Below are 72089 nucleotides of genomic sequence, written 5' to 3' on the forward strand. Positions count from 1 at the left end.
GTACTTTATCAAGTCATTTGAATCAGCAGTTGTCTTGTGACAGCCAGAGCAAGAGCACCAGCAGCAGCGAGTACTGTTTGTATAAAGCGTTCATTTTGCATTTTGTTTACGACCATCCACTAAGGAAGGGATTCTATTTGTGTTTATCTGCTCTGCATAGTAACTAACAGTTCTTGATAAAACTTTACGTAGTTTTCGTGTTAGATTTCTTAGTGTTTTCTTGATCGTTTAGAACAGAAAGCGCCCTAAAACCGTCTTTTGTTTGTTTCGCGGCCGTTAGCCACTAGTCACTTGAATCAGCAGTTGTCTTGTGACAGCCAGAGCGAGAGCACCAGCAGCAGCGAGTACTGTTTGTATAAAGCGTTTTTGTACTTATTTGCTGCGCTTAGCTTTTAAATAGTTTTTCTGGGAAAACCTAGCGTAGTTTTCGCGTCTCGTATTTCAGTAAGTGTTTCTTGATTATCAGAGTAGCTCATCAGAAGATTATCTTGGGAATTTGTCACCGTATAGAGTAGGGTAAACATAGTCATGTGTAGGGACTGTGGTTGTTGTGAGCGGACGCAAGGAGAATTGGCCACTCTTCGGGGGCAGGTGGAGGCCTTGTCTGTTAGGCTCATCAAGCTCGAGGCGCAGGCATCGGCTCGTAGTGGCGTTGGGGCAACTGTGGTGAGACCTATGCCTACTTCGGTGGCCTTGGAATCACATGGAACCCCTGATGTCGCTGCGTCTTCCGGCAGTGAGCATCTTACCGGTCAGCCATCACTCCAGGGTGAATGGCAGACAGTGGTGGGCTCGCGCGTGCCTGGCCGAAAGGCGAAGGTGGGATCTGGCCGCGTGGCAGCTGCCTTACCCCTTTCCAACAGGTACGGGGTGCTTTCTAGTGGTGATGACATCGTTTCCGAGCCACCACAGGATGCCTCGCCTGTTGGGCCAGTGGCCGATTCTCCGGCAAGGTCCCGACAGTCACAGAGGGCGGGCCTATTAGTTATAGGGAGCTCCAACGTTAGGCAGGTTATGGAGCCCCTCAGGAAAATAGCGGGTAGGTCGGGGAAGAATGCCAGTGTGCACTCGGTGTGCTTGCCGGGGGGTCTCGTCCGTAATGTGGAGGAGGCCCTTCCGGCAGCTATTGAACGCACTGGGTGTGACCGGCTGCAGATAGTAGCACATGTCGGAACGAATGACGCCTGCCGCTTGGGTTCTGAGGCCATCCTTGGTTCCTTCCGGCGGCTGGCTGATTTGGTGAAGACAACCAGCATCGCACGCGGAGTGCAAGCTGAGCTTAATATCTGCAGCATAGTGCCCAGAGTCGATCGCGGTCCTCTGGTTTGGAGCCGTGTGGAGGGTCTAAACCAGAGGCTCAGATGACTCTTCGACTATAATGGTTGCAAATTCATCGACCTCCGTTATTGGGTGGAGAACTGTAGGGCCCCCCTAGACAGGTCAGGCATGCACTACACACCGGAAGCAGCTACTAGGGTAGCAGAGTACGTGTGGCGTGCACACGGGGGTTTTTTAGGTTAGAGGGACCCCCCCTTGGGCGAAACGATAAAATACCTGACGGCTTACCAGAGAGGACATTATCATCGTTGATAAAGAACGTCCATCCTCAGAGACCAAAAACAGGAAAAGTTAACGTAATATTGGTAAACTGCAGGAGTATCCAGGGCAAGGTTCCTGAATTAGTATCTCTTATTGAAGGAAATAGTGCGCATATAGTATTAGGAACGGAAAGTTGGTTAAAACCGGAAGTGAACAGTAACGAAATCCTAGACACAGAATGGAATATATACCGCAAGGATAGGATAAACGCCAATGGTGGAGGAGTATTTATAGCAGTAAAGAATTCAATAATATCCAGTGAAGTTATTAGCGAATGCGAATGTGAAATAATCTGGGTTAAGTTAAGTATCAAAGGTGGGTCAGATATGATAGTCGGATGCTTCTACAGACCACCTGCATCAGCAACCGTAGTAGTTGGGCGCCTCAGAGAGAACCTGCAGAACGTCGTGAAGAAGTTTCGTGATCATACTATTGTAATAGGGGGAGACTTCAATCTACCAGGTATAGAATGGGATAGTCACACAATCAGAACTGGAGCCAGGGACAGAGACTCTTGTGACATTATCCTGACTGCCTTGTCCGAGAATTACTTCGAGCAGATAGTTAGAGAACCAACTCATGAAGCTAACGTTTTAGACCTCATAGCAACAAATAGACCGGAACTTTTCGACTCCGTGAATGTAGAAGAGGGTATCAGTGATCATAAGTCAGTGGTTGCATCAATGACTACAAGTGTAATAAGAAATGCCAAGAAAAGAAGGAAAATATATTTGCTTAACAAGAATGATAGGGCACAAATCGCAGAATATCTGAGTGATCACCATCAAACGTTCATTTCTGAGGAAGAGGATGTGGAACAAAAATGGAAAAAATTCAGAAACATCGTCCAGTACGCCTTAGATAAGTTCGTACCGACTAAGGTCCAAAGCGAGGGGAAAGATCCACCGTGGTATAACAATCATGTACGAAAGGTACTACGGAAACAAAGAAAGCTTCATCATAGGTTTAAGAGTAGTCGAATCATAGCTGATAAGGAAAAGCTGAACGAAGCGAAAAAGAGCGTAAAGAGAGCAATGGCAGAAGCATTCAACGAATTCGAACATAAAACATTGGCAAACAATCTAAACAAGAACCCTAAAAAGTTTTGGTCATATGTAAAATCGGTAAGCGGATCTAAATCCCCTATTCAGTCACTCGTTGACCACGATGGCACCGAAACAGAGGACGACCAAAGAAAGGCAGAAATACTGAATTCAGTGTTCTGAAACTGTTTCACTGCGGAAAATCGTAACACGGTCCCTGACTTCAGCCGTCGCACTGACGCCAAAATGGAAAATATTGAAATAAACGATATCGGAATTGAAAAACAACTGCTATCACTTAGTAGCGGAAAAGCATCCGGACCAGACGAGATACCCTTAAGATTCTACAGTGATTATGCTAAAGAACTTGCCCCCTTTCTATCAGCAATTTATCATAGATCGCTGGAAGAACGTAAAGTACCTAGCGACTGGAAGAAAGTGCAGGTCGTTCCCATTTTCAAGAAGGGTCATAAATCAGATGTGAATAATTATAGGCCTATTTCGCTTACGTCAATCTGTTGTAGAATAATGGAACATGTTTTGTGTTCTCGTATTATGACGTTCTTAGATAATACAAATCTCCTTCATCATAACCAACATGGATTCCACAAACAGAGATCATGTGAAACTCAGCTCGCCCTATTTTCCCAAGAAATTCACAGTGCCGTAGACACTGGCGAGCAGATTGATGCCGTATTCCTGGACTTCAGGAAGGCATTTGATACGGTTCCGTACTTACGTTTAGTGAAAAAAATACGAGCTTACGGAATATCGGACCAGGTTTGTGATTGGATTCAGGATTTCCTAGAAGAAAGAACACAACATGTCATTCTTAACGGTTCAAAATCTGCAGATGTAGAGGTAATTTCGGGAGTACCGCAGGGAAGCGTGATAGGACCTTTATTGTTTACAATATACATAAATGACTTAGTTGACAACATCGGTAGCTCCGTGAGGCTATTTGCAGATGACACGGTTGTCTACAAGAAAGTAGCAACATCAGAAGACTCGTACGTACTCCAGGAGGACCTGCAGAGGATTAATGCATGGTGCGACAGCTGGCAGCTTTCCCTAAACGTAGATAAATGTAATATAATGCGCATACATAGGGGCAGAAATCCATTCCAGTACGATTATGCCATAGGTGGTAAATCATTGGAAGCGGTAACGACCGTAAAATACTTAGGAGTTACTATCTGGAGCGATCTGAAGTGGAATGATCACATAAAACAAATAGTGGGAAAAGCAGGCGCCAGGTTGAGATTCATAGGAAGAATTCTAAGAAAATGTGACTCATCGACGAAAGAAGTAGCTTACAAAACGCTTGTTCGTCCGATTCTTGAGTATTGCTCATCAGTATGGGACCCTTACCAGGTTGGATTAATAGAAGAGATAGACATGATCCAGCGAAAAGCAGCGCGATTTGTCATGGGGACATTTAGTCAGCGCGAGAGCGTTACGGAGATGCTGAACAAGCTCCAGTGGCGGACACTTCAGGAAAGGCGTTACGCAATACGGAGAGGTTTATTATCGAAATTACGAGAGAGCACATTCCGGGAAGAGATGGGCAACATATTACTACCGCCCACATATATCTCGCGTAATGATCACAACGAAAAGATCCGAGAAATTAGAGCAAATACGGAGACTTACAAGCAGTCCTTCTTCCCACGCACAATTCGTGAATGGAACAGGGAAGGAGGGATCAGATAGTGGTACAATAAGTACCCTCCGCCACACACCGTAAGGTGGCTCGCGGAGTATAGATGTAGATGTAGATGCATTTTCGAATGAAATTGTATCATAAAAGTCAGTACACGATACACCATTAAAGTGTGTTTTGACAATGAGCAAGGCCCTCACTGTTTCAACTTTTGTTCCGGTTTTTTTCATCTGACCACAAAGAGTTCACTAACGAAAATACACGTTCCACAGCAGCATTTGACCCAGGAATTACCAGACAAAACTTCACCAAATGAATCATGTTTTTCATGTTAATGTTTTTACTTTTGAAATAAGCAAATATTTTACACCACAATGCACTAACACTTTCTTTGTCTCCTTCTTCACTTTTTATGAAGTTTTGTGCACATGAAAATTCATCGAACAGTTCGTCTTCATCAACAGGAAAATTTGGTACAATACTTTTAACATAAACACAACAGTCCTGAATATCCTTCCACTGTAGCTGCTCCTTTTCAATATTAACCCAGTCAAATACTTTAAAAGGTGTGAGAAATGGTAAACACCATTCTTTAATGTACTCAATGCAAGAGTCATAGAAGATATCAGCATAAATATGAAATTGTTCTACAGTATTTTTACCCTCTTCTTCTAGCTTTCTTAGAGTCTCATGTACAAAGGATGTGAGAAATCTTTCAGATTTTCTACATTGTAATTTGCCCAATAATTTGTTTATTTCTTGATAAACTTCCACTATTGTAAGTTCTTGTTTCTCAATACATTTAATTGCTGTGGAGAAAGGTTTTAGCTGGCTAACAAGAAAATGTAGAAGAACAATAGACACAGGATTATCAAAGAATTATTTAATGATAACAGGACACTTATCAAGGGAAATGAAATGTGATTTCAAAGCAGGAAATATCTCTACAATTCTTTCCAATTCTGGTAGCAGAAATAGCCACCTCGTCTTGCTGAGCCCAAGTACAGTTTTAGTAAACTTACAGAATGACTTCAGAGATTCAACCCTTACTGTATATATGTGGAAATGCTGGTAGATTTTATTTACAATTAATTGGCAGTCAATGGGTAGGCAATCTGAGCCAGTTTGTAAGGAATTGTGCACCACATATGCTGGACGGCCAACACCTACTATATTATTCACTGTGTTCTGTTACAGTTTATAGAACAAATTGTTTTTTCCTTTCCTCTGCTTACCACCAAAAATGGTGTTAGTGTTGTCTGCAGAAACTGCAATCACCTTTCCCTCATGATCATATTTCCTTAAAACCTCCAGCACATAATTCTGAAGTAAATCTGAAGTTTCTCCAGCTTAATTAACCAATTCGAGCACTTTCACCATGATGCCATTTTCAAGGTGAAAATACCTGATAAGGAGAGGAACCAACTTCAAATCCAGATAATTCGATGTATCAATCATTACAGAAATGAATCGAGCACTTTTCAGTTCATTTAAAACCTGCTGAGCTGCATATGGTGATTTAACATTTGAAATGATTGCATTACATTTTGTGTGTCCACATGTGAATTTAGGATTGAAAAGTTTTTTAACAACTGCTGTAGTACAGTCCATTGACTTAAAGCTATGGTTATGCATTGCACTGTGGTACGCAAACGAAGCTTCTTATGCTGCCAACTGCCTATCCATTTCTGTTACTGACTAAGTTTACATAGTAGTCACTCACGCATTTATTTGCTCTTTTCGTTTGATCACTCATGCGATGTTTCTTCGTCTTAATGTGATTCACAAGGTCAGACCTTCCACCATGACCAATAGTAAATTTTGATCTGCACAACGTACATTCTACAGTTTCTCCACTACTAGTGATAAAAGGAAACTCGCTTTTTATATTACGGTTAAAATTACACTTTCGTTTTGGCATAATGAAACAGTGATTGCACAGTGCAAAACATTAACAGTGTGATGACGAAAGCCAGAGAGCAAGTATCAGTGGTGTAGAGTATCTCTGGACCAAAGGGACGGGTTCAGTGAATCAATTTAGAAGAGAAGAATCTTCGTTGTTATTCGTAACCTATAGTGCTTTTAAAATTACTTGCAATTTTTGACAGTTCAGTACACGTTTGGGGTATGCTGAAACTCATCACACGCTTTCTAGCGTAAATAATTGTGCAGTTAATAGCAAGTCAAACAACCAGTAGCGTAAAATGCTCTAGGCAAGCGGAATCATGAAAAACGGGACATTTGAGTGTCCCCAAAAAAATTTTCAGGACAGTGGGACATTTTGGTAAAAAACGGGACTGTCCCGGGAAAAATGGGATGAATGGACACCCTATACTAGGTTTAACAAAGTTAATGAATTAGCAAGATTTACTGACATTCCACCTTTTATAATGACTTACCTCCTTTTTCCCTACAAAAACTGAAGTTATTTGATATAATATTTTCTTTAGGTTGTTACAGTATGTTTCCACAAAAAACTTGTAGAGGTACCTTTCAGCCATAAGTAAGGCTAGAATAAACATAAATTTCAAGAGGATTGGCTAAAAATTGCATTTGGTACAGTAGGTTTGGTGTTAAAATTTTCTTTCCTGAAAAATTAAGAAGGACTGACTTATCCCCTTTTTACTGTGGACCCTTTCTTTAAATTGTACCTAACTGCAACTTGACATGTCTTCTTTATGGTGAGCAGCAATCTATCTTTTCTAAATTGTTGATGAATGCAAATTGAATCAATAGCCTATGTAATGAACAACATGGATTTAGAAATAATAAGTCGATGACAACTGCTATTCATAAGTACAATCCCATATTAAGCATGGTGGACCATAAGATTCTCCTGTCAAAGCTTGAAAAATGTGATACACCTGGTCTACCCAACAACTGGATCACTTCCGTCCTGAGCAGTCATAAGTAGCCTATGTGCTTCAAGCAAACAAATATCCACCTAAAAACTGTATCTGAACACTTATCAGACTACAAAAAAACCATATATGGAGTACCTCAATTATCAGTAATAGGACCTCTTATGTTCCTGATGTATATAAATGATTTCACCTTAAATGTGGATGCACATAAACCAATCATATTTGTGGATGACAACCACAATCCTACTAAAAGGAGACAGCAATAAACAATTACAGCAATAAGGAAACACTGTCACAAAACAATTTTGCAACTACACACAGAATGATTAGCTCATAATAAACAGAAAAAACTATTGCTCTAAAATTCCACAATACTCCAAACAAGAATGTGTTTATCCCATTCATTCATTCAATTATTGAGCATCCATTTTATCATATACAATGATATAGGAGTTGTGATGTTACATTATATGAGTTTGTAATTATACAGTAAATTAATAACATAGGCCTACAGTGGTAAAACATATATAAATATATGTCTCATGCAGTGTATAGTAGATAATAACAAAACAAACAATAATTGATTATTTATAGTGCATACTATTTCATACATTTGTTTTTCAGATAAGACTTATCATTATCATTGACCACTCTAGTAGAGAATAACAGAACAAACAATAATTTATTAATTATAGTGTGTACAGGCAGACTATTTTCATACATTTGTTCAAATATGAATTATCATCTTTGACCACTATGTCACTATGTTCTGAAAATCCATGTACTTTGTAACATTGTAAAAACATTCTCTTAATAACATTTTTTAAGCTCATTTTTAAAAATGTAAAACTTTTCTATCTTTTTGATGCTTAAGGGAAGAGTACTGAAAAGGATTTTGTGATGATATATTGCACTTTTGTGATATTGTGCTTTTTTGTGTGTTTCTCTGTGGAAATCATTCCTGTGTCTTGTTGGGTAGTCATGGCACTCACTATTTAAAGAAGAAAATTGGGGGTGAGATTTGCAAAAGCAGATATTTTCGTAGATATATAAAGATGGAAGCGACATTATTTGAAATTCTTTGAAAATTTCCCTGCAGGGCTCTCTTGGTGCAGCCCCTTTCATTATTCTTAATGCTCACTTTTGAATAATGAATGACTGGTTTGCCAGACTTGAATTACCCCATACCGCAACAGACTATGCATAAGAGCATAATAAGCACATATTACTGTTTTTTCACTGCAGCAGTATTTCAACATTCTGAGTATACTGCAGCATTTACTTAGCTTCTTGTTGAGCATTGCAATATGTTTATCCCACTTTAGATGTTTTGTGTTTGAAGTTTGTAAAATCTTCTGTTCACCAAGTTTCAAAACTATATTGGGCTTTACTTTATTTGATACATGGCTGAAATTCATCCATACTGTTTTTTTTTCTCATTTACAAATAAACAGATATCTCTAAACCATTTTCCTGCTTCTTCTTTTGTTATTTCGACTTTGTGTTGCAAGTCAGTCTCATTTTGAGCTTTAATAAAAAGACTTGTATCGTCTGCATGCAATACAGCATTAGCTAGTGTTAAACAGTTTGATAGGTCATTTATGAAAATCAAGAGCAAGAGGGGTCCCAGCACAGAACCTTGTGGCACTCCATTACCAACTTTCATATATTCTGAAAAGTGAACTATTTCTACTTTCTGGTATCTGTCTGACAGATATGATTTAAACCAGCTGTGAATTGGTATCCATCAATGATGAACTAGTTGGTAACAGTACTGAAACCAATTTCTTGGGACTTTGGCTGCGGGGGAATGTAAAATGGAATAAGCAAATTAAATACCTTAATGCAGAACTGAGCAAGACATGTTAACTTCTTTGCTCACTAAAATCATGCTGTAGTGAGAAAACATTAATGAATGCATATCATGTCTACTTCCATTCTTAGTTTAAATATGGAGTCACTTCCTGGGGAAACTTTTAAAACAGCTAATAGCTAGTTTCAGACTACAAAAAAAGGACCATTAGAATCTTGTTTAGTTTCAAACCGTAGTTTAAGATCCTGGTATTCCTCCATTTCTATAGGTATATGAGTGTATGATATGGAAACTTTTACATCCTTTAAAATAAATGTAATAGGTAAAGAAAATAGACTGCAGAAAAGACTGTTATATACATGATCTCTTTACCAGAAAAAACAAAAATTTACATGTAACACAAATCAAAACATCCCTCTGCCTGCTAAAAAGGCACTTTCCACATTGGAATTAAACTTTATAACAAACTTCCTGAAAATGTAAAAGCAATTACTGAGGTCAAAATCTTTGAAAAATCTCTGAAGTCATATTTACAGCATCACTGCTTTTACTCCATTGAAAAACATTTAAATTTATGAAGTGTATTATATAAATTCTTGATGTCTAAAGGACATTATTGAAATCTTAAATAAGTATGCCTAGAAGTCACTTTCAGAAGTGTACTTATTACTTGACTTGACCAGTATCTTATGCAAAAGATACTTTTGTAGACAACAGGACCAATAAATACAATACAATACAACCAAGTGTGACAGTTAGCCATGCCACATGAATGACACACATGGCATGACAAGAAAGTGATGTGACACATGACATGTCATGTATGTGGCACTGGCATGTCATGCATGTGTCTCAACATTAGTAGAAATAAGGATGGTTAGCAACATAGCAACATGGCAGCATGTCTTCTTTATACTATAAAGCTTTCTTAGCTTTTGTCATTGTAATTAACATTAATCAACAGATGTCTAAAATCTGTTGTTGGCCACATTCTTTTCTTGATGTATTGTTGTTAGGGATATACAACCGTGAAAAGGGGGGGGGGGGGGGGGGGTTAAAGGAAATCTGCTTTGAAGCTGCAGTACATAAACGATGTCAGTTTGGAAAATATGATGCACTAGTAATTCAGATGTGTGCTTTATTTAAATTAAAAGGAAAACATATTTTAGAAAGACGTGACCCTATTATCAAGTTTTTAAAATTGTTATCCCTTGCTATAATCATAATGAAATCGTATGTTTGCAAAACATGTTGTGTTTTTAAGTTATTTGGACAGCTGGTGTGTCATATCCTCCAGACTGATAAAGTTCTTTCAGTAAAGTGCTGTCAGAGGTGAGCTACTGCACCCACATCCACATCCTACACAGTGGCCCCAAGAAGAATGAAAAATTTCCCCGTTATTTTTCTGTGTGCGAAGTTTTTGTCCCACAAAATACATATTGAGGCTAGATCCTCATTGACAGTTAACTGATGAAAGACGCATATTTTATTAAGGATTAAGTAGAAGTAGGATACATATGGAATATTCTTTCAGTATGCTAGTGCCTAAATTCTGGGTGTTGGTTCATAGCAAACAACATTGCATAGTTCTGTTTAGTTCTGTATCTTCATTCTACTCCACAAATTACTTAAGTTAATTTCAATTACAGCATCTGTCTCTGAGATTTTAAATGCAGTCGTTATCATTCTTTATGTTAACATTACTGTTGGTCTGTTCAGTGCTGCTGTTGTAAATATAAACTTCACAAGACCAACAAAATGAATATTGAACTCAGGATCATTTATTGCTCTCCTGTGTACAGAAAAATTGCAAAAAAGGAGGAAGTTTTGCAGATTATAATAATATAGTGCAGACATGAAGCATGTCCAGTGCAACATGCTACATTCAGCTGTCAGTGATGGTTATGACATGTCAATCCAGTAGGCACTGCCCCATTAGACTGAATGTGTTGCACTTGAAGTTTCTCTGGGTGCAAGCCATGAGCCATACTTGTCAGCAGGAGTCTAAACGATGTCGTGTGAATGACATGCCACCATGGCAGTTCCACATCTTTTATACAGCCTCTATCGTGAGCAGCACTGTTGCTCCCTTCACGTCACTCCTCTCATCTCTCAGTGCAGTTCCAATGAAATGATATGTGTGCAAATGCTTGCAAGAGTTGTAACTTAATGTTGTTTGGAAATGAGAAATATTCAGTATGAAACAGAACTACAGTTGAGAGTGATATTTTGGAACAAGTTCAAGACTTCATTTAACTACAGAGCTGTACCACTTTTAACAAGATGAGAATATAGATGTTAAATTACAGAGATGTCAGAATGGTCAGGTCACTGTAAGCAGAACACTAAAAAAATTCATGAAGGATCACAAAATTGAAATTCTGTCAGCTGATGGCTATACTTGTTCTATTATATGACAGCAAAATCTAGGTTAGGAAGAGAAAAGATTCTAGCCGTGTTAAGATGGCTGAAATGAAATTTTCATCAGCAGTTAAAAGATGCAAGAAATCGCACAGGATTCCCAATGAAAATAAGACAGGAACTGCTTATTTTTGCAGTAAATGAAAGAATCCAAATGATACTGAAAGGAAAATGTGGGACAAATGAAGGAAATGAGGATTCTAAAGATGCTCTAACAATAAAGCCGACAGGAAAGAGAGACATAGGATGACCACTTCAAAGATGGAACTAATTCTTCCATTGGCTTCTTTTTGGATTGTCCTGCACTGACATTCTGCTGTAGTTCACTCATCTCATGACTGAACCAAGCAAATGAAGAAATAAGAGCCATTCTAGTTAATAGCACTGATCAGAGAGAGGTAGAAAAATTAAGGTGTAGTGGCAAGCGTAGTGTATCACTTATGTGCGCACTGCAGATTTGCAGCCCATATGCAAATGAGTGCAAGAGTTTAGCATCTGCATGGTGATAGATAAGCATATGACTTGCCTGTGGCTATCAAGATGCACTCATAGGGCTGCATTACCTAGCAAGACAGCACTGATGGTCTTCAGCAACTTCTGCCAATGTTAATGAAATGTATTCACCCTCTCCCTCGCACATCACAACCGTGTTCAGGCCATGTGAATAGGCAATGTGCCTGTGGAGCTCTAGTCCCTATAAGCAGTCCATGCAGTACTGAAAGCTCCCTTCTGCATTTACTATAACGTAAAGGCAGCTGCTGGTAATCTCCAGCCACCAGCCAGTGCACACTGCCCTGCGAGTACATCAGAGAAATAATACAATTTGCATTACCACTACACACACACACACACACACACACACACACACACACACACACACACACTAGCATGTTCAGGTTGATGAAATGAAATTTTTATGAGCAGTCAAAGGATGCACTAAGTTGGACAGGATTTTTAATGAAAAATGTGAGAAAAGTCCCAACAGTAATTACACAAAAATTCTATACTCTCACAGTGCTCACCTCAATCTATCATTCTCACCACAAATTCTCCATACTAATTTTGTTCCATGCACATGTTAAAGATGTACATTCTCTCCATTTTTTGACAGTTACTTCATCCTTTTATTTCAGGAATATTTGAGTTAATCATAAAATTCACAGTAGTAGTCTCCTCCAAAAGTCAATCAATCTCATTTCATGTTGCTCTAATGCTACTATGTAAAATCTAAACATTCTCAAAATAATACAAGTTCTGTGTCAATTTTTACTGTAATTTTTTTTAATGTTTCGCTCAGCTGCCCATAAGATACGGATCTCCAATTCTGTATGATGGTGATCATACAGAGTGTGCATTACTACAATTTGTGCAAGATCTTGGGAGAAGCTATGATGCCATACGATATGCATACCCATGTGATTCAATTACAAAGACTTATCATTTTAACACAGAGCGTAAATACATGATGACTGTGGTTCCTCGTAAAACAGGAGGATACCGTCTCTTTGTTAAGGGTGCTCCAGAAGTTGTACTGAAAAAGTGAGTATACACTTCAATTAAATACTTTAAAAATAAATCCATTACTGTTATCTCAGCTTTTCACTTTTAATCAGTTTTATGGCATCTCATTAGTGATAAAGTGTCATGAGTGGTAAAATACCAGTGGTTATAGGGTTCAGAAAAGACCCTTTTTTAGGGTAGGGAGGATAGAAAGAAAGCAAATTTTAAGAGAGGTTAGAATTGAGACAAACCTTCAGTTTGAGAAAGAAACCAAAAAACATAATTCTAGCTTATTATATCAGCATAAACAGCCATTGGTTAAGAATTTTTAACAGTCAGCAGATATTTTAACTCTACCCAATTTTAACTCAGTCAATGTGAAATGTCAGCTGTCTTTATTGCATCAAAATATTTGAGAACTGAGAAATAAAATTAATGAATTAACTATCTGCATAGATGAATTAGAGTCTTCAAACCCAGCTGACAGAATCTGCCTCTCTGAACACCATGTGATCACTGGTACAGAACTTTTAAGCGTTACAGGGTTTAGGTTAGCATCTCACTTTTGTAGATCAGAAATAGAGAAAGGAGTAGTTGCGACATTCATCAGGAACTGTCATAAATTTAAGAACATAGAGATTCATAAATTTTGCCTAGAACAGCATATGGAAGCATGTGCAACAGAAGTAGAATTTCACAAAAAATCCTTCATAATATTAAGTGTACATCGAGCACCTGCAGGTAACTTTAATCTGTTTGTAAACCACCTTGAAGCTGTACTGGCCCATTTAACAACCAAAAACAAAGAAATAGTGGTTGCTGGTGATTTCAATGTAGATTTCCTTAAAGACTCTCCCAATAAGAATTTATTTGAGTTAGTAACACTATCATTCAACTTAATTCCCACTATAAAGTTCCCCACTAGGGTAGCCAATTGCTCACAAAAAGCCATTGATAATATCTTTATAGAAAAGTCCAAGGAACAAAATTATATTACAAAACCAATAGTCAATGGCCTCTCAGACCATGACATGCAGTTCCTTCTGTTAAATGTTAATACTGAACAGGATATAAAATCTGAGCTCAAGAGGGTAATCAATAAGCCAAAAATTGATTATTTTAGGACACTCCTCAGAGACGTTCACTGAACTGATGTTTACAGTGCTCATGGCATGAATGAAAAATATAACACTTTTGCTAATAAAGTGCTTACCTTATTCGAACACTGTTTTCTCCCAAAATTTACCAACGTTAGAGCAAAGTCTACAAAGAAGCCATGAATTACTCAAGGAATAGGGGTATCTTGTAAAACAAAAAGAAGACTGTGTCTGTCAATCCGAAACAGTTCCAATGTTGATGCTATAGCACATTGCATGAAATATGGCAAAATATTAAAGACTGTAATACGGACATCAAAGCAAATGTATTACAGGAAAAGATAGTCATATCAGATAACAAAATAAAGACAATGTGAGATATAGTGAAGGAGGAAACCGGTAGAACCAGACATGAAGAGGAACAAATAGCATTAAGAGTAAATGATACATTGGTGACAGATGTGTATAGAGTTGCAGAAATTTTTAACAAACATTTTATAACTGTTACTGAAAAGATGGGGTTGTCAGGTTTGGTAGATGCTGCTGTGGACTATCTCAGACCAGATATTTCAAGTATCTTCCATAGAATGAATTTGACCCTCACTACCCCAGCAGAAATAATGTCCATCATAAAATCTTTAAAATCAAAAACATCTAGTGGAAATGATGAAATATCAACAAAGTTAATTAAAGAATGTGACTGTGAGCTAAGTAACATATTAACCTATCTGTGTAACCAGTCGTTTATTAGTGGAATATATCTTGACTGGTTGAAATATGTGAAGTTAAGCCACTGTTTAAGAAGGGAGATAAAGAAAAAGCATCGAATTTCTGTTGCCACCATTCTCAAAACTTTTAGAAAAAGTTATATACAGTCAGCTTTATAACCATCTTATCTCAACTAACATACTGTCGAAGTCACAGTTTGGGTTTCTAAAAGGTTCTGATATTGAGAAGGCTATCTACACTTACAGTGTGTGACACCAATGAGGTCGACACCAGCATCGATATGCATTCATCTTCAGACTCTGAGCATCATCTTTGGACTTTGAGCATTGTCTTTGAGCTGTTCCGCCATGTTCATTTCTTTGTGAGTCTTGCATGTGTTTAGGTGAATAAATGAACTACTGCTAAATGGGTGTTGTTAGCTGTAACCAACATGAACAATCTCCTCACTGGTGACCCTGAGTTGTAACGTCTTCCTTTTTCGCCATTTTACTGCATCCGCGACCTCCGCATTGGTTATTTTCTCGTGTATTACATCGACACAGCATTCAAACAATGACTTCAGCCCAGCGCCTAACACCGGATTTTGTGATCGACATGAATCCTGTTGCAGGTGATGTACACCAGCCAGGACTGCAACACAATTTCTCTCACTCAATGATTCCGCCTATTTCACTGGACGTTTTCGAGCCTGCAACAATAAGTGAGGTTAGGAGTGCGCATGACTCCAGCTATCAAACGTCTTTGTTCCCGCCACATGTGCCCTGCCTCATCGATTGTGCAGTTACCTCTTACGGATCTCCATGCAGTGCGGGACGAATACGGATTTCTGCAAATGCTTCCTTCGGACAACCTACTACCGCCAGCACAACAATTTGCCACACCGAAATCTGTACAGTACCATGTGGATACCTGCCATGTGGCCAGAACTGCTTCATCCACAGGTCAACCTCTGACCACACTCGCACCTGCCTCGCTTCAGCATCAGCACATGCCTTCCTACTTCGATACCTCATCCTGCAACAGGAACAATTACTTGTTATCTGTGCCTGACCCCCTCCTCCGTCCCACTGCTATGCCTCAGTGTTTTGTGCCATGACATTCACCTTATGAACAGTGAACATTCACACAGCCCATCTCATGTTTGACATCATTTCCCACACTGTGCTTCTGGACGGCCTGCACCTCCACAACCTCCCTGCAACACAGGTGGTCCTGGATCTGGTCATACGTCGAGCTTTCTGTGGACTAACACACATTCTCAAAGTTTGAACTTTTTCTCACCAGGCGCCTCCTTGCCAACTCCAGTCAAGCTTACACTAACGTTCTTGGCACATCTCGGTGCCTCATTCACATCTGTCTTCCATGACATGCCAATCTGAATACACCTGCAACGTGTTGAGCTTCCGCAACCGCAATTGACATATTACAGTATCTCACCCGCGCCACAACGGATCGCGCTCAACCGCAACGTGTCACCTTCACGCCACCACCCTAACACCCGTCATTGCCACATCCCCTGGAGGCACTCTCTCCTGGAATACTACAGCAACAACAGCTTGATTCAGGCAGTACGATGATGAACTCAACTCAACCTCTTCTTCCGAACATTCTACAACACTTACTGATGCTGCCACCGTTTAATCCCGACAGAGCTACAACCTGGTTCAAAATTGTGGACGAAGTGTTCGACCATTACATACTCAATGAGTCGACCAGGTTTCTGTGCCTCATCACCCACCTGCACGACAAGGAGGACTTGATTGCTGACCGGGTTGACACCCCGGACTCATCTACCCGGTTCACTCTAGCCAAAAAGACAGTTCTACGTTGGCTTGCACACTCAACTGAGGCAGCAATACGGCAAGTGCTCCATGTCAAGCAACTAGGCAATGACAAACCTTCCCAGCTCTGGGGATGGCTACATGCTCTGATCAGTGCCGATCCACTCTCTGACACAGCTCTCCTTGCCATATGGTCAGATAAACTATCTCTGCACTTCCGCTTTTATCTGGCTCAAAGGTCTCCCGAACCTGTCGAGGAAAGAATGACAATTGCTGACAAGCTACATGATGCATCACTGCTGTATTTCGCCAACCACTACCTACCTGACAAGTCTCAGGTTCAGGATCATCGTCCTGTGGCTGCACACGGCCAGGGCCGTACTGTGTCAACCGTTCTGCTTGCTCCGGGAAGCAGTAAACAAGCAACTGGTACATCACCGGCTCTGCCCACGGTGATGCCCCCTCCTGCAACCAAACCTGCTGTGGCTTCCAAACCTTGGCTACAGCCACTGGCAATGAACATTCCACAGGAAATACAACCGCACTACCCGTACTGATACTTCCACACATGGTTTGGTGAGGTGGCATGGAACTGTAGACCACCCTGCTACTTCCCAAACACCAGTCGCAGGTAGGTCTGGGTGCTGCCTCCTGTGCACAACATGTCAGGCACACCCCAGTGCTCCATTCTGTCCAGGAACGGCTGGATAATTGCAGATGAATTTACGTTAAAGACATTTCGTTGGCATACCTTTTCCTAGTGGACACAGGCGCCGATGTTTCGCTACTGCCTACATCCTTAGCGTTGTCGAACATCCACCCTCATCAGACTTCACTGCAAGCAGTGAAGTCAACTAAACTACAATGCTCGGGTTCAACTTCCCACATCATCGCACTCTCCACAAACTGCAAATTTGAGTGGACTTCTTTAGTGTGCGAAATTGACGAACCTATACTAGGCATTGACTTCTTGCAACACCACAAACTTTCACTGGACCTAGTGCAAAACACCGTGTTTCATCATCCGTCCAAGACTCACTTCCCCTGTGCTCTGTTGAGCAAGCCCCTCCGTGCCACATTGGTCCGGGCTCATCTCATCCATACATGCTCGTCTCTGTCGTCGACATTACAAGAAACCATGCACAAGTGCCTTGTTGAGCTTGAACACGTCACTCGCTTACGCAAGGGAAACTTTGAGCTCTCCCTCCGGCTCCACAAAACGCAGCTCCAGCTCTCCGATGCAGCAAAGGAATTACAGACACTACAGCAAGGACAAAGCAAAGTCAGTAAGTGCGACGAATCTGCTTGCAGTCCCAGCAAACGAGCCTCCTTGTGTTTACCTCCCTCTACCCCTCACAACTGCGCTATCAAGACTGCCATATAACATGTACTGACGGTTCCGCAAAGCCACACTCTCCTAAAACAGCAGCATTTGACACTCAGCCTGACACAAGTGCGCATACGCAATGAGCGTCATGTGTTCCAGAACTGACGGCTCCTACCCCGCTCCCCATGGACAGCACCTCAAACTATGCAACTTTGACTCCTGTGCACCGCCATGCAACCACCACTGACAACACAAACTGTGCACTCACACCAAGCGTTTCACCCACGACCGTGCTGCCACAGGCTGCGGCCTCGGACAATGGCCTCACTAATGGTTCACGAGCTCTACCGAGCTCTCCCAACAACGGTGCCGCTGCTTCGGGCTGGCGGCCATCTTGTCGTGTTGACTCCTGGGACACTTTGCCGCCTCAGCTCCTGTCGGATCCGTTGAGTTGCCACACATTGTAAACAAACTGCCTCCTGCACCACCAGCAACATTTCCGTTGTCACCAACGGCACGATTCACAAGCTTCACCTCATGCCAGGTCCCCCGATCTCCAGTAAACCATGTAGACTTTGTCCTGAGAGCCTCTCCGACCTTAAAATTCATATTTATGAACTACTAAGCTCCGGCGTCATTGAACGCTCTGCCAGTAGCTGGTCTATGCCCATACATATGACACGCAAGAAAGACAGGTCCTGGAACATGTGCGGAGACAACCATCAACTAAACGCACGAACAATTATGGACACCTACCCCATTCCCAACATTGCTGACTTTACCAATTCCCTCGCAGGTGTGACCACGTTCTCTGTCATTGACTGCAAACGGGCCTACCACCAGATCCCCATGGCACCTGAAGACATCGTGAAGACAGCAGTCACCACCCAATCGGGCTATTGCAGTATCAATTCATGCCCTTTGCTCTGAAAAACGCAACCCAGACCTGACAACGCTTCATCAACAAAGTGCCTAAAATTCTGCTTTGCATATCTTGATGACATTCTTGTGTTCAGCTCCTCTGTCGAGGACAACATTTGATATGTTCAAACTGTTATGAACACTGTCATGGCAGCAGGCATCGATACCAACCAGGACAAATTGCAACTACATCAACCCGCTGTCACTTTTCTTGGTTTTTGGGTCTCTGCCGACAGCATTCCACCACCCCCTGAGAAAGTACAAACAATACTAAACCTACCCAGAACTTTGTCATTCAAAGAGCTCCGGCGCTTTCTGGGGACAGTTAATTATTATCGTTGACATCTACCTCGGGCTGTGGAGATTCAGGTTCCACTGACAGATGCCTTGGCAGGCACCAACACTTCTGGATCTCGGCCCGTTCCATGGACCCCTGCTATGACTGACTCTTTCACTGCCCTCAAAAATCTTCTTGCCGAGGCCTGCACCATCGCGCATCCTCATCCCAATGTACAGCTTTTCATCACCATGGATGTGAGCGATACTGCCATTGGCGCTGTCCTTAGCCAGACTGTTGACAGCCAAACTTCGCCTCTGCAGTTCATCTCGCGCAAGCTCACCAATGCATGACCGAAATATTCCATGTTTGACAGGGAGTTGCTCATGGTCTATGAAGCGATCAAGCATTTTAAGACTGATGCTGAGGGACGTCCTTTCTATGGGTTAACAGACTACAAACCCCTGGCTGCAGCCATTACAAACCCGCCAGCTGACCCGCCTCCTCACTGCTTCAGGTATATGGACTTCATATCTCAGTTCACCACTGATGTCACACACATAAAGGGTGCTGACAATATAGTTGCTGATTTCCTTTCACAATGGGACACCGTCCATTTGCTGTTAGACCTCTGAACTGCCTAACCTCCAACCCGCCAACGAGGAAACACAAAACCTGATTTCAGACTCTACTTCTTCACTACACTTCGTCCGCACCACCTTCCCTGGCATTTCTGGTGAGATCTGGTGCGATGACAGTACGGGCATGTTATGCCCCCTCATCCCTAATATGCTCCGTCGAGCTGTCTTCAACGCATTGCATAATTTAGCCCACCTCGGTGTTCATGCGTCTGCCCACCTCGTAGCGGAGTGCTTTGTGTGGAGAAATGTCAACAAGAACTGCCAGCAATGGGCACATTCCTGCATCGTGTGCCAACGCTGTGAAGTACATGAGCACACTTCACCCCCCTCAGCTCCTTTTCGATCCCTCCTGGGCATTTCCAGCATATTCATATTGACATTATCACCCTCTTTCCCCCTCTAACGACTTTCATTATGTTCTCTCGTATATTGACCGAACAACTCGCTGGGTCGAGGCTGTCTCCCTCCCCAATATTACAGCAGAAACTGTTGCTCAAGCTTTCATTAAATCATGGGTATCACGTTTCAGATATCCAGCTATCATCACGACTGACCAGGGCAGACAATTTGAGTTGACCCTGTTGAACAGGATTTGTAACATTTGTGGCATCTAGCACATCCATTCCACAGCATATCATCCGCAATGTAACGGGCTAGTCGAGCGCTGGCACTGCACTCTCAAGGCGGCTCTTCAATACGATGACACTCTATGGAAAGAGGCCCTTCCCCTTGTGCTTCTTGGTATTCGTGCAATCCATAAGGAAGGCCTCAAAGGCACAATAGCTGAGTTCGTATACGGCCAGAACATTGTTCTCCCTGGTGAACTTGTGAGCCCCTCCACTTATCTCCCTCAGTCTGACTTACCTTCCTTCGTTGGCCGCGTCAGACGCCACTTCATCAATGTCTATATCCCTCTGCCAGCCAGCCATTCCTGCCTTAAAGCTCACATCCCAAAATCTCTGGACAATTGTGAGTACGTCATGCTCCGAGATGACACTGTCTGTGCTCCCCTCCAGCCTTCATATACCAGCCCATACTGAGTTCTCTGGCGCTCAGCCAACACTTATGACATCCAGATGAAAGATTCAGCTGTTACAGTCTCTCACAACAGAATTAAGCCTGCTCAAGTCGAGCCTTCTTCTACCCCCCTTCAGGCCACAACCACGCCACTCACTGTTGTGGCTAATGACACTCCAACCACTCCCTCCACATTGGACTTACACACTTGATCAAGTGACTTCCAGCTCCAATCATTGAGCTCTCCTCTGACCTCATCCTCTAGGCCGGTCTCACACAGTGCATCAAGTGACTTCCAGTTCCCATCATCCAGCTCTCCTCCGACCTCACCCTCTACTCTAGTTTCACGCACTCCATCGAGTGACCATATGCTCCCCACGTCGAGCTTACCTGCCATCACGCCCTCTCCGCTGGGGCCTTTGCAGGTCTCTCCGACCTCTCCACCATTGCCTGCTTTGCCCTGTCGAGGTTTCTCCCCCCCCCCCCCCCCCCCCCATCTTGAGCATGCCCTCGCTCGAGGTGTTTGTGCCTGTCCCCCCAGACATAATCCATGATATCTCAATAATACTGCATGATTATGCACTGTTTGTTGTGTGTTTCTCCTCATCCAGTGCTCATGACACGATCTCAACCATTCCCTGCCACCTGGTGAAATGTGTTCCCCTACTGCCTGACGTTGACATGTACATTCCACGCCCACCGGAGACATCATCGTTGTTGCTCTGTTCCACCCGCAAACCGCCGGCCTACCTGTCGCCGCACGACCAGCATGCCCAGTATGACTCCCAGCTCGCTTCAATTAAGTAAATTAGAATATTATAATGTAACAGGAAATGCTGCAAAATGGTTCAAATCTTATATCTCTGGCAGGAAATTAAGGGTGTTATTAGGAAAGAGACATGTATCAAGCTATCAGGCATCATCCAACTGGGAACTAATTGCATGTGGGGTCCCACAAGTTTCCATTTTGGGGCCTTTACTTTTTCTTTTGTATATCAATGACCTTCCATCAGTAACATTACCAGATGCCAAGTTCGTTTTGTTTGCCAATGATACAAATATTGCAATAAATACCAAATCAAGTGTAGTCTTAGAAAGATCAGCTAATAAAATGTTTGTGGACTTGAATCACTGGTTCCTAGTCAATTCTTTGTCACTAAACTTTGAAAAAACACACTACATGCAGTTCAGAACTTGTAAGAGGTGTCCCACAAGTATATGTCTAACATACAATGACAAGAAAATGGAAGAAGTGGACAGTATTAAATTCTTGGGATTACAGCTTGATAATCAATTAAACTGGGAGGAGCACACCACAGAACTGCTGAAGCATCTTAACAAATCTCTATTTGCAATGTGAATTGTGTCAGACATAGGGGATATAAAAATGAAAAATCTGGCATACTATGCTTACTTTCAATCCATAATGTCATATGGGATTATTTTTTGGGGTAATTCATCAAGCCAAGCTAAAGTTTTCTGGGCACAAAAATGTGCAGTAAGAGTTATATGTGGTGTGAACTCAAGAACATCCTGCAGAAGCCTGTTTAGGGAACTAGGGATACTAACTACTGCTTCCCAATATATTTATTCCTTAATGAAATTTGTCATTAAAAATATATCACTTTTTCAAACCAACAGCTCAATTCATGGAATCAGTACTAGAAATAAGAATAATCTTCACAAGGATTTAAAGTCACTTAGTCTTGTAGAAAAAGTTGTGCATCAATTAGGAACTTGCCAATAACTTGCCAGCAGCCATAAAAATCTTAACAACCAATGAAATTCAGTTTAAGAGAAGCCTAAAGGATTTATTGATGGCCAACTCCTTCTACTCCATTGATGAATTTCTCAGTAAAACCAACTGATTTGTATACATAAAACTTCTGCAGAATTTCAGTGCAGTAATGTGTTCATTGTAAATATGTGTGTGTGTGTGTGTGTGTGTGTGTGTGTGTGTGTGTGTGTGTGTGTGTGTAAGTACAATCTAACTTCTGCACCATTTCAGTGCAGTATTGGGTTCATTGTAAATAAGTATTATAGTAGTTGAATTACATGTTTATTACCTTATAAATAAATAAAAAACTTTTTTATTTTAAATTCAGTGCATTAGTATTTGTAAAATGACTCTTTCATATAGTGTTCATTAAGAAATGATGATCATTCCACTTGGGTCCTGTGGAACGGTACATTAGCTTATTTGTTTGAGTTATAAATATTTGTCATGTATTGTTGTTTTTCTGACATGTTCCACATCCTGGAGGACTTCCTCCCTACAGATCAGTTGGAATGAAGTAAATCTAATCTAATCTAATACTAAATATTAGTAGTATGTTGTCTCACTAGTATTTTATGAATCAGATTTATTCCCCTCCATTTACCTACAGAAGACAGTTACCATGAATAATATAAGTACTGTATTATTGATCTCATATCTAAACAAATTGTGTGTTTTGACATTACTGATTTCATACAGTTACATAGTTCATAACATAGTTCAGTTTATCATGTGCTCAACTATAAACATTTATGTAACATTTATTGCTAATGATATACTATTATTGTATTGTGTGGTCCTGAGCAGTCCAAGAAGGACATTAATTTTCTTTAACTGAGGATAATTAAGAACTATGAACAATAAGATGTGGTTAAATTTGTTACTTCCTATGTACCCCTTTTTGTTCCATAATGAATGGACCTTCACGGCCTTCACCCGTCAGCAACAATAAATTTCTTTCCCCTTTTCTCAAATTATCTTGCACTGCCTGCTTTCCAGCACGTTGTAGTGTAATTTTTAAAAAGAAAATGATAATTTTAATTAGTGAAGGTTTATGATAAAAAAAAAAACCTTGAATTTTTTCAAAACCTTAACCATGTTATAACTGAAACTTCCTCACAGTTTAAGACTGTGAGCTGGACTTGTGATGTTCACCTGCTTTATTTCTTTGTTGATAGCCCTCAGTGTCAATGTACTGCAGTGTTATACTGGCTGAAAAATGGGGGGTGGTGGTTCAACATTGAGAACTGTAAATGAGGTAGCCAACAGTTGCACAACTGCATTTTGTAGTTCTTTACTTTCTACTGTTCACAACCCCCTCTCCCCCATTCCTCAATCCCCAATATTACACAATTATATGGCCAGTTCACTGTTGGTAAACATTGAAAAGTCTCATTAATAGGTTGCAAGCAACATCATTCTGCTACAGTAATTTACTGTTGAAAATCAGTGAGCAGTAAAAACCTAACCACACAGTTCACAAGTCTTGCAGAATACTGCAGTACATGTGACACTATTTTTCAAGTAAATTAAACAGACATTATCATTAATTGTTCTAATACACAGCCTATTTGTATTACACTTATTCCACTGTTAAGTTGATGGATTGTTGTTAATCTAACCAATACATCTTTCACGGCTGAAAATTGACCGCGGACTGACTGTCTGTCTTGGGACCAAAAATAATTTCTTTATATGTCCTCACAATTACATTGTTTGATGTTTAAGTTACAGAAATTACAATGAAAACATAATTCATTCAGTTAACTGAATACATTGAAAAATTCCTCCTTTTCAACAGTTCCTTCTACCACAAAGGTTAGGCCGAATTATTTGTTTAAATAACGAAATTAAGAGATAAGTTATACAAACAATACTTTTGACAAACTTGATAATTATTTTGGAATTAATTAAGGGCTGGTTTTGCTAATGTGTTTTTGAATAGAGCCAAATAAATACTTTAAGAATCGTAATAGTTCTTCTTCCAAATGTTTACAATTATTACAGAATGTGTATTTGTTTATAAGTCAACAATAGAATCTATGTTCCAAACCAATTACTGATTGCACCCTAAAACAAAAGACAGTAACTAGGAATGATCAAAATAAATTAGGAAATTAATTACATACACAAAACTAAGCACAAAATTAGACCTGGTGCTATATTTCTTAAGACTGAAGGCCAACTTTTCTCTTTTATGGAAATGAAGATTATACTCAGGTATGTTAATGATAATTAGGTAAAAATGAAAATAAAATAAATTTAAGGAGGCAGATGGCAAAGCAAGAGAGGAAGTAAAGAGATCCCAGCTTGCTTTGTCACAGACTGGGACTAAAAGTTGGGATGACCTTAGCCTTTTGTGGACAGGTGCTCTACCAACTGAGCTATATAAACATGACTCGTGACCCATCCTCACAGATTTACTTCCACCATTACCTCATTCCTACCATGCAAACTTTACCAGAAGCTCTTCTGTGCAAGACTAGCACTCCTGAAAGAAAGGATAAGTGGACACATGGGTTGGCAACGACCTGGGAGATTTTTTCACAGTGCTAGTCCTGCAAGTTTCACAGGAGAACTTCTGTGAAGTTTGCAAGGTAGGAGATAAGGTGCTGGTAGAAGTAAAGCTTTGAGGATACGTCATGAGTCACACTTGGGGAGCTCAGTTGGGAGAGCATTTGCTCACAACATGCAAAGGTCCTGAGCTCAAGTCTTGGTCCAACACACAGTTTTAATCTGCCAGGAAGTTTTGCATCAGTGCACACTCCATACAGAGTGAAAATCTCATTCTGTATTATTACTGTGCCAGTTGTGAAGTTACACTACAACGGGTGGCAGTGACTATGCCTATAGTGTGTATTATAAAGGGAAGAAAGAAAGTAAATTTCTTTAACATTGTACATCAAAATAACAAATACCTACAATATCTTTGCAGAGTGGATCATTTGTAAATGAGGTTTATGTTTTACTCCATGACTAATAATACACTGGCAGCCCCCCAGTGTATTAGTTGTTTTTTACACCACATACTTCTTCTCCAGCAGATTGTACTGGATCAGTTAAAAAATAAATTGACACACTTTGAATGAACTCTAAATCATATTTTTAACTCATAAAACACACTTAGCATCCAAACAAACAAGCTACCCTCATACTAAGAAGAAAAGACAAGGACAGAGAGGCATACTCTGATCTAAAAAGTCTGAAAGTTCTTTTCCACTTTTTTTCCAGAGAGAGCCTCATTAGCATTTGGAGGCACATGTTCACATATGCCACTGTATATGCATTGAGAGAGTCTTGCTGTGATGAAGAAAAAATAAATAATAAAAATATTCAGATGAATGTATAAAAAAGTGTTTATGTTTCCTTGCTCCCTATCTGTTCGTTACAATACAATATGACGCTTGTGTAATGCTAACTTCTTCCATAAAGTTGAAAATATCTTCCTTCTTCACATTACAATTGTCAGAGGGTGAACTTCTTGACATTTTTTGACTGTCACTTACTTCATCATATAAATTTATATCTAACCCTGATCTAAACCTCTGTCATCATAAAGTTCACTTTGAGTTACTACATTTTTTTCCCTACCTCCAGACACTACTTCGCCAGTAGGTTCTTTCTTAATGTTTACCATCTGCTCATCATTTTCAAACACACTATCTCCTTCACCCTTGCCACTCATTTTGGCAAGCAATTAATCACACTTAACAACAAAAACACTTTTACTTACAAATTATTTCCACGTCTCCTCCTCCTCACAGCTTATACCTGCTCACTGCTTTGTGTACATCCTGAAATTCTACCTTGTCAGTTCCTTATTGGCTTGTGTCAAAAATGGCACTGGGGTTGATTCAGGCAGTGCTGCTGCTTTGTCAAAGCCCTCTCCATGTAAAGGCTCCTGCTACCATCTGTATTTCAAACAATAAAATGTGCACTGACCCAGAAATTTATCTGGGCACTGTCTTATTTGCAGGTTATTCACTATACCTGTTCATCTGCACCATACAGAATTATATTCTTCTGTCCAATAGTCACTTCATTTCTGTATATAAACCATTCTGTATCATTTTAATAATTCATAAGTTCACTAAAGTGTCACATTTTGCAAAGTTTGTAAGTCCTAATTGTTCCAGGGTGAGCAATCTTCATCCAAATTAGCACCTTCTGTGACAGAACTGATCAGCATTTCATAGTCTTGTCCTTAGTAGCACCAATCTATACATAAATTCCCCAATGGTTCTGTTTGCAGATGATACTTCTGTTTTAATTGAAGATGCAGAAAATATTCCGAGCTCCATCCTAAGCAAACTGGATACCTTAGAAAACTGGTTCCAGTTAAATGGGTTGAAACTGAACATTGCAAAAACCCATATGGTAATTTAAAAACCAAATAGTCAAATTTGTGGAACTAAAATTACAATGACAAGATGGCGTCACGTGTAGAAGTTGTAGTTAACCACTCCGTAAATCAAGATTATTTAGCATCACTAAAGTGCATGTAAGCGATAAAATCATGTCAAGTTGTGTCAGAATATGCTCAATTATGCATAAATAGTATCATTCACATTGATTCTCAAAAATAGACCAACATAAAATCTGGTTCTGGTTTACAGGAAGTCTTGAAGGACTACAAAAACAAAAATAGTGTGTTACAAAATCAGTGTCTTGTGATACTAGGTGGCGCCAATGATGTGTACAAGAATGAACTAAAAACTGCAATCACTGTTCTAAGAGAAACATTAACAAAAATAGACAATCAAAAGGTGATTGTGGTAGGCCTACCTCATAAGCTTGACCTTATGGAATTCTCTATTGTAAACAAAGACATCCAAAAGGCCAACATGGCTTACAGGATATGCCAGTCCAATCCAAATGCTTCTTTATTCAGCATAAGTGGTCTGGAAAGAAAACAGAGTGATCTGGAAAGAAAACATTTCACAGCACATGGCATGCATCTAAATAGAAAGGGGTAAACAATACTCAGCCAGAGTATTATAAATGAGAGCTGTAATACCACTGCACTGCCATCAGAAGAAAAAGTATGCAAAGAACCATCCATAGCTAAGACAATTGTAGGCCTGCAAAATCCTTATGTACCAGATAATCCAGAAGACATAGAAGCTGTCACTGCATGCCCAACTGCATCCACACGAGCAACAACAACAGTAGTAGAAATAGAAACACCAACAACATAGGAAGAGGAAACAACTGCATGCCCACCTGTACTCACAACAGCAGCAGCAGCAGCAGCAGCAGAAGATACAGAAACACCACCAACAGAAGAAGAGGAAACAGCTTCAGGTTAGATGCATAGTGTAACAAGCAGGCAAAAAACAGTGCCTCCATCCCACCTGAAAGATTTTTTGATGTCAGGCACAAAGAGGAGGAAACCACCATGATAAGTAGAACCAAATTTTTAACTGTATTTCACCAAAATATACAGTCTGTAAAGAATAAAGTTCAACAAAGAGAATTAGAATTACGAAAACTAGACAGAACCATTGTGTGTATTACTGAACATTGGTGTAAGGAATATGAAATTATATATTTTGCATTAACATCGTATGACCTGGCCTTTTCCTATAATAGAATTTCCATGAAAGGTGGGGGTTCATGTATTTATGTGAAAAAAGGCATAACATTTAAAATTAGAAAAGATCTTATAGCATTAAGTGAAAACAAACATTTTGAACTACCAGAAGTTGAAATTACAGAAAACAGCTTGTCAAAAAAATTAATTGTATTTTGTGTATATAGACTCCCAGTGGTAATATGGACATTTTTTTCTCAAAACTCAATCAGAGCTTAGAAAAGGTAATTTGTCCAAAAATGAACATTCTCATATGTAAGGATTTAAACATCAACACAATGAAATCAGATGATCTTAGTAGTACCTACTTGAACATTCTCTGCAACTGTGGACTAACATCACTCATTAACTGTCCAATTAGAGTGACCAAACAATCTTCCTCAATAATAGACCATGTAGCAACAGACATAGAACGAAAGCACTGCCACTTACTTTTTCAAAATCTATGCCTATCAGATCATCTCTGTCAGATATTAAAAGCAAATATTTGTGTAGAAAAGTCTGCTAAATTGAATGCATGCAAGAGGGTCTTCTCAGAATCAAACCTACGGTATGTCATTTCTCATCTCAGTTACAACATGAAGGGTGGGAGGAAGTGTACACAGAAACAAATGTAAACAAAATGTTTAATAAGTTCATGACAATATTTAAACTAAAATTTGAGGAAGCATTCCCCAAAACACTGCATTCAATTGGAGCAACAAACTGTAGAGGACAAGGGGTTATTTTTAGGAAATATGGTGCGAAATTGTGATTTAGTGTGTTTCAGTGTGCGATGCGCCAGCCTCACAGGAGATGGCAGATGAAGGCTGGCCAATGCTTTATGCAGGTGACACAGTTTTTCAATGAGCATTGGTATGTGTGTACGTGTGTGGTAGCCATCAACAGCCAGAACGCAGCATTAGCAGAATTACGCAGGCGCGGGCCGCGTGTGGTGTGGTTGCATTAGCCAATTCATCGAGAACATTCTAATAAACATGCCACAACGTAACTGGCAGATTCAGCAGTGGTCTGCACTATTTAAGGGCATCAGAGGTGGGTATTGGCATTCGTTCGCCCGATTGGGCATTCAGTCGCTGTTATGTCATGACCATCAGTGACGCTGTCCCCGAGGACAGGCTGGCGGAGGGCATTGCTCACTGCTGCACCGGTGACTCCCGGAATCATCATGAGCCACAGCATCTGCAGGAGGCACACTAGGCTGGGCCTCATGCTCCTATCCTCCTACCACCTGTGCAGCCGCTGATCGAGCATGGCGTCATGTTCCTCAGGCTGTGTGCATCAGCACGTTTCCACCATGACATGAGCAGTGGGGCTGAGCTACCAGAAAATGTATTATAAGAACCAACAATAACGAGGAAGATTGCTAAAAGCAGCCACCTTCTTCTACCCAACTACACCCTACAACCCCAACCAAGTCATCCACTCCGGTCATCCTATTACAAGTGGTGTCAGTCGGGCAACCTGTGCATCACACACTCCTCTTACAATTGGTGATAGTAGTCATCTTCTCTCTGGATTTGGAGGAAATTGTGGCTGGTAATCGACGAGAATATGTGGCACCTGAGAAGGGCAACAATGGATCAGCAACTCTTGCAACATGGCAAGTAAGTGCCAATTTTTCATTTGGTGGTTTGTCTGAACCTGTAGCATAGTCCGTCTTCCCTTCCTGTTCTTCTTTCTAGGCTTACTGTAGTCTTGATTTGATAGTTGGTAGTGATGGAGCAGTCTGTGTCAGCTAAGGTGGCTATTCAGCAGCTACTTGAGCAAGTGTTGAAATTAGAGATAGAGTTTGCTTGGTCTAAAGAAGCGAGCAAGGAACGGATTCCTGTTAATGCAGTAATTCTTGACACTAATGCTGCGTCTTTGGTCACCCGTTCCTCAGGAAAAGCTGGGGAGGATGTTATGATTTTTTTTTGAGAACCTTAGCATGGCTGATAAATTGGGAAACTGGGGTGCAGAAACACTTTTGCATGTGGCTATGTTGAAAGAACCTGGGGATGCCAGAGCATACGTTACATGCCATGAAGAATTAAGGAATGCTCAGATATTTGAAGTATTCAAAAAAGGGTTGCTGGAAAGGTATCAGAGGAAAAATATGTCTAGATATTATCAGGAACAATTCAATAGAATGTATAAAAGGAATGGGAAATCAATAGAAGCTTTTGTAGATCGAATTCGAAAAATTAATGTTAATATGTATGAGCTATTGGATTCAGATAGGTTTAATGAAGTCATTCTGCAGGAAGCTGATTAGAGGGCACTAGATGCATTTTTGCAGGGAATACAACCTGAAACCTCTCACAAGATTTGGGTGGAATTCCCTAAGACTCTCAATGAGGCAGTCGGAATCTCTGTGGCGTTAGAAGAATTTGAAGCAGTAACAAAGACATGGGACAGGAAAGCAGTGTTTAATAAAAAAATTAAATGTTTCAGATGTGGTCAGATGGGACACATTAGACATGATTGCTAGAAAGTGCAGTGCAGGAAATGTAGATGTTGGTGTCATTGGGAGCGTAATTGCAATGGGTCCTGGCAGAAACATGATAGGAAATCCCAAGGTGGGCCTCACCCCCCTCAATTAAACGGGGCAGGGTGTGGTGTGTCCACTGTGCAACACCCCCGGTAAGATTAATGCTAGTGAAGAATCAGTGTCAGACTTTTTTCTGACCAGCTTGGTGAGGGGCAGACCGTGCAAATTTTTATTGGATACAGGGTCTCAGGTATCTGTGGCGAGTAGAAATGTACTCGGTAAAGTAGAATTAAAACCACCATGCTGGGCATTAAGTGGCGTGGGTGGGGGACAGGTGAAGTCACTCGGATCAGCGGTGTTAAACTTCCGAGTTGAAATGAGGAACTTCCAGGTGAAGGTAGAAGTTCTTCCAGTTGTTGGCAGCAGCTATGATGTTGTACTTGGATTGGATTTCCTGGTTGCACATCACGCAAATGTTAACCTGGAATGGCGTACAGTTGAACTTGACAGAATACAATTTCACTTAGGTTCTGTGGCCGAAAAACCATTACTGTCACAAGGAACCACCCAGATGTCGGGTGGGCCACCTAAACTGCATACAAGGTCCCTTAGGGTTAACTTGTGGGATACTATACCAAAGGGTACAGGGGAAATAATCTGGGCAGATGTTGGAGCTAGCATGCTGGTAAATTCGTTGTGTGTCATTGAACCTTTCTCTGAGAATGAGCTACCAGATAAAATGAAGTGTTTTATGCACCATAGCATGTCCTACGTGTGGGAGATAGAAGTAAAAAAGGTTGTGCCTGTCAGTGTTGATAATTTTGGCCTTGAAGAAGTGCAGTTATCACAGGGAACATAATAACAAACCTGGAGATAATAGGGGGAGATGAACTGGATAAGGATTTTGCAGCAGATTACACAATGCCAGGAGAGTCTGTCAGCTGGTCTGCACTGAGGGGTAAAGTAGCACATTTAGAAGGGCAAGACAGAGAAGTCATGGAGAACCTTTTGACGGAATAGAGAGAGTAATTTAATTCTCATGGTCCACTGGCCACCACATCATTAGTCCAGCATTACGTCTCCACTGGAAATGAAGCACTGGTGTATAAATGTCCATATCATGTTCCAAATAGACCACAGTAGTAGTCTCTGGTGCACTCCTGTTGTAATAGTGGGTAAAAGATCACCTGTTGGGGACAAGGCACATTGTTTTTGTTGTGATTATCATTTCCTGAATCAAAAAACTGTATCAGATGCATACCCAGTGCCTAATATCACTGAAACTCTGGATAATTTGGGTCAATGTTGGTACTTCACAACCTTGGATCTTTGAAGCGGGTACCATCAGTTGGATGTTGCTCCAGAAGACCAACTGAAGACAGCATTTTCAACACCTACAGGTCATTTTCAGTATTGGTGAATGTGTTTCGGACTCAAAAATGCTCCGGCAACCTTCCAACGGTTACTAGATAGCATGTTAGGAGGGCTGAAACCTAATCAGTGTATGGTATATTTGGATGACATAATTGTTTTCTCAAAGGACGTGCAAGAACATGTGTGCTATTTGCGTGAAGTTTTCGACTGTCTGTAAGCAGCACAGTTAACTCTTCATGTGGAAAAATGTCATTTTTTGTTGCAAGAAGTCCATTATTTAGGTCATATTACAGGACAGGAGGCATGGATCCAAAACTTGTAGAGGCAGTAATGAATTTTCCAACACTTACAAAATTAAAAGAGTTGCAGTCTTATTTAGGTCTCGCCAGTTTTTGCAAGAGGTATATTCCAAAATTTGCGGAAACTGCAAGGCCCCTCATGCAGTTGTTGAAGAAAACAGCAAAATTTCACTGGTCTGCAGAATGCAAAGAGGCTTTTCAAAAGTTAAAAACTTGTTAACAGCTAGTCTGGTTTTGACTTTTCCAGATTTTAGTAAACAGTTTATATTAATTTGTGACTCTAGCAATTTTGTTTGGGCATTGTATTATCTCAGGAAATAGATGGGCAGGAACACCTGATAGCATATGCTTCCAGACAGCTAAACAAGGCAGAAAAAAATTACTCAACAACCGAGAAGGAGTTATTGGCATAAATTTTCGGAATAACCTATTTCCAGTGTTATTTGTATGGACAAAGTTTCAAGGTGATTACTGACCATACAGCACTTAAGTGGATGTTAGGGATTAAAGATCCAACAAGTAGATTAACTAAGTGGGCTTTGCATCTTAGTGAGTATGATTTTGAAGTGATTCATCAACCGGGTAAATTGCACGGAAACGCGGATTTCTATGAGTCGTAAAGTATGCACCATGGAATGCACAGGAATAAATGAGAACAAATGGGAGGAAGCACAAACCATTGACATAGATTGTCAACAATTTACCTTGCAGTGACAGTTCATCGTGGAAGACAGGATATTGTACCGTAAAACTAGGAACGGTCCACACATAGTCGTACCAGAAAAACTGCAAAGTGAAATTTTAAGGCAAGCACATGATTCAATGTTTTCTGGTCATTTGGGGTGAAGAGCAATGAAAAGGAGGGTAGCACAGAGTTATTGGTGGTCAATACATAGGCAAGATGTCAATCAGTACATAAAGAATTGCGTTCCATGTCCTCAACAGGCGGAATTGAGTCATCAGAAAATTGTGTTGCAACGACTACCGGAAGAGGATAGACCTTTTCAATTACTAGGCTTAGACATATTGGGACCATTTATGCAAACACCAGTGGGTAATCACTATGTTTTAACAGTAATAGATCATTTTTTGCGATATGTGTCTATGACAGCTATTCCGGACCAGCGAGCCGAAACAGTGGCTCACACCATGGTACATCAACGGATATTGAAATTCATTACACCTGAAACTATAATTACAGATCAAGTAACAAACCTTATGTCCAATTTTATGAAACAGTTATGCAAGTTGTTGCATGTAAAGAAATTGAGAATGAGTGCGTTACACCCACAGGCTAATGGTTGGACCGAGAGAATTCATTGTACAATAGCTAAGATGTTAAGTTATTATGTAAATTGGCAACACAACAATTGGGATACCCTATTGGAGTTTGTAACTGTGGCATATAACTCAAAAGTGCATGAAAGTACAGGATTGTCTCTGTATGAAGTACTGTTCAGTCGGAAGATGCCATCTCCGTTTGAATTGCTCAAGACCCCACCAGGAACCGATGTTTCGGCTGTTAAGGATTTATCCACAAAGTTTAAAACAATCTGGTGGCAGGTGAAAAAAATGAATGCTAAAGTATTAGAGAGACAGGACAAAGTTCACAATAGAAAGGCGTCTTTACCCAAAAACCATGTAGGACAATGGGTGATGATGACTAATCCATATGTGCCAAAAGGGAAAACGAAAAAATTTGTATCCCATTATCAAGGTCCTTTCCAGGTGATTGAGATGACATCTACGGTGAATGTAAAATTACAGCTTCCAACTCGCCATACTATTGTGCATGTGAGCTGAATTAGGCCTTTCAAGGGGAATTTTGAGGAACTTCCTTCTTTGTCTGCAGTAACTTCTAGTGGAGAGAAAGAGAATCTAAGAAAAATAATAAGAAAGGAGAAGATAAACAAGAGAACCAAGTTAATTGTGGAAGAAATCAGACATGCTATTATGCTCTTAGGCTACGTGTAAAAAGGTAGAGCTAATGTGAGTTGTTTTTCTTTTGCTTCTCAGGAGGTGTGACATTCTGGTAAGACCAGCAGTACCAGCGTTATGGGTTGTGCTGCAGAGGGAAGAGAGACGAGGGAAGATGTGCACTATCTCTCAGCATAGTTATTTTGTTTTTCTGTTGCAACTTAGCTGAAGCCTGGAAGGTACGTCCTATATCAAGTAGTGTTTTATTCTCGTGACAAGCGGACGTAATTATGTCCGGACATCAATGAACCTTAAGGGTGGACTGTAATATTTGGGCGGTTGAAGATGAAATCCATAAATTAAAGGATATATTTAGTGAACTTCATTCCATGGTGGATAACCAGTCAAGGTTTAATGACACACAGGGGGGATATCAGCTACAGCAGTCAGCTTTGGAAAAGACGATGGTTAGACGCAGGTGGTCATACCCTAAAAACTGTTTTTGGGACGGCTGACTCAGAAGATAGTAAAAGTATTAATGAAACGCTATGGCAGGTACTGGATAATATGAATAGCAACCAGGGAATGCTAGATCTTCACACAACCAAATTAGAGAGTTTAGAGAGAGATGTAGTTAATGTTGTTGTTGTGGTCTTCAGTCCTGAGACTGGTTTGACCCAGCTCTCCATGCTACCCTATCCTGTGCAAGTTTCTTCATCTCCCAGTACCTAGGGCAAAATACATCCTTCTGAATCTGCTTAGTGTATTCATCTCTTGGTCTCACTCTACGATTTTTACCCTCCAATTGAACTCCAATGCTAAATTTGTGATCCCTTGATGCCTCAGAACATGTCCTACCAACCGGTCCCTTCTTCTCATCAAGTTGTGCCACAAACTCCTCTTCTCCCCAATCCTATTCAATACCTCCTCATTAGTTATGTGATCTACCCATCTAATCTTCAGAATTCTTCTGCAGCACCACATTTTGAAAGCTTCTATTCTCTTCCTGTCCAAACTATTTATTGTCCATGTTTCACTTCCATACATGGCTACACTCAATACAAATACTTTCAGAAATGACTTTCGGTCACTTAAATCTATACTCCATGTTAACAAATTTCTCTTCTTCAGAAAGGCTTTCCTTGCCATTGCCAGTCTACATTTTATATCTTCTCTGCTTTGACCATCATCAGTTATTTTGCTCCCCAGGTAGCAAAACTCCTTTACTACTTTAAGTGTCTCATTTCCTAATCTAATCCCCACAGCATCACCCGACTTAATTCGACTACATTCCATTATCCTCGTTTTGCTTTTGTTAATGTTCATCTTATATCTTCCTTTCAAGACACTGTCCATTCCATTCAACTGCTCTTCCAAGTCCTTCGCTGTCTCTGACAGAATTACAATGTCATTGGCGAACCTCAAAGTTTTTATTTCTTCTCCATGGATTTTAATACCTACTCCGAATTTTTCTTTTGTTTCCTTCACTGCTTGCTCAGTATACAAATTGAATAACATCGGGGAGAGGTTACAACCCTGTCTCACTCCCTTCCCAACCACTGCTGCCCTTTCATGCCCCTCGACTCTTATAACTGCCATCTGGTTTCTGTACAAATTGTAAATAGCCTTTCGCTCCCTGTATTTTACCCCTGCCACCTTTAGAATTTGAAAGAGAGTATTCCAGTCAACATTGTCAAAAGCTTTCTCTAAGTCTACAAATGCTAGAAACATAGGTTTGCCTTTCCTTAATCTTTCTTCTAAGATAAGTCGTAAGGTCAGTATTGCCTCACGTGTTCCAATATTTCTACGGAATCCAAACTGATCTTCCCCGAGGTCGGCTTCTACCAGTTTTTCCATTCGTCTGTAAAGAATTCGCATTAGTATTTTGCAGCTGTGACTTATAAAACTGATAGTTCGGTAATTTTCACTTCTGTGAACACCTGATTTCTTTGGGATTGGAATTACTATATTCTTCTTGAAGTCTGAGGGTACTTCGCCTGTCTCATACATCTTGCTCACCAGATGGTAGAGTTTTGTCAGGGCTGGCTCTCCCAAGGCCGTCAGTAGTTCTAATGGAATGTTGTCTACTCCTGGGGCCTTGTTTCGGCTCAGGTTTTTCAGTGGTCTGTCAAACTCTTCAAGCAGTATCGTATCTCCCATTTCATCTTCATCTACATTGTCTTCCATTTCTATAATATTGTCCTCAAGTACATCGCCCTTGTATAGACCCTCTATATACTCCTTCCACCTTTCTGCTTTTCCTTCTTTGGTTAGGACTGGGCTTCCATCTGAGCTCTTGATATTCATACAAGTGGTTCTCTTTTCCCCAAAGGTCTCTTTGATTTTCCTGTAGGCAGTATCTATCTTACCCTAGTGAGATAAGCCTTTACATCCTTACATTTGTCCTCTAGCCATCCCTGCTTAGCCATTTTGCACTTCCTGTTGATCTCATTTTTGAGACGTTTATATCCTTTTTGCCTGCTTCACTTACTGCATTTTTGTATTTTCTCTTTTCATCAATTAAATTCAGTATCTCTTCTGAACCCAAGGATTTCTACTAGCCCTCGTCTTTTTACCTACTTGATCCTCTGCTGCCTTCACTATTTCTTTCATCAAAGCTGCCCATTCTTCTTCAACTGTATTTCTTTCCCCCATTCCTGTCAATTGTTGCCTTATGTTCTCCCTGAAACTCTGCACAACCTCTGGTTTAGTCAGTATATCCAGTTCCCATCTCCCTAAATTCCCACCTTTTTGCAGTTTCTTCAATTTTAATCTGCAGTTCATAACCAATAGATTGTGTTCAGAGTCCACATCTGCCCCTGGAAATGCCTTACAATTTAAAACCTGGTTCCTAAATCTCTGTCTTACCATTATATAATCTATCTGATACCTTTTAGTATGTCCAGGGTTCTTCCATGTATATAACCTTCTTTTATGATTCTTGAACCAAGTGTTAGCTATGATTAAGTTATGCTTTGTGCAAAATTCTAACAGACGCCTTCCTCCTTCATTTCTTACCCCCAATCCATATTCACCTACTATGTTTCCTTCTCTCCCTTTTCCTACACTCGAATTCCAGTCACCCATGACTATTAAATTTTCGTCTCCCTTTACTATCTGAATAACTTCTTTGATTTCATCATACATTTCTTCAATTTCTTCATCATCTGCAGAGCTAGTTGGCATATAAACTTGTACCATTGTAGTAGACGTGCGCTTCGAGTCTATCTTGGCCACAATAATGCATTCACTATGCTGTTTGTAGTAGCTTATCCGCACTCCTATTTTTTTATTCATTATTAAACCTACTCCTGCATTACCCCTATTTGATTTTGTATTTATAACCCTATATTCACCTGACCAAAAGTCTTGTTCCTCCTGCCACCAAACTTCACTAATTCCTACTATATCTAACTTTAACCTATCCATTTTCCTTTTTAAATTTTCTAACCTACCTGCTTGATTAAGGGATCTGACATTCCATACTCCGATCAGTAGAATGCCAGTTTTCTTTCTCCTGATAACAATGTCCTCCTGAGTAGTCCCCGCCCGGAGATCCGAATGGGGGACTATTTTACCTCCGGAATATTTTACCCAAGAGGACACCATCATCATTTAACCATACAGTGAAGCTGCATGCCCTCGGGAAAAATTACGGCTGTAGTTTCCCCTTTCTTTCAGCCGTTCGCAGTACCAGCACAGCAAGGTCTTTTTGGTTATTGTTACAAGGCCAGACCAGTCAATCATCCAGACTGTTGACCCTGCAACTACTGAAAAGCCTGCTGCCCCTCTTCAGGAACCACACATTTGTCTGGCCTCTCAACAGATACCCCTCTGTTGTGGTTGTGGTTGCACCTACGGTACGGCCATCTGTATCGCTGAGGCACGCAAGCCTCCCCACCAGTGGCAAGGTCCATGGTTCATGGGGGGAGGTAGTTAATAGTAAGGTAGTTAATAATAAGGTAGTTAATAATACGCACCAATTGTGAGCTTTGGCCACAACCTTGATGTCCCACATTAAGGCCACAGCCAACACAACCAATCACAACTTGGGTACAATCAAGTACCAGTTGGATAACATCAATTCACAGCTGGCAATCGCTATGCTGCTCCGTTTTCTTGCTGGTAGTATTACAGAAGCATGCATAGAAGTCACGGAACTACAGAAGGCTTTGTTGTACGTGATGTGTGGGCACCTAACCCCAGTACTGTTACCTTCGGAACAACTTCGGGAAGGATTACAGAAAGTTCAATCAGAATTGCCCGCATCCCTGGAGCTGCTGACGACATTAACAGATGAACACTTATCTCTGTACTACTAAATTGCCACTGTTACCAGTACGTGGATGGTTACCCTGCTGAGAATTCATATCATAATACCATTAACATGTAAGGATTGTAAATTTGAATGTTATGCCTTGCATACGTATCCAGTGAAGTGAGAAATTTTGCAAAAATTCGTACAATTAACCATATGGTAAATACTGTTAGTAGCACGTAACAGACAAGCTCATGCCTTCCTCACAGCACAAGACTTGCTGCATTGTTGAACAGGTCCAGTTACCATCTGCCCCATGAAATTGTTACACACTGTTACCAAATCTTGTGAGTATTCTTTATTCTGCTCACAAGAACCAGTCGTGGAGTGCCCTAAGGAAATTATAGTGGGCATTGTGTAGTTCTTTCAGCAAGTGGGTCCACATTGGGTATTTTCAGTAATGGAAAACACAGTCGTTATTTGCATTTGTTACGAGCAGGGTACGCAAGAGAGTATACAAAGAATAGAATTGCAGGGGCAGGGCTGTTAATTAATGGCACACAGTGTGACATATCAGGGCCAACTTTCCATTTACCAGCCGTGATTACTGGAGATACAATCACGAACACAACATGCACATTGATCTATGTACCTTACCAACCAGTGCAATTCATCATGAAAGAAAATCTCACTCTTTTGAATAGCACATTAGACCCAACATTGCTCACCCCTTTGGACCAGATGCTAGCAGCTCAGGGAGTGTGTGAGTACTGTAATGAGCATAAGCAACGCTTACTAGTTATTGGAACGTCAACCACCACCACCTGTATTTTTATCTTTGTTGTAGGATTAGTGTACTATCGGCTCAAGGGGTAGGTAGCCCAAATCCCGCCCCTTCCAACCTTTAACCTAAGGGTTCAAACAAAATTACTGAACAGTTGTGAGGCACTGCAGCAGAACACTGAGTAATGTTTATGAACAAAGATTTGACTGAGGATAGAAGTGAATGAACACAGTGTAAATAGTGAATCAATCACATTTTGTGTTGTTTGTGAAGTGAACTATAGTTGTTTTGACTTTTTGGTTGAATTCAGGGACGAATTCTTTTCGTATGAGGGAGGAATTGTAGAGGACAAGGGGTTGTTTTTAGGAAATATGGTGCACAATTGTGATTTAGTGTGATTCAGTGGGCAATGCGCCAGCCTCATGGCAGACGGTGGATGAAGGCAGGCCTGAGCGTTATGCAGGTGACACAGTTCTCCAATGAGTGTCGGTATGTGCGTACGTGTGCGACAGCCATCAACAGCCAGAATGCAACATTAGCAGAATTACGCAGGCGCAGGCTGCATGTGGTGTGGTTGCATTAGCCAACTCATCGAGAACATTCTAATAAACATGCCACTGCGTAACCGGCAGATTCAGCAGTGATCTGCACTATTTAAGAGTATCAGAGGTGGGCGACGGCATCAGTTCGACCGATTGGGTGTTTGGTCACTGTTACGTCGTCGTCATCAGTGATGCTGTCCCCGAGGGCCGGCCGGCAGAGGGCATTGCCTGCTGCTGCACCAGTGACTCCCAGCGTCATTATGAGCTGCCTCATCTGCAGGAGGCGAGCTAGGCCGGGCCTCATGCTGCTAACCTCCTACTGCCTGCACAGCCACTGACCGAGCACAGTGTCGCGTTCCCCGGGCTGTGCACATCAGCACGTCTCCACCATGACAAATGTATTGGAAGAACCAACAATTAAGAGGAAGATTGCTCAAAACAGCCACCCTATTCTACCCAGCCACGCACTAAAACCCTGGCCCTGGTCATCCTATTACAAAACAAAAATAAAAGGGTGACCAGAGTTATCAAAACATCCTCTGAAACACTAAGGTATCTTGCATCCATCAAAAATAGTCAAACTGACCCAGCTTTTTTAGAGTTCTACAAAAATTACAGGAGAACTTATAGAAAAGTATTGCTAGTTGAAAAAAAAAAACTTACAAATGGCAAAACATTACTAAAGGCACATAACAGAAGTAAAACAATCAGGAACATTATAAAACAGGAGACAGTAAATGATGGATAAAGAATCTGGAAACACAGATTAAAAGCAAAGATGTTGAAACCAGCAACCCAATGGAACTAGCAAACTTTGTGAATGAATACTTTGGTGGGATTGCTAAGAAACTGCAAGACAAATTTCCAGACACATATGTTCCGCACCAACAGGACCAGCCACCACACTCAAGGGTATTCTTTCCAACAACAGAGCAGGAAGTGGCACAGGTGATACATCATCTAAAGAATAAAAAATCCACAGGGTTAGATGAGATCCCAGTCAGTGTGCTAAAGAAATGTATACACAACATGAAAACCCCAATAATTAATGAATCTTTCAGATCTGGCTGCTTTCCTGAATACCTGAAACAAGCAACAGTAATACCAGTACCAAAAGATGGTGATGCAAAAAATGTAGAAAAGCACAGACCAATTTCCTTGTTATCTTATCTTTCCAGAATAATAGAAACCATAATGAAAAATAGACTAATGAACTATCTAGAAAAATTTAACCTTCTCTGCAACGAACAATTTGGTTTCAGGCCCATAAAAAGTACACAGGCAGCTATAGCACAGTTTACCAAAGTCATACTAGAGGCATTAGACAAGGGAAAGAATGCAACATGCATTTTGTAGGATTTATCAAAGGCTTATGACACATTTGACCACAGAATTCTATTACACAAATTACAACTATTAGGGATGAGGGGCACCGCAAAGCAATGGTTTAAATCAGGGCTTCCCAACCTTTTCAGCTGGTGGACTCCTTCTTCAGTCGAAAATCCATGGCGGACCCCTAGTCAGTCAACAGCTAAGTAACTTCAAATTTCTCAGAGTGAAACCCATGGGAACTGAAAGCTTCTTAATGCAGGTGCCATGTTCCCAATGAGCCACCCCCCTGAAGTATCAATAGTCTTTGGTTTAGAGATGAACGAAAACAACTTGAAATTAATGATCCAATTTGAATTCCCACTGTATCCAGACACTTACTAGTAAATTTACTCTCTTTGTTCAATACACTATAGCCCGATTAAAATTACTTGGTAATTGAAATTTCACACGATGGAGCTTTCTTCCTCCAAGAGCAATCAACGTCATGTCCAAGCTGTTCGCAGTCGACAAGCTGTCGCTTATGGTCTGTTTACTTCCACTATTTGGCTACTCTTGTGTAAGGAGCATGCATATTTCGTAACAGTCATGTGTGTGTGTGTGTGTGTGTGTGTGTGTGTGTGTGTGTGTGTGTGTGTGTGTGTCTGTGTGTGTGTGTGTGTCCGTGTGTGTGTGTGTGTGTGTGTGTGTGTGTGTGTGTTTGTGGTTTTTCATGAAATCCGAAGAAAAATGATCAAATGTATGTAAAGTCTTCCTTTGGTCGTCCTCCCTCCTCATTCATTTCAACTGGAAACTTCCCTTGTTGTGAAGGCGATGGAGAAACTGCAGCCTTCTTCAATGATCCTGACTTCAGCCACCGATCCATGTTAGAAGTAATAAATTGGTCAAAAATCGATTTATGAAACAGGTAGTGCACTGACAAGGCAAGTTTAATATATTTAATGATGCCTGGGGCTGCATACGTGCCAGTGAGAGCTGTGATTGGTCAACAAAGCTCGCTCCGCGCATGCGTCAAAGGTTTCAGCGCATCTAGCACTGTGAGCCAGTGCACAAACGACCCCCGTATTGTTGCAAAAAAGTCGATCAGAGAAGCTGCATTCTCTGGCACTAAACCGTGTATACGTTCTCACTTAGGAACAGCAAAGGCTGCTTGGGGATATGACCTGAAGTAAAAGTACACATGTTTTTCACACAAAAAGAAAATAGTGATGAATTTCATTTTCACATTTTTATTCAATAATTTTATTCATTATTTTACACGAATTGGTGAAGGGTGGGCGCAGACCCCCTAGAAAGAGCTGGCGGACCCCTAAGGGATCTGCGGACCACAGGCTGGGAAGCCCTGGTTTAAATCATACATGGAAAACAGGGTGCAAAGAGTTGGAACCTCACATATTTGCAAAAGGTTGGTAGTAAAACACTTATCTGATCCAATATATATTAATATAGGTGTCCCCCAGGGAAGTGTACTAGGGTCAATCCTCTACCTTATATATATAAATGATTTCCCACAGAGTGTCAGGCATGGGGAAAAATACTATTTGCTGATGACAGCACTGTAGTGATTACAGACAAAACACTGTTAATAGAAAAATCCAATGAATCTCTCAGAGACATCCACAACTGGTCACTAAAGAATAACTCTAAATGTCAAAAAGACAAACTGTAGAAACTTCTGACTAAATAAAAATCCCATTGACATTACACTGAATGTAAACAAAAAGGTACCTGATTGTGTAACAGACAGCAAATTCTTGGGGATGAATGTAGACTGTCAGCTAAAATCGACAGGTCATGTGAGAATTTTAGCAAAAAGTCTATCTTCATCATGTTATGCCCTGTGAATCTTTGCACCAGTGTGCAATATTTCATCCCTCAAAGTAGCCTACTCTGGGTATATGCATTCAGTCTTCAGTTATGGGATAATGTTTTGTGGGGTAAGTGCTGGAAACGTACAAACTATTTTCAAGATACAGAAAAGAGCTGTTTGAATAGTAACAAATAGCAGTAACAGGTCACACTGTAAAGATTTGTTCAAAAAGTTAGAAATTTTGACAGTACTGTGTGAATATATTTATCAAAACATAATGTATATAAGGAAAAGCATTCATCTGTATACCACAAACAGCACAATTCATGACCATGGAACCAAATTCAGACACTTTTTACATCTAAACAGAAGAAACAAGTCAAAAACTCAAAATAGTGTACTATATCATGGTATTAAATTGTACAACAGATTACCACTAGAAATAAAAGATGTAAATGATCCCCACACCTTTAGTCAAAGGCTAAAATAATATTTACTAGCTAATAGCTATTACACTGCAGATGAATATTTAAAATAACTATGAACTATGAATGTTGTACTGCATAACAAATTTAACTTGACAGGATTAGAAAAGTGGAACTAAGCATAGGAGCTGCATATACTGTAAGGAGACATATTTATTTTGTAAGAAATACTGTACAAACATTTGATAACATCCATGCAATGTATATTGTTCTATGGATGAATAAATCAATCAATCAATCAAAATGTAACAATCAACCTATGAAAGAAGTTGACACCATCAATTTCTTGGGACTACATGTGGACAAGAACTTAAGCTAGAATACACATATTGACTTCCTATCAAATAAACTAAGCAGTTTTGCATTTGCCCTGCAAATACTACCAAATTCCACCGATCTGAGTACACAAAAACTAGGGTCTTCTCCCCCATTATTTCAGAAACTGCAAATCCTAACTGCTTCCTCCATACACATTATACACATTTATGAAATTATAATCTTTCTACACAGCAGACAAAAATTATTTGAGAAGAATGATTTTAATATTACATATAACACAAGAAATAAAAATAATTTTATGCTACCCACACAGACTCCGCAGTATTGGGGATGACAATATATAATGAGTTAACAGGCAAAAACTTATTTCATATGGAGCCAGAACTTTTAAAAGTGAGACTACAGCAGATTCTGTGGGAGAAATGGTACTATTCAATAGAAGAATTTGTAGAGGATGAAATGATCATTTGAGCAAGGGCTAATTAAGTGTTACATTTTATTGTATGTATGTATAGCAAAATTGTATTATTATTATGATGATGTTAACTGTTAACATCAGCTGCTCTTTGTTTGTGATGAAATTTTACCATAATTTAACATGTTTCCTGCTCCTGAATCAAATGATTTAGATTACGTACATTATGAGATAAATAAACCATAATCCAAATTCACAACTCATTCAGAACTGAAAATTGAAATGAGTACCAGAGGGTGTTTGCTTAAAGATGTACGCAATACCATATTTTAGCTGACATCAATACACACATTATATTCCCTTCAAAGTTCAGTTATTAAATATAGTGAACAGTTCTTACACTACAAAAAATTATTAGTGGAGTTATTCAGCTCAGAACCCACAACGCATAACAGTTCATTCCAGTATTGGAGTTGAATATTCAGTTGTGGCACAAAATAAAAGTTCTCAAATAAATGAAATCATCATGGTTCACATTTAGCACAGCTCCTGTTCTACATCTACATCTACATCTACATTTATACTCCACAAGCCACCCAACGGTGTGTGGCGGAGGGCACTTTACGTGCCACTGTCATTACCTCCCTTTCCTGTTCCAGTCGCGTATGGTTCGCGGGAAGAACGACTGTCTGAAAGCCTCCGTGCATGCTCTAATATCTCTAATTTTACATTCATGATCTCCTCGGGAGGTATAAGTAGGGGGAAGCAATATATTCGATACCTCATCCAGAAACGCACCCTCCCGAAACCTGGCGAGCAAGCTACACTGCGATGCAGAGCGCCTCTCTTGCAGAGTCTGCACACTTGAGTTTATTAAACATCTCCGTAATGCTATAACGGTTACCAAATAACCCTGTGACGAAATGCGCCGCTCTTCTTTGGATCTTCTCTATCTCCTCCGTCAAACCGATCTGGTATGGATCCCACACTGATGAGCAATACTCAAGTATAGGTCGAACGAGAGTTTTGTAAGCCAACTCCTTTGTTGATGGACTACATTTTCTAAGCACTCTCCCAATGAATCTCAACCTGGTACCCGCCTTACCAACAATTAATTTTATATGATCATTCCACTTCAAATCGTTCCGCATGCATACTTCCAGATATTTTACAGAAGTAACTGCTACCAGTGTTTGTTCCGCTATCATATAATCATACAATAAAGGATCCTTCTTTCTGTGTATTTGCAATACATTACATTTGTCTATGTTAAGGGTCAGTTGCCACTCCCTGCACCAAGTGCCTATCCACTGCAGATCTTCCTGCATTTCGCTACAATTTTCTAATGCTGCAACTTCTCTGTATACTACAGCATCATCCGCGAAAAGCCACATGGAACTTCCGACACTATCTACTAGGTCATTTATATATATTGTGAAAAGCAATGGTCCCATAACACTCCCCTGTGGCATGCCAGAGGTTACTTTAACGTCTGTAGAAGTCTCTCCATTGATAACAACATGCTGTGTTCTGTTTGCTAAAAACTGTTAAAGATAGTTAAACCCTGGTAGTTCATTTAAATGATGACATGAATCACTAAATCCAACATGAGCTCACCCTGATGACAATTACATTCCATAGTATTTGTTGATCACAACACACTTACTATTCATTAGTTTAGCTTACAGAGATCACTTGAAAGTAATTAACCATTAAGGTTCTAGAGCTTTGCAGTTGTAGTGTGCATATTTTTGCTTGGAGAATGTGCACAATTGTTGCATGAGTTATCATTGAGTGTGCACCTGGTATAGATGTTATTTGCGTACTTTCAAATCATGGACTGGACATTTTTGAATGCGGTCCAAGTATTTACAAAGAAGCATAAGAAAACAAATGTTATTTAGAAAAAAATAATGATATGAAGTTACATGTTCTAGAGACATGTTAAATCTCAGCTTTGTCTATGATAATGAATACAGGCCAAAGCAACAAACTAAAATTTGTACCAAGGCCTGAATTCCAAACTCTGGCTTGTTGCTCCTACCACAGTACTACAGAAATCTGTGCAGCTGTATTAGACAGAGTGATATGTTAGTGCAGTGGTTAGCAAATCAGCTTATTGATTATGGGGTCAGCGTTTGAATCAGGGCCACATTACAAATTTTAATTCTTTGCTTTGACATGTATTCAGTATCATGTTATTTAGAAAACAACATAACATTTGAAATTCAACAAGGCTTGACTTTACGGGTTTTAATGGTCTCAAAAAACTAATGAGATTTTGACTTAAATGTAATGTTGCTGGTTAGAAATTTAGAAAAGCATGTGGAGCTATTGCCTTAATGAGTTCGAATGCCCTCATGTATATGAGTGAATGCCATATTGCAAATTAGACCAAGTTAGATGAAATCAGTAATTAGCAAGTTAATCCATCAATGCTGTTTGTCATTTTGTACAGCATAATGAAGTAACAAAAGTACGTAGTCAAAGTTCAGAATCTAACAGTAATTCTGATGAAATCAGCAATGAAAAATGAGGCTTTTTATGCACTTCAGTTTTAATTATTGAGGAAGATAATTAGTTTTAAGTAATTGAAAATACTTTATTTTTTATTTTATTATTATTATTTATATTTTATGGCCTTCATTGGACCACTCTAGCAACTTTATACAAAGAATTTTCCAAGTTTCTGTCAGCCCAGTACTTCTTCATTCTCTTTGATCTTATCCTTCTTTCTTCATCGGAAATCACCCTTCCTATTGTCTGTTTGTTGATTCTTGTTTGCAGTCTGGTTTGCTTGTCTGTGAGTTTCCTGCTTTTGTCAGTTTTATTTCGTAGGTCTTCCCATGTAATCTGTAGCTCATCCATATCTTCCTTGATTTCTGTAATCCACTTAATGTTGTACTTACTATTCCACAATTTTTCTATTATTCTCCTGATGATTCCGTTCTCTGGTGTTCTGATTAGATGTCCAAAAAATGAAATGCATTTCTTCCTGTTTGTACTCTTTACCAGTTCTATTTCCTTGTAGACTGTTTCATTTGTAGCTGCTTTCATCTACATCTACATCTACATTGATACTCCGCAAGCCACCCAACGGTGTGTGGCGGAGGGCACTTTACGTGCCACTGTCATTACCTCCCTTTCCTGTTCCAGTCGCGTATGCTTCGCGGGAAGAACGACTGTCTGAAAGCCTCCGTGCGCGCTCTAATCTCTCTAATTTTACATTCGTGATCTCCTCGGGAAGTATAAGTAGGGGGAAGCAATATATTCGATACCTCATCCAGAAACGCACCCTCTCGAAACCTGGCGACCAAGCTACACCGCGATGCAGAGCGCCTCTCTTGCAGAGTCTGCCACTTGAGTTTATTAAACATCTCCGTAACGCTATCACGGTTACCAAATAACCCAGTGACGAAACGCGCCGCTCTTCTTTGGATCTTCTCTATCTCCTCCGTCAACCCGACCTGGTACGGATCCCACACTGATGAGCAATACTCAAGTATAGGTCGAACGAGTGTTTTGTAAGCCACCTCCTTTGTTGATGGACTACATTTTCTAAGCACTCTCCCAATGAATCTCAACCTGGTACCCGCCTTACCAACAATTAGTTTTATATGATCATTCCACTTCAAATCGTTCCGTACGCATACTCCCAGATATTTTACAGAAGTAACTGCTACCAGTGTTTGTTCCGCTATCATATAATCATACAATAAAGGATCCTTCTTTCTATGTATTCGCAATACATTACATTTGTCTATGTTCAGGGTCAGTTGCCACTCCCTGCACCAAGTGCCTATCCGCTGCAGATCTTCCTGTATTTCGCTACAATTTTCTAATGCAGCAACTTCTCTGTATACTACAGCATCATCCGCGAAAAGCCGCATGGACACTATCTACTAAGTCATTTATATATATTGTGAAAAGCAATGGTCCCATAACACTCCCCTGTGGCACGCCAGAGGTTACTTTAACGTCTGTAGACGTCTCTCCATTGATAACAACATGCTGTGTTCTGTTTGCCAAAAACTCCTCAATCCAGCCACACAGCTGGTCTGATATTCCGTAGGCTCTTACTTTGCTTATCAGGCGACAGTGCGGAACTGTATCGAACGCCTTCCGGAAATCAAGAAAAATAGCATCTACCTGGGAGCCTGTATCTAATATTTTCTGGGTCTCATGAACAAATAAGGCGAGTTGGGTCTCACACGATCGCTGTTTCCGGAATCCATGTTGATTACTACATAGTAGATTCTGGGTTTCCAGAAATGACATGATACGCGAGCAAAAAACATGTTCTAAAATTCTACAAGAGATCGACGTAAGAGATATAGGTCTATAGTTTTGCGCATCTGCTCGACGACCCTTCTTGAAGACTGGGACTATCTGTGCTCTTTTCCAATCATTTGGAACCCTCCGTTCCTCTAGAGACTTGCGGTACACGGCTGTTAGAAGGGGGGCAAGTTCTTTCGCGTACTCTGTGTAGAATCGAATTGGTATCCCGTCAGGTCCAGTGGACTTTCCTCTATTGAGTGATTCCAGTTGCTTTTCTATTCCTTGGACACTTATTTCGATGTCAGCCATTTTTTCGTTTGTGCGAGGATTTAGAGAAGGAACTGCAGTGCGGTCTTCCTCTGTGAAACAGCTTTGGAAAAAGGTGTTTAGTATTTCAGCTTTACGCGTGTCATCCTCTGTTTCAATGCCATCATCATCCCGTAGTGTCTGGATATGCTGTTTCGAGCCACTTACTGATTTTCTGGTATGATGAAAATACATTACTGGAAGGTTGGAATGCTTAACTTCCAAATTGTGTAGGACACCTTTCTCAAATGTATATGTTAGTTCATAGCTCTTTACATGTAATGAACTGTAATGCTAATTTTAAATAGCTGAATCGTGTAATTAACAATATGCTTATGAAAACTTACCACACTATTTGAATCACTAAAGCCAAAATAATAATCTGAATCATAAATTCCAATGAAATTCGTTCTAAATAGAAACTAGACATATTTACGTAGGCGTTACATCCTAGCAGATAAATTTACTGAAAATATGATACAATTAATGAAACAATATTGTTACTTATAGGAGTAGATAAAAGATAACAGATGGGAAGAATCCACCTGCTGTGTCACAATGTAACTGAACAGAAGTGAAAACTATAGGCCTACATCTCTGACATCAATCTATTGCAAGATTTTGGAAAATATTTGTTTATTAAGAGAGTTCTAAAAACTGAAAATTTCTTCTGTGGGAATCAACATGGGTTTCAAATGCAACAATTGCGTGAAATCCAGCATGCTCTGTTCATCCTTGAGCCCCCAAATGCAGTAGATATGAGCACCCAGATACCTGCCATGTTCCTTGACTTCCATAATGTGTTTGATACAATTCCACACTACCACCTAATGAACAAAATATGAATGAATTGAATATCAGACCAACTGCATACTTGAATTGAAGAATTTTGAACAAACAGATCACACCATATCATTCTAAATGGACAGAAGTCTTCAGACATAAAAGTATCATGGAGCATAACTCAAGAGAATATTATAGGTCAACCACTTTTCACAACATATGTACAAGGTCTATTAGAAAAGTATCTGATCTTTGACCAGAAAAAAAGAAATTGGCATACCTGGAGTGTTGACACCTAATCACTATCAGAGTATTTCCAATGTTTCACCACAGACTTGACCCAACAGTGCTGCCATTGTTGGAAGCATGCCAAAAATGCCTCTTTCAGAATGGAGTTTAGCTCAACTGTTGTTGCTGCCATAATGTCCTCTCTTACCTGAAATTGCATTAAGGAGCATGTTTAAACACAGGAATCAGGTTTTTTGCCAAAAAAGTCTGCATCAAGTGTAAGGAATGTGCCATACCCTTGTTGTGATGGAGGCACCAATTTCCTATTGACTACAAGTCCGGTCTCTTGCAACATACAGCTTTATGTAGGCAATGGAGGACATCCCCATAGCAATCCTGGGTGATTGTTTGACACTGTGGCTCATACTCATTCTGTACATGACAACAGGAGTCAAACACAGCAGTCAGCAACACTTTGATGTTGCTGCACACTTGTCAGTCTTTCTTTGGTCTTGATGAAAAGGGATGCTTCCATTGTGACAACTGCAATTTCCTTTCTGGGTCATATGCATACATCCAGGACTCATCACCAGTGATTATTGTGTTCATGAAGTTGGGGTCACTGTCTGTGGAGTGCAACATGTCCAGTGAGACTTTAACATGAAGTTGGTTTCGGTCCACTGCCAGCAAATTTGGCATGAATTTCACCAACACTCTCTTCATGGCCAAGTCTTTTGTCACAGTAGAACATGCCAAAAACTGCTGATGCTCACTTTTTCCACAATTTCTCTGATAGTCCCACATCATCATAGCATTCACTTTGGCAATGATCTGGTCATTTCAGCATGTTGATGGCTGACTCTCCACCAATTTGCAGCTGTCTTTAATCTGGTTGTACCATTCCTTAATCTGTGTGGTGCCCATAGCATCATCACCAGTCCAAATCTTTTGAATGGTTTTTACCTGGCTGTTGCCCAGTTTCTGGCAAAATTTGATGCAGTAGAATTGTTCAAGTTGTTCCATCATCTCTCTTGCAATGAAAAACTGATGTGAGCATCAAACACTACCTCACTCAGCTGCTGCTTGCAGCAACTGACACTATTGACAGGTGGAAAAAATTCACACATGCACACAAAGGCTAGATTCAAATCCATCACGTGTTGGATACTTTCTAACAGACCTTGTGTTTAAATGAAACAGTATAAACAGTTTGAATTCTCTTGAAGCATTTTTCACATGCTGCTGTCATATACAGAGAAGTTGAAATGCTTGAAAATTGTAGTGAAATGCAGTCAGACCTGTAGACTTCATGCACGGAGTGGCAGTAGACATTCAACGTAGGACAGATGTAACATATTTTCTGTATATAGACAGAAAGACTTATTATTGAATGATTACACAAGTGCAGAAAAATCACTGGAAGCAGTAACTATCAATAAAATATTTAGGAGTATGTATATAGAGCTGGCCAGACTGAGTTTGATTGAAAAAAATCCTCAGAAATGCAGTCTGTCAACAAAGGAGGCAGGTTAAAAACACTCATTCAACCAATATTAGAATACTGCTCATCTGTATGGAATCCATACCTGATAGGATTCATAGAGGAAATAAAGAAGATCAAAAGGAAAGCAGCAAGTTTTGTTGCAGGTACATTTAACAGGCATGAAAGGTTCTTGAAGACCTCCAGGTAAATACCGACAGGAAAGGCAGTGAGTTCATGTATTTAAGATCAGGCCGGCATATGTGTGATGTGCCCAGTTGGCATTGTGAATCCACTGTTTCTCTGCAAGTCTTTGTGCTGTGTGGTGAAAGCTGTCTTCATTGATATTGATGAAACCAGCTTTCGCCACAGAGGGTGTGCAATGAAGTTCACAGACTTGCAGACAAACACCAAATGCTCAATGCCAATTGGATACATCATTTATGTGACAGCAGGGTCTTAAATACATGGGTTCAGCATCTCTCCTGTCAATAATCATGTGAAGATAGCCAGAAGACTGTGTGCTGAAATATTGTAGCAGCAAGATGCAGACATTAATCAGTTCCCCCAACATGTTATTGAACATTTATTAGAGATGATCAACCACTCTAGTGGCAGATGCTAATAGAGATGTAATTTGTATCACAGTGTGGTTCACTGTTATATTTTGTATCACAGTGTGGTTCACTGTTAAAGTTCCAAGAACATATGATCCTAGATAGGTCAGCATGTATTTTTCTTGCTCCGGTCTATATCTTAACTCATGGTTCAAATGGCTCTGAGCACTATGGGACTTAACTGCTGAGGTCATCAGTCCCCTAGAACTTAGAACTACTTAAACCTAACAAACCTAAGGACATCACACACATCCATGCCCGAGGCAGGATTCGAACCTGCGACCGACAGAGATCTGAGCCCACACAGAGGCATAGTCACAATCGTTCTCCTGTGAACCATTTGTGACTGTAACAGGAAATAGAGGAAGTGACAATGCTACACAAAATACTCTCTTTCACACACTGCAAGATGGCTTGTGGTGTGTAGATGTAGAAGTTGATTATGCATTTTCATACCAACAATACCCTGTTAGCACCAGAAATGGACATTAGTGGTCATACACTAAACGAAAAGTTGCGTAAAATTACTGGGCTCCAGTAGGATAACAAGTTACGATGTAGTCAGCACACAGATAACCTTACCTAAAAGCTTAGTTCAGAGTTTCAAGCCATGAGGGGCATCTCTCACTGTATTGAGTTATAGAAAAACATGTTGGCTTATTTGTGTATAAGTTCATTCACTGTTGGCTCCTGAAATTACATTCTTAGGCAGTGCACCTAAAATAAATAAAATGTTTATTCAGCATAAGTGAGCAACAAAAATATTGTGCAAAGTAAATACCCTAATATTTTGCAAAGGCATTTTAGAAATTTTGCAATTCTTCCACTCACCTCCCAACTCATTTACTCCTTAATGTTTTTTGTAATTAGTAATGAAAATCAGTTTCAGCTGAACTGTGATTTACAGAATCACAATACAAGACTTTAAATTAATTTTCAAGTAACTTTTACTCCTTGTCAGGTGTTCAGCATGGAGATAAATATGCTAATGTAGAGGTATTCAACAAGAGCTTGTACTCTATAAACCAAGTAACAATGAATCCCAAGCGCAAAAGAAAAATTAAAAAAAAAAAAAAAAAAAAAAAAAAAAATTACACTAGCTACTCTTTCTACCAAGTATCTGAATGTCTAGATCCAAGAATTTAAAAGTTCTGTTAGCTACATGCCAAGTGGCAGCATTTTTTTGTAAAGCTGCACAACAGGTAATAATATACTGTAGACAGAACTGTGTATTATAGATGTAGATAATTACTTGCTTTGAAAAATAAATATGTGATCAAGTAAATATTAAATTATCAACTGGAGATATGCAGTTGCTGTTGGTTGATAAAGCAACAGCTTTTTTCCAAGTAGTAGATTTTTCTGTCATTTACTTGATTAAGTTTAAATGCCATAAGCATGAATATAACTAAAAAGGGAACATTCCCAAGTGTCAATAAACGGGCTTGATAAAACTCGCTTGTTTTGCAGAGGGGGCAAAATAGTGCAATATGTATTTTACTTACATTTGTTTTATGTTTTAAATTGTTATTTTGCATTTTACATTTTTTTACCATTTCATTTTGTTAATTGAAAATAGTAAGTAAATAAGTAACTGATTGTTATGATTAAACTGTGTGAGAGGACTTTCAGATATAGTTCTGTTTTATTGATTATGATGTCAATCTCCACTTGTGAAACTACATGCTCAAGTTGCAGTCATTTCTACGTAACCAATTTTCTCTGCCAAGGCTTATCAATGTACTGAAATATTTAGAGAATCATTTCAAAATCCAGCTAAATTTTGTTTTATATTATCTCCTCCATTGTGTATATTACATGAAGAAATTTGATTCATTTTACATGCATGGTTTAAAAAACATTATGTTTGAAGCATTTCCATATAGATGATCATTATTGAAATTATTTTCAATCATAATAATGAGGTACTATTATTTTGAATTAATGAATGTGAAATGGTAAAAAACAAAAAGAAACATGAATGTAAAATGTAAAATAACAGTTAAAAATTTAAACAAATCCAGGCAAAGTAAAATAATTTGAATAGTAATGAGTGTTTAGGTATGTTAATTAGGCACATTGAAAATACTCCAACAGCACATAGGGTACATCTCATTTTCCAAAAATGATATTTGAGAAACCAAACTTTGGTACACAAGAATGTATGTGGCATAAAACTATCTTTCATTTATGTTGTAACAAAACTTTTCATATTTTGATATTAGTTAAGTGTAGTGTGGTATTTTGCAAAATTACAGCTTATTATAAAAGTTGATTATACATTTTTTAAGAACATTCATTAGATATCAGTTTTTATATGAGAGCCGGCCAGAGTGGCCAAGCGGTTCTAGGCGCTTCAGTCTGGAACTGCGCGACCGCTACGGTCGCAGGTTCGAATCCTGCCTCGGGCATCGATGTGTGTGATGTCCTTATGTTTGTTAGGTTTAAGTAGTTCTAAGTTCTAGGGGACTGATGACCTCAGCAGTTAAGTCCCATAGTGCTCAGAGCCATTTGAACCATTTTTTTAAATTTTATTTTATTATTTTTTTTTTTTAATATGAGAAACATATTTTTTGTGTATCATCCTTTTAAAGGTGTTCCCTCTAAACCTAGAATACCAACCTTTTGACATGTGTTTAAGTCCTCAAGCAAAATTTAGCACAACCAAACATGTAGTACACTATTTTGGCCCCTGTACTCGCCCACCAAGTTTTGTCAAGATGTAACAATATTATGTCTACTGGTAATTGAAAATTTTACAGAAGTCTCATAAACAACATATCAATTCTTACACTGGCAATACGTGCACCCCATAATCTTTTGTGGTTAATAACAAGAATGCTTTTAGGTTGAACTGTGAAGTTCACTACTACAATACAAGAAGTAAATTTTTTTTTCATTGAATCCCTAATAAGTGGTACAATGGGACATATACTGTGCTATGCACTTCAAGATGGTTTGAAGAGTGTAGATACAGCTTTAGAAGAACTGAATTGTAAAAGTGGGGGAACAATGGCTTTTTAAAGTAACTAACATACATAAACATTTCTAAATAATTTCAGAACTAAGTCCTATAATAATCAGCATGGTTAAATGCACACTACACCTAATTTGTTGTCTGTATACTCATCTAGAAGTAGCATACATTGGTCTCATCTATAGTGTATTAATTGATATGTTTCACATCCCTGAAAGCTCTAATTCAGGATGGGATTTAGAGAATATGATGTCTGAATTAATGTATGAATGAAAGCACAAGTATGGAACCCACATGATTTATGTCCTTTTCTACGAGGATGAAGCCATTAAGATCTAGTCACTGATGAACATAAGTTTGTTTATTGTCATTATTAATGGTGGTAGTGGAAGATAATGTCAGACTGCTGTACTGAAACACCACAGTGTTTTGTGTTTTGATAGGGTACATGCTCATAATCAGCATCCGCATAATGTTACTTTAGCCTCAGCAATATTTGGTACCTTCTAAGAGCCTTGTGCAGTACATTATAAATTCTAAATTCAATTGGTTGTTTTGTGTGTGATGTATGAATACTAGAGGTAATGACATTTGATCATATGTGTACCTTTACCTTCAGGTGCCAGTTCTATTGTGGCTATGGTGGAAAATTGATTGAGTTTAACAGTGAATCCAAACAGAAGTATATGTTAGAAGTAGTAGATCCTATGACAGAAGAAGGTCTACGAGTAATTGCTATTGCATACCGTGATTTTGTCCAAAAATATGCAAAGGTCAATCAGTCATTTATTTTAGAGCAGCCTGACTGGGATAAGGAAGAAACCATATTTTCAAGTCTGACACTTCTTGCAATTATGGGCATTGCTGATCCAATGAGACCTGAGGTATGAGGAATCATATAAATAAATTTTGGTTATTTGCCTAACATATAATACAGAAAAGTTCAGTTTTAAGTAATTGATTTAGTGTGAGAAACACAATGTTGTTTAAAAAGCATTTTTCTCATCAAGAGAAGTAATGATTTCACATAATCAGAAGCAGTTTAATGCTATCATACCACCTCCACAAGATTTTGATGTCCCTAAGAACACTAAGGTAAATGACATTTATCAGGCTTCTATCAGTTATACAAACACACATTTGTGAGTGCCATATTTATTTATTTTTGTTTATTTGTTTGTTCATGATATCTTGTGGGTACTGAGAATGCACATTAAGATGCTGAATAGTGTTTGACACAATACTTTTTCTATCATTATAAATCATCATTAATTACTTATGGTTACAATTGTTTGTTGAAGTCAGCAATGTATGGTTAACACTGTAAATTATTGGTACATTGTTATTAGAATTGTTTCACTGGTTACAATGCTACTATGGTCCATTATAAAACATAATTAATTACTTATGGCTACAACACAGATTAGTGGTACATTGTTATTAGAATTGCTTCACTGGTTACAAGGCTATTATGGTCACAATGCACAATACTGACTGTTATTATAGGTGTTGATAGATTATTATTAATGACCAGAAAGATTCAGATTTTGCGATAAATGATAAACAGATGTGAATTCTGCCTCAAATTGCAAAAATGCAAAATTACTTAATAGACACTGTTTCACAGCAAATTATATCCAAATCAGCTATTTATCAGAGATAGTTCAATATAGCTCAATTTTCTGCATACACTATCAAAAATGTAGTCAGTTACTGCCATTGTGCATCATCTGGTGAAGCTGAATTTGGAAAGATAATGAGAGGAACCTACTTGCGAAACAAAATGTATGAACACAAAAATGTGCAGTGTCCTCAATGATCTAGTTCCATGCAGTTGTGGATGGTTGAGTGGTCTGTTTATGATACATGTTACATAATGCGATTTAGTCTTCAGCCATGGGACCGTGCACTATAGTGTAAGAAAGACATATCTGCCTTTGTTTGTTGCCTAAATCTCAAAAAATAGTATAATGCAAACAATTTTAATGTGGCAAACTATGTGGTGAATATTTTTGAACTGAAGTTGCATCGAATACCACTAGAGGTTGGGGCTGAACTACATCGTTAGTCATACACTGCTGACTTCAACAAACAATTGCACGGAAGCCATCCCCAAATGCTTTGTGTTGTGCATTGATTGTTTTCTTTTCTTATTTTGAAATAAGTGTAGTGACTAGTCCTGATCCATCATGGATTTCAATTATGAGCCTTACGACACCAGAAGAGGAAAGCAATCTCTGTGACTGTCAGTTCCCTGTTGGCTGCTGCCCACTGACATGGAGGCACTGTATGTTTCTTCAATCTGCTCCTTCCCCTGTGGCAGACAAACTTTTTTTCTGTTTATACACATGGCCATCTGTGATAATAGCCTACAGTGCCCACCCTCTGTGCTATAGTGACTGGAAAACAAAGTCAGTAACACTGTTAGATGGCGCCTCAATTCTTTGCCTAATGTTAAAATTGAATTGCTGTGCCCTCAGTTCTAGTACAATGCTCAGTGCCTAGTCAGTTCTATCTGTATTGTTGTCAAGCATGGGTCATAGATCTATGAATGACCGTGAAAGGTCAAAAGTATTAGTCTGCAGATTTTTTGATCTTCAGAGTGTGCGAGAAAAAATAAATAACCTCTTATATCAAAGACGTATTCATTTAACTTAGCAGAACAATCATCTCTGAAAGCTTGAATACAGACAAATGAAGTAAATAAAGGTCATTCTGGAAGAAAAATGTGTTGAAGTTTTAGGAAAAGTAAGCATTCCAGTCACAAAGTTCCCAATCAGCACTTTTTTTTTTAACAGTCAATTTCAAAGAACTAATAATTTGTTTGTCTTCAGTCATGTAGCGTGACAACTGATTAAATTTCTTCAACCAGTCATTTAAAAAGAAAATGGATGCGAATTTCAACAAAAATAGATATGAATTTTGCAAAAAATTGATGAGAATTTTGCCAAAAATAGGTGCTACATTCTCTGATCCCTAATTATTATTTTTCAAAGAGCTTTTTCTGGCTATAGAAGCAATCTACATCTAATCATTCTGTGTTTGCTACCTTAGAGTGCATGGTGGAAGGTACTTCTGATACCACTAACTGATTTATTTACTTACAACAATATTATGAGAATGATAGTTGCTACTTACCACATAGTCACAGACAGACACAACAAAAAGAATGTCACAATATGAGCTCTTGGCCAAGGCCTTCATCAAAAATAGATGACTGAGACACACACATACCCATGCGAGCACATGTGCCCACGCACACACACACACACACACACACACACACACACACACACACACACACACACACACACACACACACACACAAAAACACGCAAATGCAACTCACACCTACATGACTGCAGCCTCTGACAGATGAAGTCAGATGTGTGGCTTTATTTATTTATACATCTGTAGAACGGTATACATTGTGTGATGTCATCAAATGTTTGTACAATATTTCTTATTAAAATAAGCATTTCACTTTTGGTATTTACAGCTCTTATACTTAGTGCTACTTTTCTAACACCATATAACATTGAGTGTCACTCAATTTTATTTGCAGATAACACATTGGTAATCATTGAAAGTAAAAGTACAGACCAAATTCTTCATACTTTATTAAATTGTTTAGAAAATTAGATACCTGTATTTATTTATATAGGTTAAAATTAAAAATGGCAAAGAATTAGTTAATGCAGTTTAAAATTAAACAAGCAAAATTAAATGATATTCAAATCAGTCACAAAAAAGCGAATTTACAGGAACTGTGCTGTCTGAAATGTAACTTGATGAAATTCTGTCATGGGGCTCACATATGCAAATAGATTAAATAGCCGAGCATTTGAAGCAAGGGTGTTGTACAACGCCACCAGTATTAATGTAAGAAAAGTAATATAGGTCAGTTACTTTGAATCAGTACTAAGGTACAGAACTGTATTTTGTGGTAACTCAAACCACATGTGTCAAATATTAGAACTTCAGAAAACAGTCATTAGAAATATGTACAATGAGGGTGAAGAAAATCGTGTCATCTATTCCCAAAACATCTAAGTATATTAAGTATTCCCTCACTGATGTACTTGTAGCAAATCATTTTCAACATGATTACAACACCAGAAATCAACATAATTTTAATCTGCCCACCCACTGTTTGAACCTTTATGCTCAAACAGCACAGTATGAGGCTATGAAAATTTCTAACCAAGTAAAAGGAAGAGAATTTCTCTGTTTGGATTTAGAAACACTGAAATCCCCCTTTTATGAGTAACTGGTGCAGAAATGTTACTCTTCAGTAGAAGAATTCATGACAGACAACTTGAAAATTTGAGCAAGAGAGAGCAAGTGCTTAGGATTGTAAAGTTTTGAAAGTTCGTTACAGTTTAAGAAAAATTTTTAGTTGCATATTAATTACTGATGATGGTTGAAGTAGAGAGGATATAAAATATAGACTGGCAATGGCAAGGAAAGTGTTTCTAAAGAAGAGAAATTTGTTAACATCGAGTACAGATTTAAATGCCAGGAAGTCGTTTCTGAAAGTGAAGTCATGAATGGAAGTGAAACATGGACAGTAAATAGTTTGGACAAAAAGAGAATAGAAACTTTTGAAATGTGGTGCTACAGAAGAATGCTGAAGATTGGATGGTTAGATCACATACCTAAAGAGGACGTATTGAATAGAATTGGGGAGAAGAGGAGTTTGTGGCACAACTTGACTAGAAGAAGGGATCGGTTGGTAGGACATGTTCTGAGGCATCAAGGGATCAGCAATTTAGTACTGTAGGGCAGCGTGGAGGGTGAAAATCATAGAGAGAGACCAAGAGATGAATACACTAAGCAGATTCAGAAGGATGTAGGTTGCAGAAGGTACTGGGAGATGAAGAGGCTTGCACAGGATAGAGTAGCATGGAGAGCTGCATCAAACCAGTCCCAGGACTGAAGACCACAACTACAACATTAATTACATATCCAGTACACCATATTATATTTAAGATACTGTCAGAGAAGTAGTGATGAGTCTCTTGTACATTAAGTCAATGACTTGTGATTGTATGTTATGAGGCAATAAACTTCTATTCTATTTCGTTCTATTCTATTCAAAAATTACTGCATAGTACAGTGTTCATGAATATTAAGTTACAGTCTATATTTAATTTAAATATTCATTTACAGTGTAGTAGCTATTATTTAATAAATATTTTTTTAGACTTTGGCTGTAGGTATGGTGATTATTTGCATCTTTTATTTCTTGTGGAACTCTGTTGAACAATTTTATTCCATGACATAGCACACCATTCCAAGTTTTTTATTTGTTTCTTCAATTATATGCAAACACTGTCTGGATGTGGTTCTATGGTCCTGCATTGTTCTGTTTGTGGTGTAGATATTAAGTTTTGTTCTTATATACATTATGCTGTGAGAGATTTATTCACACAGAACTGTCAGAATTTCTAGGCTTAATAATACTCCCTTACAGTGTACATGTTACCCGTATCTGTTACTATTCATACAGCTCTTTTCTGTGTCTTGAAAGTAGTCTAAATGTTCCCAGCACTTATTCCCCAAAACATTATCCCATAACTGTTGACTGAATGCACATATCCAACATAGGTCACATTGAGGAATGAAATACTGCACAGCAGTACAAGGATTCACAGGGCATAACATGCTGAGAATAGCCTTTTTGCCAAAATTCTCACATATTCTGTCCATTTAAATTGACAATCTACACACATTCCAAAGAATTTGATATCAGCTACACAACCTACTGCATCATTTTTTATGTTCAGTGCAGTATCACTGGATTGTTATTTAGTTGGAAGTTTATGATGTTTGCCTTTTACACATTTAAAGTTATTATTTTCTTTAATGACCAGCTGTGGACATCTCTGAGAGCTTCATTGGATTTTTCTGTTAGCTGAGTTGAAATTTTCTTTATAATCATCTTGGTGCTGTCATCAGCAAGTAGTATTTTTTACCTGTTTCAGACCTGATAAGTGTTGCACTGCTAGTCTTTTAGAATTTTATGAGATTTCAAATCTTTGTACCCAGTTTTCCAAGTATAGCTGAAACCATTTATGTGCCATACTCCTTATTCCTAATAGTTCTAATTTGTGTTGAAAAATTTCAAGCTCAACTGTGTTGAATATCTTAAAAAAAAGCCTGTTGCATTCTTGCCCTTTCCTATTCCTTTGAGTACAACTTTAGTAAACTGCTGTAATACAGTTGACTGTGTACCTCATGTGGACCTGAAACTGAATCGTTCATTACAGTGAAGGTTGTATTTATTCAAGTATTTTATTAGTCTAGTTTTCATTGTGATTTGTATTGTTTTGGAAATACAAGATAACAAAGACACTCCATAAAGGAACATCCTCCTCTAGCAATAGTTTTCCTCAACAGTAGTTTCAACACCAGTAATATTTTCGAATTTTGGAGAGGTCAGAATTATCTCAGCTGCTTTTTTGAAAAAAAAAATCATATAATTTTAGACACAACATGTTATATTTCAAGCGAAAATTTATGAAAAGGAATTACTTTATTCGAATAGATAATTTTGAAAGAAACTTTAAAGAGAAACTAGCAACCTCAGACATAATAAATATAAGTAGTCTGGAGGAACACGTAGAGGAAATAATTCCACGAGAGTAACCTCCGAGAACATATCTTCTGAACTCAATGATACCAGGAAAGGTATGGATGAGCTATGGAAAAATTCAAACTTGTTCAGGACAAGGTAAATAAGAGGGTGACTTTTCCTAACATACTATTAACTAGTGAAGTAATGAGGGATTTACAATGGGAAGCCAATTCAGGATTATCCAGGCATTCCCTAAGTTTATTCTGGATGGGGAAGTACATCCTACTCACTTTCAGAAAAGTTTTAACCAAGCTTTGCCAAAGAACTGGGAATATTCGAAAAAGATTGAACTTGCTGTTGGGTACCTTTTAGGAGAAGCCTCAGAGTGGGGTACTGTAAATATAGAGAACTTTTCTTCTTGGCAAGACTTCCAGATGAAATTTAAGGAAAAATACTGATCTGCTAGTGCGCAGGGAAAACTGATATCAGATTTGTGGGACCCAAAGTATCACAATAATACATGGGGAACAATGAGAAAGTATTTTGATTGGCATTTAACACAGACGAAATACACAGATAAGCCAATGGAAGAAGAGGGTTTAGTGAGAATTTTAATAAGATGACTACCCATTTACACAAGGAAAGATATATTATGTAGTGGGTGGAAGAATTGTTGTCCTTATTGACGCACTTGATGCCTTAAATAAAGACCACAATGAGAGCCTACACTAATGTGAAAATCAGAATTACAAAAAGAATAGTAATAGTAATTAAAAAAAACCATGAGGCTAACTTAGCTAGAGTACAGCTGTGCAACAGAAATAGTGGCAATGATAATTATCAGAAGAAGCATCCACCTTCAAATTTAGGTCCAGTAACTTCACAGGAATTTGTGCTAAATGATAATGGAGCACAAAGTGGTGACATATTACCCCAATTTGGTAACCAACCAGTGATTACTAATAATGAGGAAAATGTAGTGTGATCTGGATCCAGGTCATAGAGATACACTAGGAGGCCTGGTTCATAACAAGTATGTTAATTTCACACACAAAACACCTACAAAAGACTGGAAGAACCAAGCTTGACTACCAATAATCCACAACTAATAGTAGCAGGAACCATGGAGACTTCTGAAGTTAACATATTTATAGACTCAGGGAGTGACATGTCACTCATTTCTAGTGTGTTCTTTAACACATTGCAAACTAAACATTACTTGCCACTGTTACCAGTAACTGGAGTTTACATAGTCAGTAAAACCGGAACGAAAAGTAAGGTTGTGAAACATAAAACCAAGTGAGCTGCCACATTGGACAAATATCCCATTTTGTCAAACATTTTTAATACTAGAAAATATTAATAGGGATGTGTTATTTGGCCTAGACTGGATAATAGAATTTAACGTCATATTGAATTTTGAGGAAAATCTTCTTTGTTTTGGTAAAGATGACAGTAGGTGTTGGATACCATTTGTGACCAATAATTAACATTGCAAAACAAACAACTGAGTGTCAATGTTTACAATTAACTGATAGAGCTAGATTGTTACCAGAGGTTGATAATGTAGAGCACATATCACATCGAGCTGACATATGAAACAAAGTAAATTAGTCTCTAATACGGACCAGTGAACAAAAATGGGATTTATGTAGAATTCAAATGGAATATGAAGTAGTATTTTCTGACTGTCCCAGTAATATCAGCAATTACATATGTAAATTTAAAATAAAAGATAACAATCAATTTTTCTGTAAGCCATATCCAATACTGGTAAGTTTGAAAGAAGCAGTTAAGGAGGAAATTGAAAAATGATTGACATCAACATAATAGAATGTAGTTCTAGCATCATGAATAACTCTTTAGTAGAGGTAAAAAAGGTTACAGGTGGTGTGTGATTAGTGCTAGATGCACATACATTGAAAAAGCATACAGAGACAGAATGAGACAGACCAGTAAACTTTGATGAATTGCTATCCAAATTTGAGAAAGCAAGCTTTTTTTTAGTGTGATGGACCTTATGGTGGTATATTGGCTAATTAGGCTACATCCTGTGCCAAAGAAGTATACAGTGCTCCTGTTTGATAGTAAATCATATCATTTCAGTGGGTTACCGTTTGGACTAAATATCTCAGTATCTGTATTTATATATGCTATGGATGAGGCATTAGGAAGATATGTATTGAAGGATTTAATAATATATGTATATCATATCCTCATAATCTCAGCTACCTGAGAAGAACATTATCCAACCTTGAGCAAGACCCTGAAAAAATTTAAAGAAAAAGGTATTACAGTGAAATTATCTAAATCACACTTTGTGCGAAAAGAGCTTAAGAGTTTAGGGCATATTGTAGGGGTGCAGGGGATTATACCAGATCCTGAGCAAATAAAAGCTATTAAGGAATGTCCACCCCCTAGAAATGTAAGACAGTTGAAGGGATTTATAGGACTGGCTGGATACTATAGAAGGTACATACAAGATCAAGAACTGAATGACCCAAGAATTTTATGTTTATTAAGAAAGGGAATACTGTGGGTTTGGGATCAAGAGGCAAATGATGCATTTGAAAATGTAAAAAGAGCACTGGTAGAATCACCCATATTACATCATCCAAGTATGTGCAAGCCATTTAAAATTTCAACCGATGCATCTGATTATAGTATTGCAGCAGAACTGTTCCAAGGAGAGAGGGGTCTAGGTAATGTAAATCACAGATACATAGCTATTGTTAGCTGTAGTCTTAATAAACACGAATTAAACTACACAGCTACTGAAAAAGAACTATTGGAAACGGTATGGAGTATCCAAAATGTCCAGACAGTAGTATGTGGGTAAGAAATCCATGTCTATACAGATTATCAAGCTCTGTCTTTTTTAATGAGTAGTCAGATGTAACATAGTAGATTAATGTGATGGATGTTGTCCCTACAGGAATATGACATTAGGATACAGTATGTAAAAGATTCTGAGAATATTGTATCAGATGCTTTGTCTATGTTACCAGTAGGCATGGAAGAGTTAAAATGTATGGAATGACCTGGCATAATTTTTGCAATCAATTTTATGACAGTAGAATATCCACACACCAGAGTAAAAGAGATGGCTCAAAGAATAACAGAAAACATCCATCATGATCCCTATTTTACAGAAATGTTTGCTATGTGTGTCAGAAATTCCTTACCTCCTAATGAAGCAGGGAAGTGGAAAATTGTAAGGCATAATTTGTTTTGGAGAGACAGTATAACATTGCAATGTTGGCATATATGTATTCTGAAGCTAATGGAAGACAAAATTGTGTAGTATGTTCATACGGGGTATGGAAACTTCGGAATAAAAAAGTGTATAGCTCACATAAATAAGTTCTATTATTTTAAGAAGCTACGGCATAAAGTAGCATCCTTAATCAGAACCTGTGAGATCTGTCAGAAGATGAAAGAAAGTAGCACTTGTGTGAAGTAAAAAATGTACCCAATTATTCCTAAGTCGTTAGACGATCTCACAGCAGCTGATTTTTTTTTTTTTACCAGTTCTGAAAGGAGAGGGAGGAGTGTCGTATATTTTGGTCATCATAGAGTGCTGGTCAAAGTATTTTAAACTATACCCTATCAAAAAAGCAAATAAGGCAGCAGTTATTCACTGTTTGCAAAAATACTTTGTGGAGGTCGGTAAAACAAAACAATTTCTCAGAGATAATGGACCACAGTTTGTGAGTAACGAATTTAAAGAATTTATAGTGGGAGGAGATATTCACCAAGTGTTAATATCCAACTATAACCCATCCTCAAATCCATGTGAAGGAGCTATGAAAGAAATTGGAAAGTTATGCCTCACCTATTGCCATGAAAAACATACTTTATGGGAAACAAAAATTAAAGACTTTGAACTTATTTTAAGTGAATTACCACATTTATCAACTGGATTAACACCTTTAGAAGTAATAGACAAACCCTTTGTAGGAGAGCCTCTTATTAAACGTTTAATTGGCCTGAACAACCTATTGTCGATTACACACATAATCAGGAAATAGTTTCCAAAAATTTAGTTGAAAGGGCACAGCAAAGAGTGATTAAGCATAATGACAAAGCTGTAGAACCACAGTACAAGGCTAATGACCTAGTCCTTGTAAAACAGCGTCATCAGAACTCTGCCCTGAAGAAAGAGACACGAGCTTCTTCAGAAATATGAAGGACCTTACTGAATTCAAACGGTAATCCATCCCAAAACATTATTTTTAGTGGATCCTACAACTGGGTCAGAAACAGGAAAGTACAATATGAAGGACATAAAGTTGTATATCCCACAGGGCCATTAACATTCTGAGTTAACGGGTGGAGTGATGAGTGTTGGATTCCGAGTTGTTTTCGGTGTTTCTTCCACACTAGCTTTCCTACACTGAATTCCCTTCACTTCTTAAACTATTCTGTCATCATATGCCTAATATATTAAATTATCCTATAATGCTAGTACTTAGAAAACTGGATAAGACTATAAGATAAAGACTGGTTTAAAAGAACCACAGATAAACAGTGATCTTTAGTGAAATAAACGGAATAAGAATATTATGTCTGTGTAAAATATAATATAATGTGATAAACTGGACAACTGTTATACTGTAGTGTATAATTTTCTATTTTGTATAGAATATTTTATACGTTTCATGACATGTCATCTAAATGGGAGGTTTTGTATCCGTTTTGAAAGGGGTGGGTAGTGTAAATAAGAGCATGATTTACACCAACAGATAAATCGTGGCTAACACAGAAGACACATCACACCTTTCAAACAACCCTCACAAACAAGTGTGCCTGATTCTTCACCATTTACTGTCTCCATAGGGTTGCTGAGATTTTCTTTGGGGACTTCAAGGGTGAAGGTGGAAATGTCCATTCTGTAGGATACAATGTAACACCATACCTCCTCCAGCTTCTCACTCAAGTACTGATGAGGTAGGGATCCTGGGGAAGGGTAGTGGGAAGGGTTTCCTGTCTTTGGGGCTGTCTTCTTTCTCTTCTTCAATCTTAGCAACCACATCTACCTTTTTTCCTATCCTACTTATCATTTTAGGACCTATCTATTTTTCCCTCTTTCCATATTCGACTACTTCTATCACAGAAGTCCTACCTAGTTTCTGTGGTTTCCAATAACCTACAGCTTATATTCAGATAAGAAGACCAAAGAATCAGACTACAGGAAAACACTCTTGCAACCACACAAAGAAAAACGAAGTTACATATCGAAAGGATGTAAGAACTGCTTTTCCTTTTAGAGAAAGAATGGTAGCAATCAACTCATGCACTGAGAGAGACAGGAGCAGGAGAGTTTGTGGAATAATTATAAGACAGTGATAAGAAAGACCGGCGTTAATTGTGACAACCATTTGAGAAAAATCATGGTAGCAAATACTCTGATGAAGTTATGAGTCATAGAGTAGGGAGACTTGAGCATTATGTGTTGACATAGAATCTACTAAAAGTTGAAGTATTGGTAAACATAGTGTCTATTAATAGCGTAGAAGTTGAGAAGTGGAAGAGGACTCTAGGGTATTAGAGGAGGTACTAAGAAGTGAGAGTGAAGTGTAAAATAGGTTTTATTTTTACCAGAAAATATTTAATTATAGTTTACATAAAGATGTATACTAGGGAAATGTAGCATGAGGCCAATTATAAGAGATAAGGGGGACGTACCCAGCATTTGCTAAGGATATAGGGCAGGTGTACCTACATAGAGATAGAATGACCTGTGGCCTGATGAATAGGGATGTTTTATGAAGGGGCGTACCTACCAGAAAGGAGGGAGGAAGTGCACTCATAGGGTCAACGCACATGTAAAGTATAGTTACTGATCCTAGGGGAAAAGGACAGTATTGTGACAGAAGTCACACATGTAATAGGAATTATTCTGGTAAGTTTGAATTCTATATATCACTAGCTTTATTGTGTTTTATGTGAGTTTACAAGTGTCGAAAAGAACACTTCCATTTGCCCAGAGCTCCTCCAGACTACAAACTACTATAAATAATGATACTAGTACGTACTAAGGAAGAAGTAGTTCAAGGAATTAGAATAAAGAATAAAGTACTTGATTTTCTATGTCCCTTTTTATGAAATAGGCTTTAAAAATGCTAGTGCAGGCTGTAGCTCATAGGGGGTTTTTTTTAGCTTTCTCCCCAAAGCACATGCACTGCATCACAGCGACTTGTGTATGCAGTGCACTACTGTGCATTTCACAAGTTTGATTATTCATTTACAGCTGAGCTACATGCACAGCAAAGCATTGTGTTTAAACTATCATCATATCTAGACATTTGACTCATCTTATGATTTACACATTTGACATATAAGAAGAAACACTAAAAAAGATTTTCCCTATCAACTAACAACATAAATTCTGGAATGTGATTTTCCAGTGCCCTAAATCTAATATTGTTATACGTATATGCAACTTAGAGGATATACCTACCTTGATCGTATCTGATAAAGCAAGTGTTGATCAAGCTCGTGCCCACACTCCCCTCCAAGGTCACAGAATGTTGACCTACCATGACCAGTTCAAGTTTTCTGGTGTCACAGTTACATCAATCTCTGGGTATAACTTCCACTATGTGGACTGTTGGTGTTTGATTATGCCAATTAGTATCCTGAGAGGCTCTCAACTGAAATTCTCTTTGCCTCTGCACATTATTTGGCATATTTGTGTTCCTTTGCTGGCCAAATTCCGCCGTCTGTGAGTTATTTGGTTGTCTGGTATTATTTGCATTTGCCTAGTGATAGGCCGATTAATCCAGGGCAGCTTGTGTCTGTACATATTGTACAGGCTGGCTATACACTACTCACCCGTTGTAGTTATTTTGCTAAATTTTTGCCCATTTATTTTATATCCGCCTCTGAATTTATGGCTTTCTCCATTGCTGTTCTGATTACAGTTACCATTGCCATAGGTCTGTGTGGGGTAAGGATGCCATCCATGTTGTGCTATAAATCCATTGTTTTCTCTGTGTCACTATTGGCATATGAACAAGCTTGGGTTGTAGTGGTCTCTCTCCGCATATCAAATTTATTGAGTCCAGTACAGATAGAAAGTATGTGGTGTCATGTTCCAGGATGGTGATGAGGTTTTCCCTAATGTGGGCAAGAAGATGGCTCTTTAAAATTTTCAGCACACCTACTTGAGATACCTGATTTGTCCAGTATCTGGTTTTATCCAAATGTTTTTCAAAATAGCCCCTTAAGCTTCCATACTTGCTATTGAATGTAGCTGGGTTGAATATTTCAAGTCTGAGCCTCTCCTGTACAGCCTCAGACCAACACTACTCCAAAAATGCTCTCTTGAACTGTTCATAATAGTGGCAATGTTCCGCCATGTCCTTAGCCCATAGCAGAACGTCAGCCTGTGTGTATTAACAACAAGGTATGAGGTAAAACTTTTTGAAATGCTCTGATAAAGACCACAAGATATGTTATTTTCCCTTCAGAAGTAAATATTGGAAACTGTTGGTGCCTAAGTAATACCTCATCTGCAAGTAATGTTGACAAACATGCTGCGCTGTTAGCAACAGGCATTTTTATGCTCGCTCATGGCATAGAGCATGGCAGCTGCACCTGCCCGACAAGTGCAACTGCCGGCAAGTGTTGTTGCATTATGCAACCTTTGCTATTTACATTTGGTGGGCTAACCCCATATTATGGGTTACCAGTGAAGGTATCTAACTTCTCTAAAAGCATAGATTTGTGTCCTGTTATATGTTATTTTGGAATGTCTGTAGTTTTAGCATCACTGCCTTATAACCTTTCCTCTGCTTCTTTCTGAAGAATCTATTTTAGCCAGAAGTTGACTTTCTTTCTCTTTTAGATCTTCCTCTACAGTATCTATATAAATTTTGCATTCTGACACTACCTTTTCAGCAAGGGTGCTGCCCTTATCCAGCATCCCAGCTTCAGTTTATTCAGTTATTTCCTTTACATCTGCACATAACTTATCTCACTGTTTTTTAGCAAATTATGAATCTAAAATTAACTGATCTGCTTTTAGACTCAACTTGTGTATTTCTGTAGGCAGGTTTTTGCATATGTCTTGCAGCTCACTGACTGCAGTCACCAAATTTTTTACTGACACATCCGCTTCGCATTGTGTCTTCTGAATTTGAGAATATGCTTCAATAAGGTTTTGTAACTCACCCGCAAGTTGTTTCTTTTGGTAGTCTATGGATGTTACTTTTTCCACTCATGTGTTTATACTTCAGGCCATGTTGGTAATTATTTCTTGTTTCAGTTGTTCATCGAGCTCTGTGGACTGACCACATAATTCATCAGATAATTCAGTGCATATAGTTTTGCACAACTCACTGAACTGTTGACTAATACTATTCTTGAAATACTTAAATGCCTGATTTTGCAGTGCAAACTGTAATGTTATTAGTTTCATGAGCTGTGTCAAAGTGTGCATTGCACTAGTATTTACGTTGCCTTTGTGACTGTTTCTTGTTCTTGTGGTCTCAACATTGTGAGCAAATAATCAAATGAATTTTTGTTGTTCCACGCTTCAATTTCACTATCTGAAAAAGTGTTCCCCAATGAGACATGAGAAATTGTCTCATCAAGCATCATAAAAATGACATGGTTAGTTATATTACCAATGTCATCATTTTTTAATTGTGTGAAACCAACCTTGTTGTTTTGGTAGCCATTGGCCAGTTCACAACTTGGCATGTTCTACATCTACATCTACATTGATACTCCGCAAGCCACCCAACGGTGTGTGGCGGAGGGCACTTTACGTGCCACTGTCATTACCTCACTTTCCTGTTCCAGTCGCGTATGGTTCGCGGGAAGAACGACTGTCTGAAAACCTCCGTGCGCGCTCTAATCTCTCTAATTTTACATTCGTGATCTCCTTGGGAAGTATAAGTAGGGGGAAGCAATATATTTGATACCTCATCCAGAAACGCACCCTCTCGAAACCTGGCGAGCAAGCTACACCGCGATGCAGAGCGCCTCTCTTGCAGAGTCTGCCACTTGAGTTTATTAAACATCTCGGTAACGCTATCACGGTTACCAAATAACCCAGTGACGAAACGCGCCGCTCTTCTTTGGATCTTCTCTATCTCCTCCGTCAACCCGACCTGGTACGGATCCCACACTGATGAGCAATACTCAAGTATAGGTCGAACGAGTGTTTTGTAAGCCACCTCCTTTGTTGATGGACTACATTTTCTAAGCACTCTCCCAATGAATCTCAACCTGGTACCCGCCTTACCAACAATTAGTTTTATATGATCATTCCACTTCAAATCGTTCCGTACGCATACTCCCAGAGATTTTACAGAAGTAACTGCTACCAGTGTTTGTTCCGCTATCATATAATCATACAATAAAGGATCCTTCTTTCTATGTATTCGCAAAACATTACATTTGTCTATGTTAAGGGTCAGTTGCCACTCCCTGCACCAAGTGCCTATCCGCTGCAGATCTTCCTGTATTTCGCTACAATTTTCTAATGCTGCAACTTCTCTGTATACTACAGCATCATCCGCGAAAAGCCGCATGGAACTTCCGACACTATCTACTAAGTCATTTATATATATTGTGAAAAGCAATGGTCCCATAACACTCCCCTGTGGCACGCCAGAGTTTACTTTAACGTCTGTAGACGTCTCTCCATTGATAACAACATGCTGTGTTCTGTTTGCTAAAAACTCTTCAATCCAGCCACACAGCTGGTCTGATATTCCGTAGGCTCTTACTTTGTTTATCAGGCGACAGTGCGGAACTGTATCGAACGCCTTCCGGAAGTCAAGAAAAATAGCATCTACCTGGGAGCCTGTATCTAATATTTTCTGGGTCTCATGAACAAATAAGGCGAGTTGGGTCTCACACGATCGCTGTTTCCGGAATCCATGTTGATTCCTACATAGTAGATTCTGGGTTTCCAGAAATGACATGATACGCGAGCAAAAAACATGTTCTAAAATTCTACAAGAGATCGACGTAAGAGATATAGGTCTATAGTTTTGCGCATCTGCTCGACGACCCTTCTTGAAGACTGGGACTACCTGTGCTCTTTTCCAATCATTTGGAACCCTCCGTTCCTCTAGAGACTTGCGGTACACGGCTGTTAGGAGGGGGGCAAGTTCTTTCGCGTACTCTGTGTAGAATCGAATTGGTATCCCGTCAGGTCCAGTGGACTTTCCTCTATTGAGTGATTCCAGTTGCTTTTCTATTCCTTGGACACTTATTTCGATGTCAGCCATTTTTCCGTTTGTGCGAGGATTTAGAGAAGGAACTGCAGTGCGGTCTTCCTCTGTGAAACAGCTTTGGAAAAAGGTGTTTAGTATTTCAGCTTTACGCGTGTCATCCTCTGTTTCAATGCCATCATCATCCCGTAGTGTCTGGATATGCTGTTTCGAGCCACTTACTGATTTAACGTAAGACCAGAACTTCCTAGGATTTTCTGTCAAGTCGGTACATAGAATTTTACTTTCGAATTCACTGAACGCTTCACGCATAGCCCTTCTTACGCTAACTTTGACATCGTTTAGCTTCAGTTTGTCTGAGAGGTTTTGGCTGCGTTTAAACTTGGAGTGGAGCTCTCTTTGCTTTCGCAGTAGTTTCCTAACTTTGTTGTTGTACCACGGTGGGTTTTTCCCGTCCCTCACAGTTTTACTCGGCACGTACCTGTCTAAAACGCATTTAACGATTGCCTTGAACTTTTTCCATAAACACTCAACATTGTCAGTGTCGGAACAGAAATTTTCGTTTTGATCTGTTAGGTAGTCTGAAATCTGCCTTCTATTACTCTTGCTAAACAGATAA

Source organism: Schistocerca piceifrons, chromosome 4 (genome assembly GCF_021461385.2).
Source record: "Schistocerca piceifrons isolate TAMUIC-IGC-003096 chromosome 4, iqSchPice1.1, whole genome shotgun sequence".
Classification (NCBI taxonomy): domain Eukaryota; kingdom Metazoa; phylum Arthropoda; class Insecta; order Orthoptera; family Acrididae; genus Schistocerca; species Schistocerca piceifrons.